This window comes from Cucumis melo, chromosome 5 (genome assembly GCF_025177605.1).
Source record: "Cucumis melo cultivar AY chromosome 5, USDA_Cmelo_AY_1.0, whole genome shotgun sequence".
NCBI lineage: Eukaryota > Viridiplantae > Streptophyta > Magnoliopsida > Cucurbitales > Cucurbitaceae > Cucumis > Cucumis melo.
The window spans coordinates 4,014,226-4,081,052 of record NC_066861.1 but is presented as its reverse complement, the minus strand read 5'-3'; the positions used below and the strand labels follow the sequence as shown (position 1 = coordinate 4,081,052).

General features: G+C 31.3%; 6 protein-coding genes across 17 annotated transcripts; 1 reads left to right on the top strand and 5 right to left on the bottom strand.

The window, feature by feature from the left end:
• Positions 1-11,366: 11,366 nt before the first annotated feature.
• Positions 11,367-16,282, bottom strand: LOC103491251 (signal recognition particle 9 kDa protein). 3 transcript variants are annotated; one of them, XM_051085244.1, is made up of 5 exons: positions 16,088-16,281; positions 15,750-15,818; positions 14,472-14,565; positions 13,850-13,952; positions 11,367-11,729 (listed from the first exon to the last, which is right to left on the bottom strand). In XM_051085244.1, the coding sequence occupies exons 1-4, from the start codon at positions 16,157-16,159 to the stop codon at positions 13,876-13,878; spliced, it is 312 nt and encodes a 103-aa protein (XP_050941201.1). In that variant the 5' UTR covers positions 16,160-16,281; the 3' UTR covers positions 11,367-11,729; positions 13,850-13,875. The 3 variants fall into 3 exon arrangements, with proteins under 3 accessions (XP_050941201.1, XP_008449346.1, XP_008449345.1); XM_008451124.3 differs by lacking the exon at positions 11,367-11,729 and adding an exon at positions 12,641-12,988 and having other exon boundaries at positions 16,088-16,280; XM_008451123.3 differs by lacking the exon at positions 11,367-11,729 and having other exon boundaries at positions 12,641-13,952; positions 16,088-16,282.
• Positions 16,283-20,136: 3,854 nt separating this feature from the next.
• Positions 20,137-21,304, top strand: LOC103491252 (PRA1 family protein E-like). The gene has a single exon (XM_008451125.3). The coding sequence runs from the start codon at positions 20,312-20,314 to the stop codon at positions 20,885-20,887; it is 576 nt and encodes a 191-aa protein (XP_008449347.1). The 5' UTR covers positions 20,137-20,311; the 3' UTR covers positions 20,888-21,304.
• Positions 21,305-24,324: 3,020 nt separating this feature from the next.
• LOC103491253 (E3 ubiquitin protein ligase DRIP2-like) lies at positions 24,325-29,065 on the bottom strand. The gene is made up of 7 exons (XM_008451126.3): positions 28,508-29,065; positions 27,403-27,502; positions 26,460-26,796; positions 25,907-26,349; positions 25,755-25,805; positions 25,113-25,185; positions 24,325-25,000 (listed from the first exon to the last, which is right to left on the bottom strand). The coding sequence occupies exons 1-7, from the start codon at positions 28,620-28,622 to the stop codon at positions 24,827-24,829; spliced, it is 1,293 nt and encodes a 430-aa protein (XP_008449348.2). The 5' UTR covers positions 28,623-29,065; the 3' UTR covers positions 24,325-24,826.
• A 5,774-nt stretch (positions 29,066-34,839) lies between these two features.
• On the bottom strand, positions 34,840-41,304 carry LOC103491255 (magnesium transporter MRS2-I-like). 5 transcript variants are annotated; one of them, XM_008451127.3, is made up of 11 exons: positions 40,639-41,304; positions 40,483-40,512; positions 39,914-40,058; positions 39,638-39,759; positions 38,539-38,613; positions 36,559-36,777; positions 36,420-36,464; positions 36,241-36,285; positions 36,069-36,098; positions 35,308-35,427; positions 34,840-35,204 (listed from the first exon to the last, which is right to left on the bottom strand). In XM_008451127.3, the coding sequence occupies exons 1-11, from the start codon at positions 40,912-40,914 to the stop codon at positions 35,118-35,120; spliced, it is 1,194 nt and encodes a 397-aa protein (XP_008449349.2). In that variant the 5' UTR covers positions 40,915-41,304; the 3' UTR covers positions 34,840-35,117. The 5 variants fall into 5 exon arrangements, 2 of the variants coding, with proteins under 2 accessions (XP_008449349.2, XP_016900776.2); XM_017045287.2 differs by having other exon boundaries at positions 39,638-39,777; positions 40,639-41,301; XR_007821172.1 differs by having other exon boundaries at positions 35,123-35,204; positions 35,308-35,375.
• A 7,996-nt stretch (positions 41,305-49,300) lies between these two features.
• On the bottom strand, positions 49,301-52,123 carry LOC103491256 (auxin-induced protein AUX28-like). Its single transcript, XM_008451129.3, has 5 exons — positions 51,775-52,123; positions 50,496-50,740; positions 50,259-50,394; positions 49,816-49,877; positions 49,301-49,558 (listed from the first exon to the last, which is right to left on the bottom strand). The coding sequence occupies exons 1-5, from the start codon at positions 51,948-51,950 to the stop codon at positions 49,515-49,517; spliced, it is 663 nt and encodes a 220-aa protein (XP_008449351.3). The 5' UTR covers positions 51,951-52,123; the 3' UTR covers positions 49,301-49,514.
• Positions 52,124-56,823: 4,700 nt separating this feature from the next.
• On the bottom strand, positions 56,824-62,606 carry LOC103491257 (tryptophan synthase alpha chain-like). 6 transcript variants are annotated; one of them, XM_008451130.3, is made up of 10 exons: positions 62,386-62,606; positions 62,025-62,241; positions 61,559-61,705; positions 61,403-61,468; positions 61,103-61,211; positions 60,080-60,156; positions 59,171-59,248; positions 57,486-57,563; positions 57,279-57,338; positions 56,824-57,195 (listed from the first exon to the last, which is right to left on the bottom strand). In XM_008451130.3, the coding sequence occupies exons 2-10, from the start codon at positions 62,211-62,213 to the stop codon at positions 57,061-57,063; spliced, it is 939 nt and encodes a 312-aa protein (XP_008449352.1). In that variant the 5' UTR covers positions 62,214-62,241; positions 62,386-62,606; the 3' UTR covers positions 56,824-57,060. The 6 variants fall into 6 exon arrangements, with proteins under 6 accessions (XP_008449352.1, XP_008449353.1, XP_050941199.1 ...); XM_008451131.3 differs by having other exon boundaries at positions 62,025-62,129; XM_051085242.1 differs by having other exon boundaries at positions 61,400-61,468; positions 62,025-62,122; positions 62,386-62,591.
• Between the last annotated feature and the right edge of the window lie 4,221 nt (positions 62,607-66,827).

Below are 66,827 nucleotides of genomic sequence, written 5' to 3'. Positions count from 1 at the left end.
ATTATTATTGAGAAAAAGAGTAATCTTTAGAAAGAAATTACAAAGTATTAGTGAAAGATTCAAATCTTTGATACACTATTACCAAATTTACTATTGTTGATTATTATTTTTTATATATATATTCATTCCTTATAAAACTATTTCTTTTTTGTAAAAATCAAACTTTCAACTATTAGAAATAGTTAGAATATTAAAGTTCTCTTCTTCAGCCCTTTTAACTATGCTAAAAGTAGATAAAAGAAACAATAATAATATTATTGACATTTATTTTTACAAAGATAGAGATATGAGACAAATATAATTGAGATTAATTAAGTAAGTATTACAAATTTGGTCCATTATCTAATTATTTAATTCTTATATAACTAACTTAGTACATAAAATATCAAATATTTATATTCTAAATATCAATAATTTTATATTCAACATGAAAATCACAAAATTCTGTTGTTAGATTTACTTGTCATTTTAAAAGACTATTTAGCTTAATTAGATCAAAGTCTAAAATGATGGGAATGTCTTCTCCCAATTATATATATATATATATATTTATAAAACAATATTTTGTTTTTTTTTTCTATTTGGTGAAATCGTAGAGATGTATTAGAATGTCAATTCATCATTTATAAAAACGTATAAACATTCCGTTTATTTGGATTAGATATATCTATTCCAAACTCAAAATAGGTTTAATTGGATTAGATATGTCCAAGAAAAAATAAGGTTTAGAAAACGTTATTTTGATTTTTATATTTTAAAATTTCTTGATTTAGTTAATATATATATTTTAAAAAAAATTATAGTAAATAACGAAAAAAGGTTGAAAATATTTATAAAATGTAGCAAAATAAACAACGATGAATATGAATTATTGTATAAATATTTTATTTTTCAATGGTCCATTTTTATTATTGCAGTTAAAATTAATAAAGGTTAAAATTTGTTGGTTGAATTTAATTAATTATGTATGAGAAAAATATAGATGGATTGAGGTAAGTAAGGAGAAGAAAAAGGTATATATATTAGAGGAGAGGGAATTGAATGAAGATAGAAGAAGAAGAAGAAGAAGGAGGAGGAGGAGGAGGAGGTGGTGGTGATGCAAATGGAAAGCAATGATGGGGAGAGAGAGATTGTGTTGCGGCTGATAGGAAAAGTGGGTCTTACTGGGGGCCCACAATAGTTGACCATTTTCCTCTATTCAGTCAAACTCATCCATATCCATATCCTAATCCTAATCCTAATCCTATCATCAACCACCATCCAAACCCACATTTTTACATTTCCTCCTTCTCTTTCTTCCTTATGATTGACCAAATATATACAAACAAAAAATAAAAATGATGTTGATGTGGTCTAATGGCAAGCATACACTCTTCCTTAACTAATAGAATTTTAAAATATTCCAAGAGATGGGAGAGCTCACCAGACTAATAATAGTTTAAGTTGTTTGACGATGTGACTAAATAAAACTAAAAGTAATAGACGAAAAATTTGTTGTAAGTAGACATGAATTTATAATACAAACAATAAACAATAATAAGGGTGTACATTTACATAAGTCGGGTTGAAAGAAAAATATGTACCAACCCAAAGTGATCAAGTTGACAAAATTTGAACCCTATCGGTTTAATATTCAAGAGTCAACCCAACCCAATCCAAAAATCGAGTGCGAACAGGGGTTAGGGCAAGACACGAGATGTGAGGACGATGTTGGAATGTGCAAGATGCCGGAATGTGAGATCAATGGTCGGAACGTGACAAGATGGAAGACGGGTCAATCGGTCTCAAACGCATAGAGGGAATTGTTTTACGCTAAATGGGTCGCAAAATGCATAGGTAACATTATATTATTAAAGATATATATATTATTAAACCGGGTCGGGTTGAGTCAACCCAACCCTTAATTCCCCAACTTGATAACCCGACTCAATTTTCTTTTTTCAATTTCCTAACCCAAAACATAATTTAACCCAACGTTACCCTTATGATTTGGATTAGGTGGTCCGAGTTGGTCAGGTTACAAGATTTTTTGAACACCCCTAGATAATAATGATTGAATTGAGGTTAATAATACTTCAATCTTTCAGGCTCTACAGCAAAAGTGATGCGACTGCATCACACTAGATAATGAATTCTTAGATTGAATTTAACTTAATTTTTTTACTTTATGGTGTTCGTGAGTGACTCTCTTATTCCTCGGCTCTACTTTATGAAATCTTTTTACACTCTAGCCTTTTACTGGATTGCTATTGAAGTGAGTGAAATTACGGAAGCTTTGGTGGGTGGGAGCATGAATGAGCCATCTTGCTTGAGGGCTTCAACCATAAATCTCACTACCTAAATATTTAATTAAATTACTAATTGATCTTGTTTGCATTTTAATTAAGTTAGTTATGAATACATACTTAGTTAATTGTTTTAACAACTCCATGAACATCAAGGTAATTTGGTTGAAGCAAATTACTTTGTGTCCTTAGTACTTCTTTCCTCTCGATAACTCACCAAATTCTCATCACTAAATTGGTCTTACAATCCAGTTCCAAATCTAGAGATTAGTAGAGAAGTTTTTGGTGATTGTCCTCAGACGTTAGTATCTTCAAATTTTGTTTTTGTTTTTATGTTCAAACATAATTGGTGTAATTAAGATGATCATTCTCTCTTTCAATTTTAACAAAAAAAGAAAATATCTATCATTTTTGTTACAATGTTTAGAATTTAAAAAAAAAAATTCACAAATGGTTGACAACAAATATTTTACACAAAATCTGTGGATTAGTAATCATTTGAGGGTGATTCTCGGTCAATCACCAAACAAAAATCATCTATCACCTAATTTCTCAGAAGTCAATTTGAAATGATATTATATTTTCTAAAATCAATTTTAGTTCATGTTAAACACCATCATTCGAAGGAAAAAGTGATTTTGCCGAGAGAAAAAATGTGTTTGACATCTCAAAATCACTACCAAATACACCTTAAAACTTTAGACCTAGAATCAAGGCTAACATATTTCGGTTCCTAATACTTATAGTCACTTTTAAAATTCCTAACTAGTTAAAATTTGATTGGATTCACAATTTAAACTTTCCAATGTGTTAAAAGTAAATTTTCTATAAAAAGAGATAATGAAGTGAATCATCTCCATACCAACAATATCTTCCAAAAGAATAACATTTGAGAAAAGAAGAAACATGAAGAAGGTATATAGTTTAATTGAAATATCTTTCATGTCTACCTGAAGAAGAAGGTTAGTTACAATTCCAGTTCCTCTTTAGAGAAAGAAAATAAACTTTTGCATCCAACACTTAATGATTGAAAGATGACTAATGAATGATAAATAATTTAATTAATCCTATCTTACCCAATTGCCTTCTACTTCTATTTGAATGAAGGGGGAAAAGATAGATTATTAGGCTAATAAGAATAATTAATGTTTAATTAGTGTTTTAAGACATTTTGAAGAGAATAATAATAATAATAATAATAATAATAATAATGTGGGCATTTATGGTTTGTGTAGAAAGTTTGATGCCTTTAAGACCTTATTTTATTTTAGTGGAGAGGCCAATTTTAAAATTATTATATGATACCATAATAGGTGGATGTTAGTGGGATTATCATTATTGCAAATTAATTGGTATCATAGGAATCATTTCCTTTCCACATGTATTATTGTGTAAAAGAAAAAAAAAAAAAAAAAAAAAAGAAGAAGAAAGGATTGAGAAAGCCCTCCATTTTGGTCATTATTAAAAAGATAAAAAAATATTAATTGTTCATAGGAATGATTTCCTTTCCACATGTATTGTGTAAAAAAGATGATACTTATCCCATCATTATTGAATTAAATCACCATACAACACAAGACCTTCAAATCTAGTAAAAGATAGATGTGAAAAAAATAAAAATAAAAAAAATTGGTTTAAATGATTAAATAATAATAATAATTATTATTATTATTATATATTATAATTGTATATCCATAGCTTACCAATTTTAATAAAGCTTTCATTCAATCCTACGTTATAACATACATCATGTTCAATAATCTATACTATCACATATCTTATAAATAGTGATATATAATGTTTTTTAATACACCAGAATTGAGTTCAATTTTTATTCCTTACTCTCTCTTCTCTATTTTTCTCTCTCGTATTGGTTCATTGTTCTGGTTATTGTTCTTTTTTTTTCATAACTCTTATCAGTTCGAGTCTCTACCATTTTAAAGATTTTGTAGAAATTTGTTACGATTCATGCTAAAGACCTGCTATAATTTTCTTAATAATTTTATAGGTATCCAAAATTTTGTTCAAATATAGTGAGTATTTTAATTTTGATGATTTTGTGATATGTATGTGTTGGTAAATTCATCATTGATTTTCTCGCCACTCTCATTTATCTTTCTTGAATTTAAACATAAAGTTCAAAAAATTGACGAGTAACTCTACTTTAGCCTAGTATGCAATATATTTGGATAGTGAGATTGATTGTTAAAATATGTTTAATATTAATTAAATTTTACGATTAATCTAATCAAATTGTAAAACTCATATAAAGTTTTATGTTAGCATTGAAACTAAAATCTTAAGCAGTGGCTTGAAGGCATTTATGATCAATTTTTAAAGGAAATTACTTTGTAACTTTTACTTTGTAATTAAGTGAGTTAGACCGTTGTTTGTCTCTAAGTTTTTCAATCTTGAATTTATTTAGACATATATTTTTTTTTTTTTTTTGTTGATGATTAGGCGTTTCATGAGTTGTAGGTAAAAATTAAATTGTCGAAGAATAAAATTTAAGTTTGAGAAATTCAAATAACCTTATTATTTTGTGTGATCCAAAATATAAAAGTTATTGAAAATCAAATATTTTTTTACTTTTAACTTTTTAGTTAAATTTACATGGATGTGTCAAATTTTGCCGTATAAGTTGCATAAAATATGTAATTTAGATTCAAATCAATTATAGAAATTGAAAATCATACATCTTATTTTTAAATATAATTTTTATATTTGAAAATTTTGATCGATATGCTTTCAGAATTAGTTTATATTTTCATTTTTTTTTTAATATATTTGTTTCATATGAAAAAATTAAATTACAATTTTTTTTCTTAATTGTTGAATATTTAAATGATTCTAAAGTTAGACATGATAATTAATTACATCCTAAATCCAATTTCAATTTAAAGCACATGAAATTGCATAAATCGGTTAATGTTATTTTGTCTTACACTTGTAGTTGCATGTATTTTAAATTAATAAATACCTATAAACTAATAAGCATATATCGTACATCTTTACTTTACTCTTGCATTAACAATTAGAGAGAGAAAGTTTGAAACATTGTATTAAATATTTATCTAATATCTTTTGACGTTGAATAAAATATATAGTGTATGTATCTATGTAAAAAAATAATGATCATATCTGAACTAAATGTTGTATTATTGAGTACTTGAGGTCAAAGTTATATTGATATAGGAAGAAGTAATTGAGGTAGAGTTTATTTGTATCTCTTGAAGATATCATAACGTCCTACATATGATATTATTTGGATGTTACCAAGATCCTTACAATCTCTTGAAGAGATGACTATTCTTTTTTACCCATTTGTATATGAATGCAATATTTAGATTTCTTTTGAATCTCGTAGACAGAATAAAAATAATTAATATTAATGTTTCGCATACAGTACACATCTATGCATGTTATACTCAAAAGAAGACGATACATCTTGAAGACTTAATAGTCTTGATTAAAATTTTTTAAAAAGAAAATATTATTTTACTTAGATGAGCGAAATTTACAATTGATATATTTTTATTCTCTTGTAAATCAAAGAGGAGTTTAGTGAATTTGGAAGATATAATTATCATATAGAGAGATTAGTAATAATAAAAATAAGTATATATATATATATATATATATATGGTCTATTGATACAATATATATCTATTTTCTCTGTACAAAATTGTCGACTCCCACTTCTAAATTTTATTACATAGATACTCGTGTCGTTGGAATATATGCAACAATAAAATTGAAGTTCCGTTGATCCAAGTTTATATGTTTGACTTGATAAGTTATGCATTTTTGGTCAATGGTGAAAATAGTTATTAGAAAATAGACATTGACATCTATTTAACGGTTAGAAGATATTCTTCTATCTAGCTAATAAATTGTCATAGGTTCTTATAAGATTAATTATCAAACTCTCACTAGTTAAAATTGAAATAGAACTTTACTTATTTTTGAAACAAATTCATGGTTTATTGATTCTTGTTGGTGCATCTACCTAATGACCATAGTATACTTAGTATTTTGTTTTGATAATACTAGTGAGTTTGCATCACAAACATTTAACAATGGATCTGATAGCTTTGTCCAAATAACAAAACTTATAAATTTGTACGAAATCATGTTTATTGTGTTTGCTCTAAGTCAAGACTAATGAACTTATGACCAAAAGCCAAATATATTTCATCTACAAAACGTGTAATAAATGTTGAAATTATTCCGTAACTACAATTAAAATGATTGAACAATTAAAATCTATGTTGAAATTAGTATCATACCAATTAATAAATACTTTGAACTCCTGACCGGTGGTGTATTTACTACACAATTTTCTATTTCTTATTAATGAGACAATTTTTTCCAACATTAGAGAGAGAAATTAAATTAAGAAAAAGTTGAAAAAATAATTGAATGAAATGCATACGTATTGTCTCATTTTGATCGTCAAATAGATTAATTTGAATCATAAGTTCAAAAGACAATTCATTTGCAAATCAAATGCCAGAGGTATTAAGAGAACATTTACAATTGTTAAAAAAAGACCAAGTTATATATAATGGTTGCAAACATACAATCTAAGATTGATATCACAATGCAACAAGTTGTTACTATTACACGGCTGAAGTGTGATAAACAAATGGGTTCCAAAGGTAAAGACCCTTAAAGAAGTAGTCAATTATTGATTCAGTTAAAAATATGGATATTCTAGAAAAAATCTTGAATACGAGTATTTATAAAAATCTTAAAACAAATAAAGATAATAAAGAGATCTTGATAAATTTATATCATGACAAGAGATGGATCTATAAATAAATAAGTTGACAACGTTTTTGCATATAATGTTGCTTAAGATATTATTTACGGAAAAGGGTATTCTATATGCAGCTATATTAAAAAAATGTCGTGACATGTAGAAAGAAACAATCGAATAGAAATAAAACCATTTTCAAATTGTGAGAGCTATTTGAAAATGCCAAACAAGTGTGAGACTTTACAAGTGAGTATTCGTAAAAAAAAAATACAAATGGAATGAGGTCATAATATATAAAGAGAGACAAGTTCCACAATGACTCTAGCAAAAAAATGAATGAATCTCTTAAAAATTACATCTTAAGGATTGAAAAGGTACCAAAATCATATAAGGTTTAATATATATATATACCAATAAAAAAATAATCGAGTTGAACCTAAACTCGCATCTTGCAATGTCAAGCACTAGCTAGAAATGTTTGCTACATCGCAAGAATTTTGTAGCAAGAGACATGTAACAAAAAAGGCCTAGAATAACCATATTTGATCATTCCAAAGGAAAAAGTAGGCAACTTTCAAAGGATAGCATTGATCGTTTAGTTGAAATAACTTAATATTAAAGTGTGGTACATTTGACATTAGATTGGTTTGAAGATCTCGTACATATAAGCCAGCTTGGAGTGACGTGAGATCATACCAAGGCAAATTGGGCGAAGCCCATAGAGAATGCATGCCCCAAACAAGAAATGTCAATTGTTTACACGAAATTTTCGAAAAAAATTAATTTGTGAAATTTGAATTTTGTATCCGTATTAATTTTAGTGTTGCAAGTACAATCACTAATATTTGATCCTTTGATTTGTTCTTTAAAAAAGTAAACATTAATCTTCAAGCTTGTTGAACTTTCTAGATTATCGAACTTTAATAGTTTTTAAACAAAATAAATTCAAGATCTTGATTGACCACCAAACAGTTTAGTAACTATTTGATATTTTTCATACAATTTTGTTAATCCTGATTTCAGTATTTTCTGTGTAAAATATGAGTAACCAAAGTCCAAAAATAAAAAAAAATAAAAAACTATACTCTTATTTCATGCGATAACCATTTCATTTTTTTCGACTTTTTTTATTAATTAATCCTATGTTTTCTCCATTTTTTCTCCATTTGTTACCATGATTTCCATCCTTTTATCGTTGAATTCTTAACAAAATTCTAAACAAAAAAAGTCTTTAAAAGGTTAAGATTTGTATGGGAGACATTTTGTTTTTCAAAAGATTAAAATCATATTTTTGATATCTAAACTTTGTATCTTATTCTATTTTGATCTCTAAACTTTTAAAAACGCCTATTTTTTGTCTCAAAGTTTTTAAAGATGTTTAGTTTATTCTCTGTTGTTAAGAATTCTACTAACTCAACATAACGATGAAACAACGGCTCTAAATTATTCATCATATTAATTCAATTAATAAATAACCAAAAAAAATCTTATTAATTTATTTTATAAACTTTTGATTCTAGCCTAAAAACATAATCTAACACACTTTAATTAAATAAACTCAAATTAAAGACTAATCTTTTTCTTTTTTTTGTTTCTCCAAAACTTGTGTCCTTTACTTTTTCTTTTCAAATTGAAATCTTGAAGCCAATTAGAAAAACGACATTGGTTAGAATAAAAAAAAACTGATATATTTGTGTTAAGATCCATGTGAAGGTAATATAAATTAAAAAAATAAAATAAGTACAACACAGGTATAAACCACACAACCCTCCACAAAGAGAAAGAAGAAAGTTGTGGGAGGAAGGTAATTGCTTTTTGAATCATTCGTTAAAATATCAATTTATCATCTAACATTTAATTAAATATTAAAACAAAAATTTATTAAAATAGGTTCTCTTATTTGACAACCTAATCATCCAAATAAAGTCACCTCATCATTCCACGTTAACCTTAACAGCAGGACCAATATATACATTTTTTAAAAGTTCAAGGACTAAAACAAATATTTTTAAAAGTTTAGTGACCAAAATAGAACAATATACAAAGTTTATAGATTAAAATAGATTTAAACAACACCCAACTCCAAGTTATATACTTTTTCACCAATAATTTAAAAAACAAGTCAAATTTAGAAAACTAAAAATAAATAACTTTTAAAAACTTGTTCTTTTGACTTTAAAATTCGACAAATAATTCGATCATTGTATTTAAAAGAAAAATACAAAACATTGTAAGATGGGTGATATTCATAGGTTTAATTTTCAAAAACCAAAAACCAAAAACAAAATGCAAAAATGCTTAGCAAACAATGCTCAACTTTTTAGGTTTCAAATTTTGGCTTGAGGTAACAAAAGAAAAAAATGAAAAAAAAATGAAAGCTTAATTTTAAAAAGTCAGAAAAAAAAGTAGTTATAAGAAAAGTAGAGAAATTTATTGGTTGAATTTAGGGATGATGTGAATTTGGAATATGATTGGGAAGGCATTAAGATAAGAATGGTAAATTAAGAGTTAGCAGTCCAAAATGAAATGAAATGAAAAAAAAGAAGAGTAAAGTAATAATAAAATAGTGAATTAAGAAAGGAAAAGACTTGGGAATAAAGGGGGGGAGTGAATCATATGAAATGAAATTGAAAAGAGAATTTTTAAGATAATGGGTGTCACACGGTCTTCAAAAGATAGAATATAAAACTTACACTCTTTTCATTCCCCCCCTTCACTCTTTCAACCTTATCTCTACTTCACAATTTTGAGGCTTCCATTCATTCATAATAATGCCTTTCTTTCTTTTTTCTTTTTTCTTTTTTCTTTTTTAATATATATATATATATATTATAAATATGTTCTCAAAATAATTTGTTCTGAATAATTCAATAGCACCACCTCACAATGAAAACGCTTCTCTCTAAACTTTGACTATTTTATTTATTTGAATTTCATTTCGATAATAAAAAAGGGAAACATAAACTTTAACCAAACATAATTCCCATTTTGTTAATGGGCATCTTCTACCCCACCCATTATACAACATCCTTAAAAAAATGTTCATTTTTTCTTTTTCCTTTTTTCTTTTTTTTTTCTTTTTTTATTTATTTAAGCAGTCATTTTGGTATTCAATTAAAAATGATTACTTTTTAAGAGAACAATAACCAAAACGAATATTTTTAAAATACCATAACCAAAACGAACGAGTAACACCTAAGACCCAAAAATGGCCCCAACATTCCCTTATATCCTATTTTACTCGATTACGTCGTCTTTACTTGTCTTTAAGGCTTTTAAGAATAAAAAATACTATTTTCACAAACCAACACAAGTTATTTCCACATGTTTTGTTCTCAATGCATTCCAAGAAAATTTCAAAATGTCATTCAATATAAGATTGCTCCAAGCTAAGCCGATTGAGTCACAAAATGGAAGTTAGTATATATAGTAACTTTAAATTTTTTTAAGCTTTTCTTAATCATACTTTCGTATCTTTTTCATTCGAATGTAATCTTATTTAATCAATGCCCCTCTAAAATCAAGATATTATAAAACAAAACTTAAAAATATTGAAACAAGAATAAACTTAAAAAGTAAAAAGATCAAAATGAACGCACAAAGACCAAAAGAATTTAATCCTAGGGGAAAAAAAAGATCTCTAATTTTGCATCATAACAAAATTAAAGCCACATTGCAAGTTACTTTCATATAATCTTGAATGCTTCATTATCATGCATCAATTTTCATAAGAAAATATGTGGCATCTTTAACATTAGGAAGGAAAGTGAGCAACAACTTTTTTAGCCATGCACAGATGCAATCAGTAATAATATACCCCTTAGTTTTCCCCTCCTAAAAGCTTAACATTGACCCTACTGGCATTGGATCTTACCCCACCAGCAAAGATATACAAACTTCCCTTTTACAAAGGGGGGGAAAAAAGAGAACAAGCAATGCTTGAATTTCTTTACAAGATAATGAGACATGAATTTACATACTTTCCTTTCCCTCCTTTTAATAAAGGGGTCTAACAAAAGGAAAAAAGTGATGGTTTGGGATTTTAGTATGATCCTAGATGCCTATTAGAGAAGCTTGGAAAGATGGAGGGTTTCTTGATAGCCTTTGAATCTACATTCCTCCCTCCTCTCTCTCTCTTTTATCTTCCAATGTCATTGGATCGGGTTTAATCCAACAAGTCAAAAAACTTTGAAGTAAACTAATCTCGTCTCCCTAAATTGAAAAATTACTTAATAACTTATTGGCTTTCTATCTTCTTGCATAGGTAGATTGCTATTCAAAGAAAGCTCTTGCTTACTCTAGTCAAAACATACCAAACATTGGCCATCATAAATTTAGTTGGGTTTAAATTAGGAGACATAAAACTCAAATAACAATGTTCTAGAACAAAATAAGCATATGTCAACAGTAATTGACATGCACTTCTCTTGAGGTTGGAGATCCAAATCTCTATATCCCACTATTGTTGTAAGTTAGTTCCTCTCCATAGACAATAAATCCAACTTAACCTGATAATTGAGGTTTGTGAAAGAAACGCTATTCACCTTCGAAGAGCAGCTTTGAGTGAAAAGTCACAAAAACTTTCTAATGCAATATGCTGAGAACTTGATACCAGATTTTGGGTGTTGATAATCAGACCAAGAGGAGCATTAAAATGCAGCCTTGGAAAGTGGGGAAGTGACCTGAAATATCAACAATAACATGTTCACAATCATCTGTTTGAAGGGAATCTTTAGACTGCAGCTCCTCACACTCAGTAGCCAAATAACCCTACATAGATTAATAAATTCAAAACATGGGAAGGGGACTTTATCTCCCCTAAAGAACAAAGTGTGATGGTGTTTTTGCTTTGCCAGTGCGGCCAAGAAGATTGCATTTGACAGTGATTGGCACAGCTTTCTTCAATCTTGACACAATCACATGCTAAAAAAGAAAAAGATGTGCACTCTTGGGGAACAGGTTCCTAGATTTGAACCAAAGGTGAAAGCGATAAAGTTGAAGGGTGTGGTATTTCTGCCTGGATCAAGACTACAGAGATGAGTTTGTGTTTTAAGAATTTTGAATTTGGGTTCTCTATAATTTTTTTCTTTTTCATCATCATAAAAATCCACACCAGCTGCCCTGCACTTCAACCAACCACATACTACAATTGTTTAACATGACCTTTCATCCTAAAATAAATTTTGTTTAATCCACATCTCCACAATTGTTGTACTTAAATACTTGAAGTATTTTTTATTTTATTGGTCAAACGAGGATTGGGAGAATTGAACCTCTGACTATGAGGTTGATAGTATAAGTTTCATGCCAATTGAGTTATACCCAGGTTGGAAAATCGAAGAATATTTAACATCTTAAAAACCATTAACTAAAACCTCATGCCAATTTGAGTCTGGCTCAATTGGTAAAAGAAGAAAACTACTAGAGAACTTTTCAGATTACATTCGTCTATTAGCCATTGGATAGACAAATACAATTTGTTGCCAATCAAAAGGCTGAGATTGGGGGACTGCACAAGGTAAACCCCAAGTATTCACGAAATGAGATTACTTATGAATTTAATGGGGGAATAATAGCAGTAAGCGAGAATAAATTTTCAAGTATCTTAAAATAGATTTTACTATATTAAAAATAATTTAAAATTGCTGTCATACTGAGGCTTGACTAAAGCAAAAAACGGTTCACCTAAAGCAATGTCATATACACTCTTGTCTATAACTATAACAAGCCATCTTCCTCCATCATAAAGAAAAGACTTGAGCTTTGATGAGTGAAATTTCATTAAATGAAACAAATCACATAAATACATCCTAAGAGCAACTAACGGTGTCTTCTATGCAGATTTGAAGAGAGCTAAAATAGTAATGGTGGGAGCAGTGAGAAAGAAACATCCTCATATGCAAGCATTCAAGTGGTTGCCTAGTGGTTCAATGTGCAAAATCTGAAACCAAGAGGCACAAGAAAGCAAAGATCGCCAACTTCAAACAATCTACCAAATAAAATACTCGGCCATAGTTGGTTTTCTAATAGAAGTTAGATAATCAAATAGAATATAATTGCCTTATACTCAACAATAATGAATACACTAACTACAAAATTGTGATTTATATTGAGGTAGATAATGAAAGATATGAACAACCAAAAGGGTCTAGATATTTGGAATAGAGAAGAAAATCCTTTCCTTGTTTACTGACAAAATCTTGAAATCTTTTATTAATGTTAATTTATATCATAGAACCACCAATCCATATTTATGAATTCTTTAAAGGATAAACCTGTGCACCAATATACATTTCTTAAATTACTATTAGACTAGCGTACCCATACTAGGACCAATCTCAAAAAACAACCACCTAACTTTGAAAGATTTGGTTGTAAGGTAACTTGTAGAATTATAATATCCAAAGTAGGTGGTGTCACAGATGACCACCATGAAGTCTCAACCATTCTTCCAAAGTGTTTTTAACTTTTTCAGCTTGTGCCAATAACCATTAGGTTAACCCATAATGCTTACGTTCTTAAATTACTTTGAACTAAAATAAATTATTGGCACAAGAAGTTAACAGAGCATAGGAGCAAATCAGTATACTGAGGAGGAACTTGTGAAAATGTTTAAAGAAAAACTATGTATTACAGTTGAACTGCACACCAAAATTTTTTAAGAAAAACGGGACAACATATGGTCAGTTTACTCCAGGACTTTAAATAATCTATTCTGGAAAAAGTAAGACGAGAAGATTAACTAAATAATTAGTAAATAAACATTATAATTCATCAATGGGTTTAGAGAAGTACGAGAAACCTATTCGTGCAGTAGCCAATGTGAAGTCATTGCTTCCTCCCCCTTCCCTTCTTGGTTGGCTGTGCATCAACCTGGTCCTTGCCTGTCACTTCTGATATATCCACTGCACAAAAGAGATAAGTCAAAATATTTGAGCTTTATAATTAATGAAACTGAGTTCACATTAGATTTACTGGATGGGTGGGTAAACAAAAATTATATAGATTAAGAAAGATGTTCCATGGATGATGGATGCTAGGATTGGATATATCGATCATAAATCATGAGAGAACTCCAGGCAGGCCATGAACCATTTTGGCCAATATAAAAAAGTTAGCAAGCAGCGGCTTATATTCGTTCATGGGCTCAAACAACATTCAGTAGGGAAGCGAACTCATCCTTCAAGTACTGAAATCATTATGGAACTAGTTTACAAGTTGCTGCAAGCTGCAATTTACGGATATGGAACTTTCATGCATTTAGAGAGAATATAAGTTTTAAATTCCATTCATTCATACAGTCAACAAGAATTCAAATTGTAACAAAATTTAAGTACAAAATTATGACGCCAGCAAGTAGTTAAGTGTTATTCAACAGAATATTCAGATATTTCATTAATCAAAATAAATTCAAAGCAAAATACCATCAGGGCCCCGGGCCATCAGAGTGAAGAATATGTTGTTGAGCTTTTCCATCTTCTTAGCATCCTGTGCCTGGTCAGTCTTGAACTTAAGACACTGGAAAACAGGGAGAAAACAAAAGGAAGAAAAAAATAAGAGAAAATTAGAAGACCTAACACATCTAGAGAGATAGGCACTTAGATTCAGATAATGATATAGTTATGATTTGACATATGCCCTTAAGCCAGTTTTGGCTAACTTCCAGATTGTTCGTTTCAATATGTGCAGATATACAGAAAATTCTCCATACAAGCAAGCATAAACATATGAATATCACCCATCAGATTCCCAGTTGATATCTTGTACCTATGCATTTTGCACTAATTAGTTTTTTCTTTTCCACGTGACAAAGAAACATTCCCACATTCTAATCCTCCCATACAATGATTATGAAAGATATAAGACCACAAAAGAGTCGGGGAAAGATTTGCTTTGGAGCAGTGGTTAGTTCTAAGACCTGATTTCTAAGTTGCTAGTTGTTAACCATGAGAAGTGAAGATCAATTGCCGATCTCTTCACGAAAGGATTGGTAAAGGCATTTCTTCCTCAATTTCGAAAGGAAGCCCTCAGGAGAGAGCAGATTGGAGGCAGAATCTGATATTTTTCTCTGTAATAAAAGCAAGAAAGGGTGATGGATCAGAGGAAGAGGAAGATCCAATATTTGTTCTCGAAGTCTTCATTTTTGTGTCAAAGCCAACTCTCCAAAAGACCTCCCTGAGAACACTAACGGAACACTATTCCACTCCCACTGACCAGCTAGTGCACAATGAAGACTAACTACACTACAGTTTCGTGCTACTTTACAACCATCTCTTCGGAAGAAATAGAAATGCCTTTTCCTTTACTTTAACCATCTCAAAGGCAACGTCCTTTCTTTTTGGTGATTATATCATGCCTTAGAAAGAGGCAAGTCAAAATCAATTTCTAACCATGGTCGCATGAAAAATTGTGGCAACAGGCATCGTTTAATGGCTTGTGTCGAATTCAACTATGGTCTACTTGAGACTTTCCAGGATAATTTAGTGGAGAAGCAGATCACAAGTCTCCTTAGATACACGTGCATCAAAGACTCAACACGATTCTTGATGCATTGGCGTTTAACATTTACAAGGCTAAGCATTTGCCACATGAAAAACAAAACCAAGCATACAGTTGAAAGTCAATAATCAATATTCCCATCCTGATCACTAACCAGAAAAAACGCATGATATTAATCAAAATCCCAATACAAAATTCCTTACCTCACGGTTATCGGTGACTTTAAGAACCAGTTTCCCATCGCAGTGTCGATACTTTATGTTATACCTCGTCTAAATTCCCAGTGGAATTGGAAAGAAAACAGCGATCCCAGTTAGAATGAATCAAAAAAACAACGAATGATGCGATAAACGGAACATATGAGTAGACTGTAAGTTCGTAATCGTGGACAGTGTTTTCAAACTAGGCAGATAGATGCATTAAAACGCCTTTCAAAATTCATTATGCAATTGAGGGATGATAATACAACAATGCGATCTAATTTCTGAGAATTCAAAGGGGAAACGATGTCTAGGGAATCGAATATGGAAGAAAAACTTACGGAGGTGGGATCGGAACGGAACAATTGGACAGAACGCTCGACGAATTCATCCCATGAAGCTATGTAAACCATGGCTCGGGGGCAGAAGCGGAAGAGAGGGAGAGCTTGGGAATTTTAGCGAGCTTGAGAAAGCTTGGTTTCGAGCGCGATGCGAGAGGAGCACAAATAAGGAGTTTCTTTGTTTTGGTTTTTAGTTTTCAATAAAACGGCCTTCTATTTTATAATTATTGTTGAGAAAATATTTAAATAATAAAAATCATAATATTTAAAAGAAAAATAATCAAAAATAGGAAAAATAAAAACTAAAGGAAAATGGTCAAAATGTCAAATTTGACCAAATATTTACATCATACCAAAATTTTAAATTTTATCAATAATATATGTTGATAGAAATGTTTATATCCAGTCAATCACTTCACTTACTCAAATCAAGCGTAAGCATACAGTTAACAGAAAATTAAAGAATCAAATTCTAGAGATCGAACCACATCGCATCAAATCAACATAAACACAACATCAACACAAGTTCAACACCACGAATCAAATTTCTTTGGAAATCTCGTGTGAACAAATTGGCACACCCAATGGAACATCTCTACCTCTCATCTCTCTCGTCATCTAAATCTACAGATAAGCTAATGACACTAAGAAAAGTTGCATCCAAAGCACTGTTGCAAACAACTCTTAGCCTGGACTTGTCACCCAAATTCACTTAAATATAAGCATGCAAGAACAAGAACAAGGTTTTGTCCTCAAGAAGAAAAGTTTGGAACAACTGATATAATCTTTTAAATGCGATCCTTTGTTCAACAACTCTACGTTTGTTTCTAATCTATCAGACAAAGAATCATACCTTGAAGTAGTGTTTGTCGTGATGGCAGATGTGACAGCTGAGGCAGCCATGGTAGAGATGGAAAGGAAAATAAATTTACTAATGAAAGTTGTTAAGGAGCGACATCATGAAATCGCCGCCTTGAAAAATCAAATAAAGGCTTGTGAAACTGCTAAGTTGAACAAAACTCCTACTGTTGTAGAAAAACCAGCAACAGTTTATGTTTGTCGCCTCCCTGTCAGTCCAATAGCTACAGGATATGATCGCAAATTCCATTAGAGCTTAGTGTGGAGGACTTCCACAAACTTCTTTCATGTACTCTAAGCCATACACCAAGAGAATCAATGACTTACGAGTGCATGTTGGGTACCAACCTCCAAAGTTCCAACAATTCGATGAAAAGGACAATCCAAAGCAACACATTGCTCACCTTGTTGAAACATGCAAAAACGCAGGATCAAGAGAAGACCAACTAGTCAGGCAGTTCGTTCAAGCTTAAAAGGAAATGTTTTCGAGTGGTATACTGATCTAGAGCTGGAATTAATTGACAGTTGGGAACAACTGGAAACAAAGTTTCTCAACTGCTTCTATAGCACTAGGCGTATCAACAACATGATGAAGTTGACGAACACTAAACAGCGAAAGGGAGAGCCAGTCATCGATTACATAAAGTAATTGATAGTCATGGCTCGTAAAAAGGGGAGATAAACAAATTCCATTCAACTGAAGTCGCACTTCCATCAAAAGCATTCAAAAGGAAGCATCTCTCATAAAAATAAGGGGAAAAAAAAGAAGATATCAAAACCTAGGCCTATCAAAGGAAAAGACGAGGACTTCCTCCAACCTCGACAGTCGATAACTTTGACAAAATTCTTTCCAATAAACTTCCTTGAGGATAATTCAAAAGAAATATTAGAAGTCACTGCATGTCATGCTGTTAGCCTAATACCACTTTTTGCATTATACTATTTGATCTTCTAACCTTTCTACTTTTTTTTCTTTTTTAGTAACCTAATACCACTTATTTGTATTATTTTTATTAATTTAAATGTGCATAACTCTTAAAATTCTGTTATTAAATATAATTAAATGTAAAATCATTAATATTTAATTAATATTTAGAAATTTAAATTAAAAAACTTTATGTATTCTAGTATTTCATCTTCTAATCTTTCTTTTTCTTTTTTATTAAATAATTAATAGTTAGTTTTCTTGAATAAGGGAAGAAAACTAAACTAATTAATCACATTAGATTAGTTTAGTTTCATATATATTTTTTGAATTATTTAAATAATAAAGTCATCTAATAGTTAGTTATAAAATGCATACAAGGGAAGTTTAGTGTCTAATATTATATTGTGTGTGCTTACTTTCAATGCTCATAAAAATTATATATGTTCAAATAATATGAGATTACACAACTAGCTTAATTATACAATATGAGATTCTACTATATTTGAATACAAATTCATATTATATTATTTATACAAATCTCACTATTTTTATATACTAAAATAAAATGACAAATCTTACTATTGCACATGTTACTAACTAGTATATTAAGTGTGTCAATATCTTAAGTAATCAAATCAAGCTGCATGAGTTGCATGTAATTACTCTTAAAATTGCAACTCTTAAAATAGAGAGGTTAACACTTCATTATTTCTTCTTGGTAATTTTGAGATAATACAAGATATGTATACAAAAGTACTTACTTTCTCAAAAATGTCTCCAAATTAACCATAATTCACCACTCATATGTTCCCACCAACCGGTTCTAAGGTCGGAGACTAGCTGGAAATACGCTAGAGATGGTCCACGTCTTGTTCGTGATCAACATTCTAGACTTTGGAGCATAGTGTTGAGCTACAAAGGATGTAACGCTAAAATTCTTCTTACTTTTCAATGAAAAAACAATTGCATGCAAAGTTCATAGCACTACGAAGTTATCCTCAACGTCAAACAACACTACCCTATTTTGAGCTCTCAAGTATTTTAATTTTGTGTAGCATTGTGGGTGCACTACAACGAACACTCCCTCCTCTTGAGTTTTAACCTTTTTTTTCCTTCTTTTTGTACAAATGACCCCATAGCTCTTTCTTAAGGGGTTCTGCACCATTTTATGCCCAAATTCTTCAAGACTTGTTCTATAACTCGACTACTGGAATTTCACTTAATTTAGCGCACAAAATAAAAAAAAAAACCCATCAATTATCATTCTTTATTAAAGTACTTCAAGTGCTTTCTACAACACACCTAAAAGTATTCCGAATACCCAACCCAAGGGAACAAGATGTAGTAAAAGTTATAAGTAAATAAGACTTTATTATGGTTGGTTGCGCGTGAAAGCAGACTAAAGACATAAAAAAAATAAACGAATGACTCAAACATGCACATACTATTTGGATTTGGTTAAAGAATGTCACATTTCTTACCATTGTAACTACGACTCGAACTTAAACATGGTTTGGATTCACATCAATTTGATCTTCTATAAAGTATCTTTAGGAGTCTAAGCCATAAACCATATATGTCTATGAATACGAACACAATTCAAGGTCCTAAAGCAACCAATCATGCCATGGGAAAAACCAAGGTTACTTTTTATGCACGAAGACCTATTATTATCCTTGGGTATTTGGATATATTTGACTCCCAAAGGAGAATTTAGGTCATAAGAAAAAAACGAAAAACATTAGTTAAAAAGGAGAAGATATTAAAAAAAGGTCTAGAGAGAATTATTGTGATCCATGTGTCTTTAGTCATTGATATCATGCTTTTTCTATTTGGGAATATCTCTTGTATTACTATAATACATACTCACTATAAATTTTTCTTCATAAATTTTTGTACACCCTATATTATCATAGGTATCACTTTGTTTATAAAAACACATTGATACGATACACAATAAGTGAAAATAGTATGAAAATTTGTCGTGTAAGAAATTTTTTTCTTTCATTATAGACGTCGTGTCAAGGTTTAGATATAGAATTTTAGTACCACAATGGCTTGTAGATTGTTTTTCAAAACTATATTATTTTGACCTTCCTAATGCAATATTATCAAAAATTGAATATAGGTTTTTCTCATAAATTTAGAATTAAATTTTGAAGTGAAAAAAACTAAGCAACATTTAATTTGATTGAGGCAAAAAGAAAAAAAAAGGCAATAATGGAATTACAATAGGGAAGTAGGTCCTCTTGTGAGTCATGGTCATGGTCTATGGCCATGGCTGCATTGTTTTGTTGAGCATAAAACCCAACTTCTCTTCTTTTACTATCACCATCAGCCCAACCTTCGCTAACTCCATTTTCTCTCTCCAAAACCCATTTCACAATTCTTTCCTTGCCAACGCTTGATCGGTTTTGGGATTTTTCACAGCTTCTCCAATGTCCTCTAATCAGCCATACCCATATGGCTTCACTGAAACTTCCATTCTATCACGCGCCAGAGCCGCCTCCGATTCCGTTTATGCCACTTTACGGCCATGGCGGGAGCTTCTTCAGCCGTTATCGTCCTTTACCCGGCCTTCATCCGTTGGGGAAGCGATTATTCGGTGTAAGCGTAATCTCAAGTACTTTCGTGTTAATTACACCTTCATCGTTTTGCTCATTCTCTTTCTCAGCCTCCTCTGGCACCCTGTTTCGTTGATTGTATTCTTGGTCGTGTTCGTTGCGTGGTTCTTCCTTTATTTTTTCCGGGATGAGCCGTTGGAGGTGTTTAATCGTGTTGTTGATGATCGAGTTGTGTTGGTTCTGCTTGGAATTGTCACGATTTTCGCTTTGGTGTTGACGGATGTTTCGTTGAACGTATTGGTTTCGATTTTGATTGGGGTTTTTCTTGTTTTGGTACATGCCGGCTCTAGGGTTAGTGATGATTTGTATATTGACGAGCAAGAAGTCGCTGATGGAGGATTGCTTTCGGTTGTCGGCAGTCCGACTCGAACAGAGTACAGCCGAATCTAGATAAATCACTGATTCATTTTGCTAGGTTATGAATTATGAATGATCGTCTCGCCTAAGTTGATTCAAGTTCTTTGTGCTACAATTCGAAATTCGAACGAGCTCTTAGAGACCAAGGTTTTCTCTCTAGCGTTCACTTGAAGATTCCCGGTTTGATGCCACTGATTGTTTCAGCGATGATTTTTTCAATTCAATTTCAGGGTTCTGCTTTTGTAATGTTTGTTCAAAATGTTTGAACTTGTAGTTTTAGTTGATGGTAGCGATATACAGAGTTTTGCTAGGTTAAATCGTGGATTTTATTCCAACATTACTTCTATTTGGGTGTGATTATGAAGGGGGTTGCAATGTTTTGGGTTTCGTTTGTTCTTTACTTCTGGAAAGAAGAAATGGGAAATAGTGGATCTCAATTTTGTTCTTTAACGTTCCGTTAAGATATTCTATATCTGCCATTTCATGCTGTTTCCCTCTTCTTTGTCTTGGCAAATTTCTAGGTATACTTGTAGATTCATGTAAACTATAATAGTATATATTGATTCTTATTATTTTCTTTAAATTATTTGTTGTGGGGTTTTTTAGTACAACATTTGTAGGGTTGAGATATTCAGCATCCAACCTCTAAAGTGGAAGGTAGTTCCAATTACAGTTAAGCAATGCTCACCTTTGCTCTAAATTGTATGTTGTGTGTTTTTAAGTACAACTGTGGTAATGGGGGGATCAAACCTCCAACCTCTAAAGTGAAAGGTCATTTCATTCCAATTCCAGTTGAGCAAAGCTTGCTTTGGTAATATGTTATGGTTTTTGATGATTCAATTTGATTGTGAAGAGTAGGGACTAGATAGCCTTGGCTGAGCGTTTTCAAATTCTTGGGAGTACGAGTGTGATTTTATCCGTGTACTATAGGATGGTATGCTCTGGATAACTCTTGGTTTTTAGGTTTCAAAGCGCTGAAGCCCTCTAGCTCGGCACTTTTTTTAATAAGATGATATTCAGCTTTGTCACATTGTAGATCTGTTTGTGATTTTGGATGTGGATTAGAAGGGGAAGTATGTGATGGCCCAGCTTAGTAGCTGCATCATCTAGCATTTACCTTTTTTTCTCCTTTCCTATTAGAACTTCTGTTTCACTTTTGAAATGGATCCACTTTATGCATCTTTATGATTCCCATGTGACAAAAGTTAAAAATGATGGTTATTTAGTTGTATAATGCCTATGATTTTATCATGGATCCCAAGGGAAGGTGCTTGAATCTATATAGGTGGTTTTCACGTGGGAATTGTCTTAGTTCTGATTCTTGTTTCTAATGCTGCATAGGCAACTTGCAAGAAAGCAGGTGAACTGTGAAGGCTTTGAGAGACAACAATGAAGGTTTCTCATTGCACTTTCCCGTCTTTGGTGCATCTTACGAAATAACTGGTTTTGTTTGATGATTAGAGTCGTTTTTTGATGAAACATTGGTTACTTTCTGATGGGGGATGCAATGATAAAGCATTTCATTAGATGTGATTTTAGGTAGCAAATATTCAAGTTAGATATGATTTTAGGTTGTTTACTAGAGTTTGATGTTTCTTGTTGCTGTTTTATTTTATTTGCCCTTCTTATATTAGAGTTGAAATCAATAGCCCCTAGTCTATATAAAACATTTCACTTCAATTCAGATATTTGTTATGGTGTTTGAGTGATTATGATGTTTTGTTTGTCTTTTACTTTCTCTGATCTATTCCTCGAGCTCGTCTTCAACTTCGGCTCGCAGCTGTAGTACTTAGCTGCTAGTTGGACTGCATCTACTGCCATTTTCTTGCAGCCCAAGTGCATGGTTCCTTTTGGCAAGTTGCAGTTTTTTTTTTTTTTTTTTTTTTTGGTTAAAAGACAATTTTTTTTAATGCCCTAAGTTAGATCGTAAATAAATGGTTGGAACTCAGCTTAGCTCGTGGCAACCTGTTTTTTTTATTCTTTTGCAATTTCTGTTATTCTAACATCAATTTCTGATATTTACTGATGATAGAATAATCAGATTTTTTCTTCTTTCATTTATTCAATAATTGTTTGATGAGACAAGGTGAGGGGAAAAGAGTTAAAGGTAGCATGTGATTCCATTTCTTCCCCTTTATTTCTTGTCGTTTATGAAAAAACATTCTATAAGAACTGATACAGAAATGGAAGAGTTTCCTTTTTCTTTGAAGAATAAATAGTAAAACTGCTCCATATTCTTCCATTCGTTTCATTCTTTATCTTTCTTTGAACTTTATAATTCTAACCTTTATCTTCTGGGGTACTCTTCATTTTTTTGTGGAAAATTGGCCTACGAATTGGAATAATATTTTTTGCACCATGGTAAGATGGTCAAATTGGTAACTGTATCATACTCTAACTAATTAGGGTATGGGGGGTAGTTGGTTTGATTTTTTCCGATTTTGGACGAAATGAAACCAAATCGAATGAGAACCAATTTGATGTCCAATAAGGGACAAAAATTGATGATTTACTTTTTAATCGATTTGGTTCCATTTTGCTTTGGTTTAGTACTTAACTTCTAACGTAGTTAACGCCGACTATTATAAGGATTAAATTCTAACTTTTTATTTTTGAAACCATATGTATATTTAAATCCGAAATTGAAAAAAAGAGGTAAAAAGAAAGGAATGAGTTTGTGAAAAGTTGTAGAATAATACATAGGATTGAGGGAAAGAGGGGGTTGTGATGAAAAAGGTAATTTGATGGAAGTGATGTGTTAATGCCTCATTTTATGGTTTTGAGTTTGTGCAAAAAATGGAAACAAATGTCCAAATTTGTTAGGCTCTACAAGATCTTTTCAACGTAGTGTTCAAACACCCAACGTATTTCTCAACTCAAAGCAAAATTTGAATTTGTTTTGTTTTCATTTTTGTACCTCAATTTCGTTTTATATAAATTTAAGAGATATAAGATTTGAATCAATGTCTTGGAATCTATAATAATAATAACAATAATAAATCTCTTCTTTTATTATTTTTTTTTCATTTTACAACACAAAAAATATCAATTTAAATTTATTCGCTAATCAATTTATGCTATCTTGCCTACTAATTTTTTTTTTTTAAAAAAAAAAACAACATAATTTTTCATAAACTTATTAATTTGAATATACTAACATTATGAATGAGAATAAGTTTGAAAAATAGCTTATTGTTACTATTATTATTTTTAGAAAAATTACCAATTCATCTATTTCACATAATTTATAATTCACTAAATGCACAGGAACAAGTCTTTCTGCAACATGATTTATAATTCATTAAACGCATAAGAACAAATCTTCCCACCGATACTTGAGAGAAAATTTATTAAAGGGTCAAAATTGTAGTATTGTCCAAATTGATACATTTTGACAAATTTACGGTTAAAATTGATATTTTAAAAAAAAATACTATTATAAATTCTTAAATTAATAATAATAAATGAGATGAGAGAGAAATGAAACTTTATTAGAATGATGAGGATAATTTGGTATTGAACAAGTACATATTCTAACAAAGTAAAAGCAGCTGCTGAGGGAGTTCCTAAAACAAAACACACATTTTTAAATATTTCATTACACCCACACACCACATACTTAATTTTCAAATGAAGGAAAATAGTTGATGGTTTTATTTAATGGTGTGGGTGTATAAAGAATTTCAATTGTGTGTATTGTGGTAACTCCCATAATAGCCGTTAGCTTACTCTAAATTGTTCTATCTTATCTCCATTCTTACTAAATCTTAAATCTAACAACCTTTTGAGCAACTGGGATTCATGCCGTCATTAAAACTGACCTGACCACCCGCTCGACCGTCTTTCACCGGCTTCGCAACTATCTGTTCTTACTCAGAATCATGACGAGGATACTGAAGAGATTATGGGCAGAGAGCGAACCGTGTGAAGACCCTTTGATACAGATTAATGTATAGGGAACGAAATTGAAGATCAAGAAACTGTGCTCTTTCTAGCATAGTAAAGAACCATAATGAAATCCTCTGCTGATGAGCCGATCGATGCCGGGATCTTTTCAGAGGTCGATGCTGTTTGTAGCCACAAATCAACTAAACTATGCAAATCCAGTGTGGGAACTACTGGATGTCCCATACACTTGACTTCAACCTGCAAATGTTCCTCAAGCATTAGCTATAAAATGACAAGTCTAAGCATGAACAGAAAAGGCTCTTAGACTAAAGTTTCAATTAAATTAAAGAATATAAGTTTTTGTTTGCACCTCTGATTCACTTGGGAGATCCAGCTTTCTCATAAGGTACTTCTGGACAAATGATACTGGCAAGTTTCTATCCCTGTGAAAAAAACGAAAAAATATAACAATATATACTTTGAATGAACTCCTAGTCAATAATGGTATTTTTACAAACCCAAACGTGCAGAGTAACAATCAAATAACTTAGTGCGGATTAAGTCTTAATAATGGTATTTTTACAAACTCAAACACACAGAGAATCAAGCAAAGAAATTGGCATGGTTTAAGTATCAACAATGGTGGTTTTACATATCCGAACATGCAGAGTGACGAGCGAAGAAAAAATGGCACTTTTACAAACAGTTTAAGTGTCAATTTTATCACGATCATTGGTATCAAGAGACTTTACCCAATGTGTGCAAGCAAAAGTGTCAATTAAGACTCCTTGATTTAAGATAGAAGAATAATAAACATTTACAAAAGTCATGGAGAAACTTTTAGTTAGGCTGAAAGCAATAGACATGAAAGGTGCTCATGTACACCTCAGTAATATATATGATAAAGTTATTTGACATCTAAAATAAGGATAAGTAGGGGGACATCTATATTGAACTAAAGTAAGGATAAGTAGGGGGCATCTATATTGAACGAGTCTAAAACTGAGCTTACTTTATTCTCAAAAACTTAGCAGGAATTTGCGGCAACGATACATCTCCTTCCCTGAAACCAAAGATCAGTGTAAGTAGAGGCATAAAGACTTGCTTAAAAAAATTGCATACTCTAATATATAGCATTTTGTAGGGAACAAAGAATTGTCTTACTGATCAGAAGCTATGAGCGAAAGCCAAATCGGACCAGCTTTTATTTCATGCCGAGCACTAGAGGCATCTAACACAACCTGGGGTGTAAGGCTGGAGTCCCCATAAAAAGATTCCCTTTTCTGGCGGATCCTACGCAGTTTCTTAGGTTTTTCAGTTTCTGGAGATACAGGATCCGCTCTAGTTTTTCCATTCTCCCGTTTTAGCTTGCGTTTGCCTTCCCTATTTCTAGATTTGCTGGCCTGAGCTTCACTTCCATTTGCTTCTGCAGCCTCGACTTTAGTTTCAAATCCTTGTGAATTAGATTTGGAACATTTACTCCTATTTGCAACTTCAACTAAGAAATTTAAAGGTTTCCAAATATCCAAGTTCCGTTCCACTGAGTTAACACCATTCTCGGCTTCTTTATTTCGTAAAGGTATGGTAGACTTGGTAGGACTCGAATCCTGCACTAAGTCCAACATTTGCCAAAATGTTAGTAATAAAAAAAGAAAAAACATTGAGTTGCAACAGATGAGAAGAAGGGACAAAAAAGAATTAAGTTAGTTCTCTTTACCGGCCTTTTATTCTGATTGAATTTGTCAGATGTCTCAAAAGAACTTGAGCTCTCTGAACGATCATCCACGGAATCATCCTCTTTCTTCACACGCTTCTCAGAAGAGACTCTTGGTGTTCGTAAGATAGAAGCAATCCTTGCAGCGGCAGCTGCTGTTCTTCTTCCAGTTGTGGTAGCATGGCTTGAAACTCTAGGACTATTGACCACCAATGAGGAAAGTGATCTTTCCTTTCTTCTAACTGGCGGTAGTACAACAGGAGCAATTTCCGGCGTCTTGACTTTTCTCCTTTTACTAGGGAATATCTTGGCCCTCAAATCTTCTAGATTGTGGTCTGGCCTGATGATTAGATTCTCAAGATAAATGCTCAACAAGCGCTGAATTCTTACTAAATACTCTATATCATGCATACATGAAAAATGTAAAAATGATGAACTAAGTCATATGACATATTAGCAAAAGAAAATAATGTGTATAAGCTGCGGATGGAGAGTGCCAATATTTGAATAGGCAATGGTAGTTTGTAGCTTTTATTCTAATTCAGTCAAAATGATAAGGGGTAAATTTCAAAGTAATAATAAGCACAAAAATAAGTTATGGCTTTGCTAAAATGCTCATTTGATTAATTAAAAATCATGCATTGATGTACCAATTGGTAAAACCCACCACGTTATCAAATGGATATGATGCTTAGAACCAAGGAACCATATATTTGCTCCAAATAATCCAATGGGGACAAAAGCACAAAAACAACCAAAAAAATTCTTATTGTCAGATGTAAATATAGGCAATTAGAACTTTATGTGCATATTGAATAACCGGAAAACAGCTACAAAACAGCACACTCAAAGATCAGCATTCCCATTTGTGAGCAACTACTATCACAAACAAAGATCGAGAAGGGAGTCATTGAAAGGCAGCGGTACTATGTAGTATAAATTTTACCTTAATTTCTCCAGTGGGGCACATCCAAGGTCAATATTACATACTGGACAGTTCTCTATTTCTTCATCAGAGATCTTGTCGGATATGCACTTTCTGCAAACTGGAAAATTTGACATTGAGTTGTGAATATAAACTACTTGCACAGTGGTCAAATGGTTAATTAAGTCAATATTATTCAGTTGACTAAATTCTAACAGGAAAAAAGAAATTAAAACTATTCACGTTTGTTACATATATTGTCACCTATCGCAATCTTAATTAGCAAGCTAAAGTGCTTAAAAAAGGTAAATAAATAGAATGTTTAACAGTTCAAGAAAAAAGTTCAGCCCTTTCCCTAAGAGTTTGTAATTACTTCCATACAATATTCACTAACAGAAAAAAGATGGTTATTAATTTAGTGACTTCTGCTTTATAGATTAAATGACATTCACATAGGCATGGAGAAGGTTAGGGAGACAGGAAAATTCAAAATAAGTAGTTTCATAAGGAAGTCAACTCTTAAACTTAATCCAAATTCGTTAAACCAAGCCATATGGGATTTCACATAACAAATGTAGAGATGTTATTGACATTTATGCAAGTACACGAAAGTCTTTTGCTGAAAAGGTTGCTCGGCTCAATCACTTGAAAAGCACAAGCCTTTCACAATTCACAAACTGTACTATTATACTCTCAAACAAATCGATATGATCAGTTGACATACATAAATCAAATCAAATGCACAGCAAGTATGAGTTCAAATGTGAGTGAATTTCCAGATAAACTCAAAAGCCATAAAGAATACGTACTAAAAAAATGAAACAGTACAAACCCAAATGAAGAACTTTCCTTCATGAAAAGCATTTTCTTTTCAATAATTAACGAAAGGGTCAACAGAAATTAATCCAAACACACATAAAAAGAAAGGTTTTCAATATCAAAGATAGAAAACTACCATAAATGGGGTTCAAAGTACAAACTAACTAACCTGGATGAAAAATAGTCAAAAAAAAAAAAAGACAGAAAACAAAGAAGAAGACAATATAATTGAAGAATCAAAATTAAACGAATCTTAAAGAAAAGAAATTAAGAGAGACCCCCAAAACGAAAAAAAGAAGTTACTTACAAGTATGAAGACATTCAGAAATAGTTGTAGCTTCTTTCAAAAGCTTATTACAAAGTGGGCAAGTTATGCATGCTGCAATGGCTTCCCTCTTGACTTTAACAACTCGATTTGCCATACCCCGAAAAAAAGGAATCACAAAAACCTCAACCACGTACCCTCAACTCTGCATGCCTTGTTGAACATTTGTTCATAAGAGAAATTTACGTTCATTATTTGAAAGACCCATTTGGGAATAGAGTGAGGAAGAAAAGAATCAAAGGGGAAAGGGGAAGCAAAAGATGAGAAGAAGAAAACTGGAGCATTTGGGAGATTGGGAAAAATGGTGAGTGTGATTGAGTTAAAGGGCAAGATTTGGAAATGGGTATGATAAATTAGAAGGAATTAGAGATGGGTTTTGATAGGAATTGAAGAGATTGAAGAAGAAAGATATGAAATCGATGAAATGAAAAGAGAAAAATAAGAGAGTTTTGCGTTGTGTTGTGTTGTGTTGTTTGGTTTCTTGGCTTGTCTTCGTAGAAAAGAGGAGCATGAAGGAAGGAAGGAAAAGAAAATGGATTTAATTCTGTTTTTTCACGTTTAAATTCGAAAGAGAAAATAAAGAAAAAAAGGAAAAGGAGAAATTATTATTATTGTTTGTTATTATTATAGAGAGAAATAGAAACAAAGATAAAAGAGAGAGTCAACTAAAGCAGGTGGGGATTCCAGATAACATGCACCCATTGCTGCGCACTTTATTAAAATGCGCTGTGAAAGAAAAGAGATAAAAATGTGTTGTGTTGTGTTGTGTTGTGTTGTGTTGTGTGTACCAATACACACATACTCTATATTCAAATAAACTATTTGCAATCACTATGACTTTTATTTTAAATTTTATTTTATTAAGAATTGGATCTATATATATATATATATATATATATATATTCAAATGTGACAATAAAGTTTCGTTTGACCTAGATTTTGAATAAATGGATTTATGTTTGTGTTTGTTTCTCATTAATACAAAAATTTAGGAGAGTTAAAAAAAGTGTCAACTCAAACGTAGCTCAGTGATACGATATTTAATTATTACCATTTACAGAAACTAGTAGGGCTCGAACCATCAATTTTTGTAGTGATAAGTGATGTCCTAACCACTGAGCTATGTTCGAATTGACTAGTTATATATGTGTTTAATGTCATCAGATGCTATAGAAAGCTACCAAATTTGTCTTTATGTACTCAATTCGAAAAAAATAAAATCAATAGATATTGAACTTCACTGTTCAATTATATTACAGAGAACTTACTATTTACTACAGCATTTACTATTTGGTATAGTTTTTATCATTTTACGTCCATCATTTTTTTTTATTTTTTGTTATAACGTTTACTATTTTCTTATTAGACTAAAATAGTTTACACACCAATTACATACTATTATAACTTAAACTAAAATAATCTACATTCAAAACTCAAACTATTAGAACCTATGAAACACAGACATTGATACAAATGTGAGATACTGATACAATATGATATGGCGATACGCCAATTTTTAAAAAACTAAAATATTGATATTTTTGTAGATATGTTTTTTCTTTAAAAAGTCTAGGATATAGGTAAATTTGACGTAAAGATACTAAATGTAATTCTCTAAATGATACAAAATACAATACAAACATTGGAATATGATAAAAAAAAATCAAAATTATAAGCACAATAATCAATAGAATGCAATAGAAAAGACAAAGAAGAAGAATATTAGATGAAAAGTATGATGATAAACAAAAAGCTTCCTCGTTAAATTGTTGAAGATTTTAAAACGAGTTACATTTTACAAGACTTTGTAAGATCTCAAATGTAATGATGACAATTAGATAATTTAGGTTTGATATTTTATTTATGTTTGTCCATTTCATTTTAAATAGATTGTTTAGTTTTGAGTTGGAAAATATTAGATGAATTGCTTATCTTTTTCTTTTAAAAAAAGTGTTAGCGTAAAAACAAATACGTCAAACCATGTATCAGAAATGTCTTCGATCTGTGTCAGATATATCACGATAAAAACAGATACACCAAATCGAGTATCAAATACATATCTGAGAAGTATTTTGAAGTATTAGTGTCTAATACGCATATCTAATATGGATTTTTTGCCTCACGTAAAGTATATGTGCTACATAAAATTATAACTTAGAAATAATAATAACTAACTCTTTGCCTCAAACGTTCGTTTAACGATTTTTTTTTTTATATATAAATAGTGAATATGATTCAAATGTACAATTTCAAAAAAACAAAGTAAAATGGTACATTTGACTTCAAAATGGTTGTGTTCTTCTTCAAAGCTAAATCCTAAAATCAAAAACCACCTAGTCACCTATGATTAGTCCAACTACTAGAAGTTAATCAAGAATAGTTAATTTACACTATTAATGTTGTATATGAAAATCATACTTTTGTGGCATTCTTAAAAAAGAAATTCAAGTTTGGTATTTGTAGACATTTATCATAATCTAGATTACAAAAACAGTAGCTACTAAAATGATTATACAAATAAGCAAAAATGACCCTTTATTACCCTTAATCAATATATAAATCAATTCACCAATGTATGATTTTAATTAATATTTTGGGTAATCATTTATTTATGTAATAATTAAGTTTAAATAAAAATAATAATAATTACCCTTCACTCTCTCCTTTAAGATTAAAATCAAAATCAGAGATTCGATATCCTTCTAAGAAAATTGAAATTTTAATTTTGTGTGAAATTCATTCCTAAAACATTCATTTAAGAAAATAAAAACAAAATTATGGAATCCATTACGTATCATATTCAATTTGTTAAAATTTCAAATTTTGAATTAAACGAAAACACTGCTAAAGATAAAAATATAGTAAAATTTTACTTTCTTCTATTAGTGATAAATTGTGATAATATTTGTTTATATGGTTCTATCATAGCCTATCATTATGGAAAGTAAAATTTTACTGTATTTATAGATAAATTAACTTTTTTTACTATTTGAAATGGTAAGAATTTAATAGACACGAAATTGAAAAAAAATAATCAAATAACCCAAATACAGGTTATGGATTGAACATTTTTGTAGGTTCAAAACCAAAATGGCTAGAAACATATGTGATGACTAAATTTAAACGAGTACTTTCTATTTTTAAAAAAGTTAAAAGCTATTTATTATCTTTTCTGGATAACAGAGTTACGAAGATTTTAACTATATATATCTTAATCACTAACACAAACAATACATCAGTTAATCTATTGTTTTTTGTTTTCTTTAAAGATTGGAAGTAATATAAGAGATTTTTGTATGTATGACTCAATACACTAAATACTAACCTTTTGCTCACATCACATACCACTTAGACGACTATGCTCACTTTTTGTCTCTCTCCCCCTCACGATCCTCGTTCTCCTCTTTAAACAAAGGAGGTAGAGCAAATCTTTGTGCTCCTCTCTCAGATCTTCAAACTTACGATAAACTGTTGGAAGACAGCTAAAAACACGAGTGTGACTATTTTTTAGATTGAGTAATGAAAGGTCGACCATAAACATTTGTTGAAACAAGCGAAAAATGATGAAGTAATAAGCATATGTGTGTATGAGAGAAAAATAAGCAAGCACAATCTAAGTAGCATGCAACACAAACAATAATTTGTTTTTAAAATTTAAATCACATATTAATGCATCAAAATGAACTTAATTAACTCAGAGGTAATCGGTATAATCTTCGAATTTCTAATTATTGTATCCACTAAAAAACAACATCCATGCAATCATACAAGGTAAATCAAGTCATCTAAAATCAAATAATAGTAAATAAAAAAAACTCCAAACCTAATAGGATAAAGAAAAAAGAGAAAACATTAAATCATAATATATATATATATATATATATATATATATATATATCTTTAAAAAATGAAACATTGGGTGATCCCATCCGTACATACTACAAAGTGTATGATAATTGGTTTTTTTTTTTTTTTTTTTTTTTTAAAGTCCTTTTTATCCATAAAGAGAGTTGTGGTGGATGGGCCCACCTATCTTCCACGTCATATTCAATTCCATCTTGGAATCTTTATTTCTTCTTATTTTATTTGTTTTATATTTTTGTCCCATTTGATTTTCATTTGTCATATTTATTATTTAGCCCTCCCTATTAACACATACACAATGGTGTAATTACAATCAAATTCCTCAATCCCCCACTATAATTACTTTACTTACTCTTAATTCCTTTTACTTACCATCATGAATTTCTCACATTTACCATTATTATTACTGTTCTATGATCAAATAGTGACCGTAACCTTAAAGGTAACAAATTCATAAATCTCATACTATAATAATAGTATTAATGGTATTGATAACCAAATTTATGAGCATAATCCGATTAATAACTATTCTCTATCAACTGTATTGTGTTTTTTAATTATCGTTTTGGAAATAGACTCCAATTGTCAAATGCGATCCCATTGATCACCTTTCTCTAAAACCTAAACATAAGTAAACAACACCAGTTTAGTCTACCTTCATCCCTACCCACAATATTACTTTCTATGATTTTACCACATCAACCAGCATTAATTCTAAATATAAATCATAAGGACTAAATTTATTTGAATGAAGTGAAACATAATTACAACTTTCTTATAATTACATTTTTTTTGCGTTATTAAAACAGATTTTTTTAAGATAGAAAAAACAAAATATCTACTCTCCATGAAAAAATCACTAAAAGAAAAAAAAAATCTTGTCAGAACTTATGTCTTAAAAACTCGTAATTTGTAATTTAAAATCATATTTTATTCAATAATGTTGTTATTAAGATTTTCTAGTAAAATTAAATATTATAATCTTGAATCCAATAAATTAAAGGTATTGAGACTATCTTGAGTAAACTTGAACTTTGTGTAGAGATATAAATATTGGTTATGTTCGAGTATATAATTTAGAAAATCTATAATATATGATAAAGTTGGACGTCTTATTTTGGGGCACTATAGATGTGATCTGTTTTATAGTTAGTGCAAACGATATGATTTTGAATCGTTCATATAGAGATATGAAAGTAGTGACATCATATGAAAAGAGTTTACATAAGATTGAAACTATGAAATAGTTTCTTTTACGTTATAACACTATTTTCTGTATAAATCTAACTATTTAGTTTGTAGATGACCTAGGTAACTTAATTTTTAATTCTTAGCTAACTATGAACTTTTGTTCACACGAAATTATCATTAAATCTGTATATATAGGTGAGGGCAACTTACCAGCACTGGCCTAATAATCCTCACATTTTAGGGGTAATTATAATTGGGTGGATATAGCATGATACACAAGCTAAAAAGTGAAATTCACTCATACCTATTATAGGGTTAGTAGATAAGTTATTCTCTCAAGGGTTGAATCTAGGTCTTGAACGAAGGGCACCAACCTCTTATTGGCCCGAGATAGATTCAGTTTTATAGGTTAGACCTTAAACCAATTGTTCAATAGTGTATCACTGCGACTTAAGGAACAAGACGTAATTTTAGAGGTAAAACGATAATTTTATCCAACTGAAATTACAAACAACTTGTGTACGATTAACTTACTAATTATTGTTTATATCAAATGGACACAAATATATTTATAGTGAAGGGAGAGCAACTACAAGACTTTAGTAAAATGACTCGTTAGTTAACAAATGTTGATTAGCTTGGTCTAAAAGAGTTTAGCTAGTTAATTTCAAATCTTTGAAGTCCATGATCTATAAGTCCATTAGATTCATTTGTTAGCTCATATGTAAAAAACTTAGAACAATATGATAAAATTCAATCTTAAGTAAAGAGAGATTGACAAATATACTTGATATACTAATCGACTATCAGTTTAGAGATAAAAGCTTTATGTTTAAATATTATTTAAATATAACAAATCTTTGGTAGCAATGAAGATTTTTTTCTTTCTCTTCTCTATTTTCGTGTCTTAGATTTATGAAATTCCTTTCAACAACGAGTGTGTGTCTTAAATTAGATATTGTATTAACTTTGAAAAGCAATATACAAATGCCATTTAGCAATGAAGTTGTGCTAACAATTACTTAGAATCTTTCGCAACACAATAACCATTGAGATCTAGAATTAACGACCATCAACAAAAATTGAGCCTCAAATTTATAAGAGTCCTCGAACATACATATTCATAGAAATTGTAACAGTCATACTCGTTCAAATGTTCAATTTTTATTGTTTGGGGTCCAATTTTCCTTCCATTGGACGCTTATGGTGAAAGGATTAATCAGAATAGGCTTTCATGTAGTAAAGTGTGACACTGAATCTTTTTGCCATTAACTTATTTAAGATTGTGGCATATTCCTTCATTCAAATAATTGTACATGATAAAATACAAAGAGGAAAAACAAATGAACTGTCAAAAAAATAAAAAAAAGAAAAAAAATGTCTAAAAAATCACTTGACTCAAGCACAAGTTACCATTGCCTTCCTAGTAACCTATCACAGTGGTAAAACTTCTTTCATATCCTCCCCCAACAGACATCAATAATCATTTCGAATTCGAGTTCATAATGTCTTTGAAACAATTTGATGAGCATAACGTTCAAGTTCCAACGAGACCTTTGTACCGCGCATATGAGCTTAGTGACACATAAATGGTTGCACAAACTATTCCTGTCACGATGACCACCTAAATTCATGGAAAATAAGAGATAAACAAGGCATCAAACTGTCTAAAAAAGAATTAGAGTTCCTGAAATGATTTTCCATTCAATTTTACCAAAAATACTTACCCATTTGAATACATGTTCATGATCTTCCTTCCAGGTGTATGGTATATTCATTCCAAATATTGCAGTCACTAAAGAATAAATAGACAAACAAACAGTCCCAGAGCTCAAAAAGAGTTCTAGCTGCCACATAGAACATTACATTTCTGAGAAAGAAAAAAAAAAAAAACCATGGCATAGTTCTTGGATGTGATTTTGTTGTGGCCAGAAATCAATCAAGTGAACTGGCACTTTAATAAATAGATGCAAAGTTTTAAGCATAAGCAAACAAAATGTCTTAAATACATTTTTGGTCTCCAGGTTTTGAGTCTAAGTTTTTATTTGATCCCGTAGTTTTAACATGTTACAATTTTAGTCCTTCAAATTTGAGTTTTGTCGCAATTTGGTCCCTAGAGTACGAGATTTACACTTTTAATCTCATTTTTTTCATTAAATACTAATTTATGTCTTTTGTATTAATGTTTATAAATTAATTTTTTAGAACTATAATTAATTAAGTTGCACAATTTTTTCATCACTATTAAAATTAATTTGAAAATTTCACTTCATAATTATTTTTAAATTAATTAATGTACAATAACTGGCGCTAAAGACTAGAGTGAGTGTTTGTAAAAATTGGGCTTAAAAGAGTAAATCCCAAAACCTAGGGGCCAAATCGAAACAAAATACGTTGAAATCATCAAGGACCGGAAGTGCAACCTTCTAAAACCAAAGAAATTTTACCAAAAGAAAAAAGGGTTTCATTTCGGTTTTAGAAAGAGCACCTGAATGAGTTGATTCCTGTGATTGTCAAGCTGCAACAGATGAGAAAAGCATTTGATACGGAAACAAAAGTACATAGTGGTACATCGCTTAGAAGATGGAGTAAAAGTTACAAAAAAATAATTTTAATGGCATGAGAGAACTTTAAATAGTCAACCATGTTGTATGATTTACCTGAATATTGATGTAATCCTCTGTGTCATCAATATACTCCCGCAACTGGTGAGGGAAGATGATGATTTCAAAATATATGATAAAAGAAATCCCACATAATCAGAAAGTTTCATATACGAAATATCAGATAAGAACAGAAAGCACTTATAACAGACACACTTTTGAAGTTTGGTTCATACCGTGATTAGTTTGTTTAATGTACCTTCAATTTGCATAAAGTAAGCCTGCAGGATATTCAGAATAAAGATCAACTAGATCTTGATTTACTTGAACCACTATACAAAAAGACTATCATGTTCTTGAAGACATTGATTGTACCTCGAGTAGCATTTCAAGTTCCTCAACATCATTCTCTCCTCGAATAGTAATCGCACTCACTCTACTTGTTCTAGAGATCTTTGAATAGTCCTTAGGAGAAGCAAGAAACCAGGTTGGAGTCCCTGAGCCACTTTCAGGGGTGCCAGCTACTTTACGTGACAAGTAAAGTTCTGCCATGTCGTCATCGTCATCCAGGAGTTGTTCAAGTTCATCCCTAACCTGGAATGAGAATGATATAATATCTAAGACAACAAAATTGGATGAGAAAAAAGCATAAGTTGGCTACTATTAGTTATCTTTACATATCCTTTTCTTTTGACAAGAAAATAGGTGAGGGATCAACACACCCAAGCCAAAGAATTGAACCTGCCAATAAGTTTTGGGGCGAGTGTGCAGTTTTCGAGGGAATTAGTTGGCTCATATTTATGTCAAGAATGATCCAAAAGTAGCTTAAGAAAGTAGCAACGGGAACATACTAGAATTAAAAGTAAAAAAATGTGGCAGTCCAATATTATCAGCAAGGAGAAAGTCCAATATAGGTTGCTGAAAGAGTAAAATTGAATCAATACAGCCTATTAGATAGCAGGGGATTGTAGACCAACAGTGCAATTTGTTGGTTTTTCGATATAAGGAATTAAAGAAGTTTGAAGTTGCAAAGGTGAAGCAAAGTATATTTTCCTAGTGCTATTGAGAGAAATGGAAGACATATTACAATCAAAATACAACACAATTTATAGCTTAAGAAAGCTATCTAATTAGCTCCACCTAACACACTAAATAATATTTCACCAACATCCCCCTACATAATGTTAACACTAATAATCTACCAACAATAATGACACAAAAGCCTACTAACACCATCGTTAACATATATTACTCCACCATAATATTGAGATAAGAGTGATAAATGGGGACATGTTGGTCCTAAAGCATTTTCTCAACAATCCTTGCTTTAGGAGCAAACAAAAACCAAGTCTCATTTTCTCGGTGTCACAAAATTTGTCATGCATTGGAGTTGCTCTATAAACGTACTACCGTAGTCGGCTAGCCTTTGTGGAGTTCTGAGAGGTGTAGTGTAAGACATTTTGTCAAACCTCAAATTGGGCGTTTCTTGAACTGTTTTACTTCTTGGTGAATTTGTCACCTCTGGGTTCAAAATGGGTTCATTAAGGGAATGCGTCTTGCATGGCTTAGAATTGAAAGATTCTTTGTTGGAGTTGGGCTTTTGTATTGGTTTTTCCTTCTTGTTAGGTGGTGGTTCAAATGGGTAAACTTCAGGATTAAAATGTTGGACTTATCAATTTTATCCTTCTTCCCTACAATTGCAGGGCTCAACTTCTCATTCTTCCCATTTTTTACATAATGAGCTTCTTTAATCCCAGACCCACAAATCATTAAACACACTTTTTTACCATCTTCTTGTTCTTTGAAACCTCTAACTTATTCCCCGTAGAACTCACTTTCAATTGCATTCTATTTTCCATCATTTCTGTTTTTTGGAGCTTTGATCCCATCATGAAACTTGAGCATGTTTGTATTGATTTTTTAAGTGTTTATAAATACTTTTTTGTACTTAGAAACACTTAAAACTTGAGCATGTTGGTGGTCCTAAAGCACTCTCAACACAATTGAAGATCCAGAACATGGAACAATAGATAATAAAAAGAAACGTTTAATAAAAAAAACTTATCATACTTTATGAATTATCATCCAGAAAATTTAGGACAGCGATCTGGTATTTTTGCTGTCTTATGTCTTCTTTTGAGTATTTTATTCCTTTGGATTTAGAGCATTGGTCTCTTTTTATTAAATCAATGAAAAAAAATCATCCACAAGCAATGCAACTTCTCTTTGCTATTAACTCATATCTCCTTAAGTTGCAATGTTTTGTTATGAAAGGGCATAATAGTTGAAGACCAAAGAGCAGGGAAAGCAACGTAGGGCTAAGCCTCATTCTATAGATGACAGAAAATTAACTACCTTTTGCACCCGATTTGTCAACCTTGTCATTGCACTCTTCAGTTTGCGCACTCGGTCCAAGTTACGACTGCTAATCTGCATACAAATGCCAAATTTAATGATTCAGAAGAAAGGGAGATTAGTGGCCAAACAGGTAAAGACATTAAAATGGTTACGGTTGGAAATACGACCCAATTAAAGTTCCACATCAGTTAGATAAGCGCATGATCATGAGTATATAAGTGAGAACAACTATCTCAATTGATATGAAGTATTTTGTAGTGAAAAAAAAAAAAAAAAAAGCCATGATGGTATATGCCCATCCATTATAGAGATATTTGGAGGGCACGTTGTCCTAACATTCGTTTTAAAGATAATCAAATAATCCATTTTATTATACAGCTTTATCAATAAAAGAGCATTATTCGCAAACCAATTATTCAACCATAGGCCATAAGCATATATGTAGCTTTTTTAAGAACATAATGATATACGCATTATGCAGTACTATTTTGAAAGTTTGCATTGAATTTTGATTAATTGAATCACATGTCCCTCTTCCGATGTCCCATCCATAATTATAAAACTAAAATAGAATCTCCAAATGAAAGACAACAAATCATATAATACTATTATATGCTTTACCATGTCTGCTTTCTAGTAAAGAAATCAACCTTCGTTCAGTCTTTGATATTCACAATTCAAGTGATTACTAGAGAAAAATAGGATGGTAAGAACGATTATACATAAAAGCCTCTCCAAGATAATTATCTTGATGAAAAGGTTCTGTTTCTTTTAAGGAAATCAATCTAACTGAAACATGAAAATATATTATCTGGATATTTGTTCATCAAATCCACCAATAAACTGAATGCTTCCAGTTAATCATCAAGGCTAGAGAACTTGAGATGAATCAGGAATTTAGAAAAACAACCAAACAAACAAAGAAAATCAAGGAAAAAAACTCCAATGCTTTTTTGAAAGTAATAAAAAGAAAGAAGGCAGTATAATGTGTATTATAGATCGTATAGTCTTACCTCTGTTTCATTGATATAACTTAAGTTTAAGCAGTAAAAAATTTCGGATATCCACTGAAGGAGCAGAATTAAACAAGCTTCACCTTGGAGGTCAGCTCATCTAAAGCAGGATAAGTATCAGTCTCTAATTCTCTTGTGCGTGCATCAAGAAAACTACAAATTGCTTCGAGTGCGACCTCTAAAGCACGGAATTCAAATGGAAATTCTGCATTGAATGACGAAACTTAAAAGCCAAAAAAGGAATATCAAACTACTATATTGAAGAGGCACAAAATTTTCAAGCAACAATACTTATCTTTCCAAACATGGCATCAGAATACAAAAAGACAACCCATTAGACAAAATTCACCAAGATATACCGTTTTCAGCCAACTCATTTTGGGTGGTAGATGGCTCTTCTTCTTCCCCTTGTCCTTGGTATAGGGAATTTGTAGAAGGCAACCGTCTCTGCAGTTCTTCGACAATTGGAACTACATTTTCATCCGTTGGATCTCTAAGCAACACCTAAACCCAAAAAAAAAAAAAAGCAATAATAATAAAAATCAATCTTCCACAAAATATAAAGAAAAATAGTAAGAAAAAAGATGATCAGTGTGAAAATTGGACCTAGAAGAAGAGTTTGAATTCTTAATATCTTATTCTAGTTCTCTCTAACATTTCGGTTTGTCAAACGTATAACTTTTTGTCAATATGATACATCCCTTTGAACAGTCCAGACACATAAATACTTCCATTAATGTATATAGTCAACTCGAGCCCATTAAGCAGTACTAAAACCCCCAAAAAGGGATTTTAATTTTTGTTTTTCTTTTAAAGAAAATACCCATCATAAGATAAACAGAGTAAAACAAAAATTAGGCTAAAATATACCAAACAAAGCAACAAATTAAAGAGAATCTTAATTATTGTAAGATAAACAAAGGATTACCTCGTCTGCAGTGATAATAGATTTGATATGCTGGACCAAATCCCAAAGCAAGACCCAAAAAACAAAATCAGTAAAGAATAAAACAAACAAATTCAAAATTAGATAAACATGATTTAATTAATCAGAAGAACCAAATCTATAGTAACTTCACTTTACCTCCAAATTGAGAACAATTACTCTTTCTCTACCCAAGATAGTGGAAGGATACGACAACAAAGGATCAAGAAGCCGAAGATCTCTGGCATTAATCTGAGCTCTTTCCATAATGGCATACTTATCCACATCCAAAATCGTACTCCTTCCGTCACGGTCCAACGAAACCCAGCTTCTGGAAACCGCAGTAGTCTTCTTCTTCGTCGTGCTCTGCTTCTTCTTCTTCTTCACCGAACTCACCTGAGATTCCACAGGGATTACAAACCCATCTCCACCCATCTCTGAAGCTATGATTTCAATCCCAACCCACAAACATTATTGCTCTTCTTCTTCTTCAACCAATGCTTACATAACACAAATGGAAGAAGAAACTGGAAATCTGTGGTGGTTTTGGGGATAGATTGATTCAATTTCAATTGGGAGTTTGGTGGGTTCAGTTATGAAAAAAGTAAAAAAATGAAATTTTTGTATTGGGGAAATGGGATTTTGTTGCTTGCATGGGCTTCAGTGGAGAGTGGAGAGTGGGGGCAAGATGTTTTTGAACCGGAAATTACTATTATGGTCTTTTATCCCACCCGCGTGCCTTTTGTTTCGGTGATCGACATTATGCGATATTCATGGGTGAGAGGAGAGGGAAGGGAAGAGATCTTATCGTTACTCCTTTAAACATCTTCCGACATGTCGTTTCCAATTATATATCTTTGTAGTGTCATGATTTTCATGCTAATAAAATACTAATGTCTTGTCTTTTTACCACGTTGTGTTTTTCTATTTTTAAATATATAAAAGTCTTAATAATAAGACATTTTTTTAAAAAGAAAAATAGCAAAACTATTTATCAAATATTCAATCTTTTTACTATTCACGACAAGTTTTCTTATATAATTTATATAAGATACTATTCATTAGATTTATTCTAAAATTTAATAAGCATTAATGATAAATGTTTTTTTTTTTATGCATTCAAATTAATTTATTATTTAAATTTTATTTCATTTAAAAAATTAAGCATAAACATTATAGTTAAGAGATGCTTAAACTTTAGTCATGAAAAATTATATAGATGTTTTCAATGAAGAGTGTAACTCTTCCATTACAATGGAGTTATATTTCTATTTAAAATTAAGTGGAAATAATGAAATTATTTAAACTAAACCTTTCAATAAATTAAATATAGTTTTATAACATCCTTGGTTTAGGATCACTTTATTTATTAACGTTAATTTGATGATGATAATTAATGTAAATAAAAACTTTAAATGTAATAAAACATCAAACTATTTAAAGCTCGTGTAAGAAAGCTAGTAAAGTTAGTCATTTTTTTAATATTTCAGGTTTGTCCTTCCATCTCTTTTCTCTTCCTTGCGATTTCTTTCATCCTTTTCCTCTTGCAATTTCTTTCATGTCTTTTTTTTTTTTTCCTGTTACGATTTCTTTCCATCGTCTTTCTTTTTTCTCTCTTTTTTTATTGCGATTTCTTTCCATCGTATTTTTTCTTTTCCTCTTCTTTTTTCTGTTGTGATTTCTTTCCATCGATTTTTTAATTCTTTTTTATTGTTTAATCTTTCCATCGTAAGTGATTTCTTTATATCGTCTTTTTTTTTCACATCTTTTAAATTTGAGTAACCAAATCTAAACGACTATATAAAAAAATAGCAAAATCTAAAAGATTGTGTATAAATTTTTTTGAAAAAAATCATTTAAACCGGAGTAGTCAAATGTAAACGATCGTATAAAAAAAGTAAACAATTGTGTAAAAAAAAAAAAAAGATCGTGTATAAAGAATCTTGAAAAAATTTATTTAAATTGGAGTAGCCAAATATAAACGATTGTGTAAAAAAAGTAAACGATCATGTAAAAAACTAAAAAATTGTGTATAAAGAATCTTTAAAAAAATCATTTAGATTGCAGTAGCCAAATGTAAACAATAATATATAAAAAAAAAGTAAAACGTGTATAAAAAAATAAAAGATCGTGTATAAAAAATCTTGAAAAAAATCATTTAGATTGGAGTAGCCAAATGTAAACGATCATGTAATAAAAGTAAACGATTGTGTAAAAAAAATAAATTATCGATTGTGTACCAAATTTTGAAAAAAAAAATCGTTTAGATTTGGGACCCCAAATTATCAAATCTAAACAATTGTGTAACCAAATTTAAACATAACTAAATTATACGATTGTGTAACAAAATTAAACGATAGAATTAAAAAGATAAATTGTAGCCATATCTAAATTTTTGATATTTTACACGGTGAGCCTCTAGGCTTTTTCCGTTTTTGAAATTGTTCTATAGATGTAAATACTTTGTCACTTTGTTATATTTTTTACTGGACTTTTTTCGTTTTTGAAATTGTTCTATAGATGTAAATACTCTGTTACTTTGTTATATTTTTTAAAAGACCCCTAACGTAAATGGCTATAAGGAAAACCTCAAATCAAATACATATTTTCTTTTGTGTAATTCCATTGTAATTGTAGTTACAATGATAGAAGAAAGTAGTTAAATTAACATTCTCTTATTAAAAGTAATTGATGTAATTTTAAATGAATAGCAAGTAGAGTTTAATTTGCGTTATTTTCTCTAATTTAGTTCTTGCGTGAAATAAAATAAGAAACTCAATATCTTTTTTTTTTTTTTTTTTTATGTTTTTTAGCGAGGATGAACATCTTTATATTATTAGGTGACGTTATGTATCTTCTTGATAAATTAAAAGTTTCATCAACATTGTAAAATGATTCTTTCTTATTGGATGACATAGATAATGGTGATGTTAGACGGTAAGTATAGTTGTAAAACTTTACAAACAGTAGAGCTTTTATCTAACTAATATGTAACCAATTTGATATGCATAGAGAAGAATATGAAGTGAAAGAATAAAAGTTAAAAATATAAAAAATAAAAAGAGTACAACATTAGAGAAATATTTGGTAAAACTATTGTTAAAAGATGATGGAGCAAACTAATTTTAGTATTCTAAAACTTGTGAGACTATTATAAATTAGAATTGAATGAAAAATCATTTAAGTAATAGAAAAAATATTTTGATATTTTTTTTTATTAAAAAGATAAATTAAATAATTATTTATTATAAACCATATAAGAAGGGATGGTGAGTTTTCTTTCAATCTTTTTTTCTAAATGACCAACGAATACATGTAGATTGACATTAATACACGTAGAGTAATGTGGTAAATTTAGAATTTCTTAAGATACAAAGAAGTTTAAGGTTGATTCTTCTTCTTAATCCTTTTTAAGGTAATAAGGTAGGATAAAGATAAGATTAAGATAAGATGTAATAATATTGGTTAGTTTACATCATATTATCGTTGCATTAAAGTTTGATCCAATATTCAAGCTTTTTAATGGTATTTTCATTTTCATAATTTTAGAGATTTGACTAAAACTAAATTGAATTGACATTTCTTTTATGTAATAAAAGTTTATAAATATGTCTAATCTTTTTAGAAAGTGTAAATTTCTATTTATTCATTTAGTTCTTTTAGAAATATGCATTGACATTAGCCTTCTATATATATTTTCATTTAACTTTTTTTCATAAAATTGAAGTTTTAGCAAAATACATGTCGAAAAAATATAAATTTCTTTCTCAAGTCAACTGACACATTGAAAAGGTGAAAATCAACGACATATAATTTGCATTTTGATTCTAAATTCATCATTTTCAAGATTCACTCGTAACATGTTCATAAATCTTGAAAAGAAGACATTTGTTGGCTGAGAAATTTTGGTCAATCACAAATTCACACGTCATTAATTTGAATTAATGATTGACAAATATAAGGTTAACTAGGTTGTCCATTCAAATTGTGTCACGTAGGGATTGCGCATGAAACTAGGTGAACTCAGATTTATTAAAATAAATTGGTCAAACTCAAATAAAATTTATTTAAAAATAGATCGATCGACAAATATGAGGTTAACATGTGCACGACAGTAGCCCAACACAAAACAAAGGAAATAATTGAAGATACGTTTTGTTTCAAAATGGCCCGGTTCGTTTCAAATTTAAAATCAAAATCAAAACCAAATAGTTTAAACGGAACTGACTCAATTTGATTTTAAATATTAATAATAAAATGATATTTAAATTAATTCATTATACCTTCCATTCTGCTTTCTTTTTTTTTTTCTCGTTTACTTAATCAAACTTGTAATTATTGGTTAATATGTTGGTTTTAAACGAAGATTTCAAATTGCAATAAAAATAGGTGTTTGAGACAATTTAAAAGTTTTGTGAACGAAAGGTCCTGAATTATAAAACAACTAAACAAGACTTCAAAAGGAGAGATATGAGATGGACTCAGAAGAACACATTCTTTGGTCTTTGAAAAAATTGAATACTTCAAATCGCAAAAATATGTGAATCTAATACATAATTGCACGAGTCATATACACTATAAGGATGCAAAGGTTGAAAACCCAATATCATCTGTTTATGTTTGGGTGCACTCGATGGAAAGAACTTCAAATCTTAGATAATTACTATATGGTACTTATCAATTAGACATGCTTCCAATAATCCTCCAACAACTCACTGCAGTTATGAGCTTATGGTTCTGGTAGCTCTCAAACACGTCACTTCACTAATGTGTACTTTTTTGACTTGATTTTTCAAAATAAGTTAAAAGTTCATGAATTTTACCCTACAAAAGAATCAACATATAATCCTTCTCTATTGTTATAAGGGTAGCTCAATATTCAACTATTATTGTTACTCTTTGGTTGACTTATTTTAGTAAAAGCAATATTTGCGCGTCATGTTGGACAACATGTTAAAGACATTGGTAATAGTATTATTGGGAGGGTTAGGCAACATCTTTAGTAAAAATATTCTTTCTATATATGAAAGATTATTTTGCAAATGTCGTGGATTTCTTTCTCTAGTCGCCTCTACTTGTCTTTTTCTCATGTAAAGAATATTTATTCTCTCATAAATTAATATTTTCATAGCTAACCATATTTATATTATGTTCTCATTTACTTTTAGGGTTAAGCCACCTTATGAGAATAAAGTATGTGTACATTGAATTTTTTGGGTTTAGGATTTAGCCTTAACCTTCATGTGTTGTTATTGAGTATATTTTTGTGTGTCATACCCCACCTCGGAGTGCCTCCTCGCTAGGCTCGAGATCTAGTGTGAAGCCAATCGATATCGCTCCCCTCCTGAACGACATCAGCTGACCCTTCAACTTCTAACCTTTAACTAAAAAAGCAAGCGAAAGCTAGAGACACAAAACTTAAATGCAACTCAAGGCAAACTCCTTTCAAATAACAAACAAACTTTAAATAAGTTTTACGCAGACATTTAACAAAAAATATAAAGACTGCTCACAAATCCTTTTAAGAAAGCACAACACTATATTGAACAACTCCTTCTAACAACTAAGATTACAAAGAAACATACTTTAACTCCAACCCTTCAACAACTAGAATCAAATTAGCCTGGCAGCAATAAGTCTAGCATCCCGAGGAGCACAACCTGTACTTGAAAAGTGGAAAACATTTTGAAGAGTGTGAGCTAAACGAGCCCCACGAGTGATTGATTTTCGCAAACATTTCATAAATCTTTTTAATTAAAGACAATAACTTAATTAATTCATAAATCCTTTTAAGACAATAACGTAAACAATAACATGAAACATTTAATAACAGTAAACCAAATCCTTTCTTTTCTTAAAGCATAAATAATAGCACCAACACTTTAAATTTGATGAGCATTTAAGTAACAGTAAGTCAAATCCTTGTTTTTCCTTTTCGAAACCCAAGTATCTACTCTTGCGAGGTGGTAGAGTTTATTCAATACCAGCTCGATATTTCAGAGATGGGCATCCCCAATTCATGTTCCTATGAGGTAGCTTATTCTTTTTCAAAGCTACCTTGTTAAAATTCTAAAGGTTAAATGGTTTATTTTGATATTGTTTGTAGATTGATTGGAGTCATATCGGATTAAAAGTTAAGCGATTGTGTAGATAGCTAGGCGATCGTTGAAGGTTGAAGACTGAGAAGACATTTAAGATTTCTTATTGAAATCTTGTATTAGGATCTTTTTTCATGTATTGTTGTAGAATGTATATATAAACACAATATTCAATTTTCATTTTGTGTATGCAAATGTAAAAGACAAATATTAAAGTTTCTAAAATAATATTAATTTTATTGATTTGCTGGTGTAAGAAAAAAATATTTATCTACATGGACACAATGTCGGTTTTAAACTGACATTATTGGGAATCATAATGTCGGTTATAAACCAACATTGTTGGCTTCTTTAATGTCGGTTTTAAACCGACATCAAAAGCCAACTGACATTAAAGGGCTTCAATAACACTATCAAAGATGTCGGTTGAAAACTGACATTAAAGGCCTTTAATGTTGATTTAAACCGACATTAAAGCTCAACCGACATTAAAGGCCTTTAATAACACTAGCAAAGATGTTGGTTGCCAACTGATTAAAGGTCTTTAATGTCGGTTTTGAACTGACATTAAAGGCCAAATTTCTTCTAGTGTAAGCGTCCTTAGCTCGGTTCTAACGAGGTAGGCATCTCTAGCTCGATTCTGAAGATAAATGTCTTTACCTCTCCTTGGCGCCCCTTATCCTACCCTATTAAGGGATGATTTGAGATATCTTGGTTTCGAGAAAACATTTATAAATCACATGCTTCAAAACATTTAAGAATCCTTTCTCTTAAGCAAAGCTGAGAATCCCTTCTACCTGAGCTTCCAATCTCGGCTAAACATGGTCACGAGATTGTCCATGATCTTTCAGTTTGGAACCTTTTCTTTTACATCTAGCCACAGCCTTGAGAGCGTCAAGATTTCACTGCTGCCTTTACTTTGCCTCTTTTCTCGACCGAACAGAATCGAGTTCTGAAGCCTCTATCCTGGGATTCATTTTTCAAGATACTTACTTTGGTTAACAACCAACTTCTTCCTTAGTTTTTTTTTCCTATCAACTCAACACACAACTTCAACCTCAACACTTAACTCGAACCAAATCTTTTAAAGTTTCTCTTTCATTTACCAAAACTTAACAAGTCTTAAAGGTCATAGAAAATTCGGGGTTTCATATTGTGTTCCTCATTGAGGTTGTTTTTCGAGTAGTCAATATTGTAATTTAGAGATTGTTCTCTTTCGAGATAGTATTTAGGGAGAACCTAATTAAATTTGTTGAATGTGAGGGGATCTCACTCTTAAGGGAAGCTTAAGCATATTGTAATGAGGGGATCTCATACAAAGTTTGAAAAAACATATTGTGAAAGCAGGGAAGCTCAAATTTAGGAGGAGCCTAAGTTGAAGTGTTGAAAAGCAAGTTATATGGGAGTCATTGTAGAGGGAGTCTATCAGATAAGTACTTTCATCCTAATTGCTAAGCTCTTTATATAGCAAAATCTCATTCCATTGGGCACACTTTCCTCCAGACATAAGTGATTTTGCATCGAATTGGATTATCAATTTTTGTATTATTATTTTTTTGCTTGCTTCTGTTAAGTCTCTTCTATTGGATATGTTGTCAGTGACATTATTGTGCTTAGCTTGACATTGTGTCTTTGTTTGATCCACCCACTTTTCGTATTACATATATATTTTTTAAAATTTCTAGCTAGCCTTATTTATGTATTTCTAATTAAAAGTTGAGAAGAGATTTTTTTAGCTCAATCCTTACAAAAATGAAAAGTCAAAACATTAACTCTTAAGATAGTTATTGGTATATTGGGAAGATGTATGGTAGGAAGACTTTCAAGTATTAGCTTCCCATATATATTCTTTTGATGTATATATATACATAGGCCAGAGGTATTCAGCTATAAGAAAATGCTGACTTTGATTTAAGACTTTGACTATACTATATATGTATGGAGGAAAATGATGCATAGTGATTTAAAATTGAGTGGACAATAATTGAATTGATGGACATTCTCTCAATGGTCCCATTAACATTATATTAATAATCATATAATTTCATATATATATATATATATGGGCAACTGCATGTTATGCTTATGCTTCAAACAATGGTGCAGAGAAGTCTACATCTCCCTAATTGGAATATTTTTCTTTGCCACAATAGAAATCTTTATCTACATATATAAAATTAAGTTCGAGTTTGGATTACAAATTAATGTCATATTTACTCGATAAAATTAATTTTATCATATTTTATAAATATTTTAGTTTATTTAACTACGTTTGAAAATGTTACAACATTTCGATATTATTATTTGTAATCTTTTTCTTTTCATTAACATTTTCTTGTCTTTCTCTTAAGAGGGTCTTTATTATTTTTTTCATGTAAATGATCATTTGATTTTGTTTATATATAATGAAATTAACAATACTATAAATTATTTTAAAATGGTAAAATGATCAACTAAACTGTAGAAAGTCATACAGAAAACTGTGATATTCTCTTTTATAGCTAGGAGATGTGCTCACACACTCTTAAACAAATGCAACTTAAACCATATGAAACTGTACCATCTAAAGTCAAAAGCTTTGGTTCCACTGAAAAACAAAACTCCACACATAAACACAAAACAAATGTAATAATAATGATAAAAAAAGTATATATGCATGTGTTACTTATAATATTATACGCATTACTTATACCTTTATATAGATGCAAATTAATAATCTCACATGAGCTAATTCCAAATTTTACTATAATTCATTCCAAACTCCATTATATGTATCTTAATTAGAAAAATATAGAAACAACCAAAAACCAATGTGTGTCCACAAAGCCAGAATCATTTTAATTCACGAGAAGCAATGCATGCATGCATTTGCCTTGAAAATATATATATATATATATATATATATATATATATATATCAACAATGGTGTGTGAAGAGTTAGCTCTTATTGTTGTTCTTGCACTTCTCTGCAGCTCTTGGTGCTGAAAACCCACAACCAAAATAAAAAAGAACACCCAATTATATGTTAATAAATTATATAGATTATAATGGCTTGCTTGGTGAGAAAAACAAAAGTATTATATTTATTATGGCTTTCTTTCATGGTTGAATTTAGATACGTAAAGTCAGCTTATCCAATAATTTTAAATATTGTGATGTAAAATTGAATATATATATATATATATGTGTGTGTGTGAAAAAAATAAAACTTTGAGAAATCTAAATTAAAAAATCTTACCAATCTCAATGGCTTCTTTTCCTTTCATTATACGAACACGCTTGCAAGATTCAACAAACATCCTACATATTATAATATGAAACCACGATGAAACAAAAACCATATACATTTATTTTTTTTATTATTTCATAACATTAGGTTTTGAATTAAATTTGACACAATCACTTTGTTTTATTTCTTATATTTTTCATAATGAACCTAACAAAAATTTGCAACATACAATTGTTTTCAAATCATACAGATAATTAAGAACAAATTTTATAAATTAAGGTAACACTCAAGAAGTGAAAAGGTGCATATAATTATCATGGAACATTGAATTTTCATCCATATCAACGATAGATTTCTATCTATTAATTATAATTTATTTTTCAGAAATATTCATCTACATGAACGTTTTATCGATATTTTTATAATAAAATTGAAAAGAAGAGAAGACTTACTGCCAAGGAACATCACCAAGAAGCATCCAATCACCATCTTTGTCTTGATAGGTTGGAACATAATCAGAACAATCTACATTTACTTTCAATTCATTCATCAACTCTTTCATCCCACCTGCTTCTGATCCACACTTACCTTCAAAATAATTAATAATTAATTACATCAATTATATATTTAAACATTATAATTAAATATATTACGTACAAATTCATCCTCTTGTTAATTTAATTACCTACCAATGGTGAAGGCTCCAAAGAATTTGGCTAAGGCATGAGAAAGTTGATTGTAGCTGTTGTACATGCTCAAGTCAACCTTACGAAGATAAGGTGCACCATCAAGGCTAACCTTCACAAACCTAATCTTCTTCTTCATCACATTCTTCTCTTGGTCTTCATCACTTTCTTCCTCTTTACTTCCCTTTTGAAGCCCCAATCTCTTCTTTCTACAGCAACTTATTGGTGGCCAACCCACCACTTCTTCCCTACAAAAACAACATACACTCACAAATGTATTGGCTTAACCCTTTTTAGTTTATTAGTTTCATCTTGGTGATTTAACGAAGAGGGTTCTCGTATCAACCTAATGAACTTAAGTTGGTGCTATTTTATCTCATAATTAATTAATATTTTTATTTTAATATTTGTGACAAATTTTTGATTTCACAAGCGAGAGCGTTTATTAAAGTATTGATAAAGTTAAATTTAACATATTTAAGCTTTTGAAGATATAATAATATTTAGCGATTTTAATTCATACAAAAAAAAAACTTAGTAAAACTATATCTATTTAACGACTTGAGTTGATTCAACTTCAAGCATGTGGATATAATGACTAGGGGGCATACACGGGTTGGAGATTTTTTACACCAAATTGAAATTCAAATTGATTGGTTGGCTACTTGAAAACTCAAATGCATTCTCCGACCTAACCCTTAAAATTCAAGTTGGGTCTAGGGTTTTATTATTTTTCCCGGTTAATTTAAAATACTTCAACTTATTTACAACACAGCACATGAGTAATTAACGCTAAAAACACGTCAAAAACCAAATATTTACGATATGTATTACAGACTTTAAACAAAAACAAACATGGTAACAATCTTAAAGGAATAAACATCAAAATTTAAATTCAACTAGAGCTAAACTCTCTCTCTCTGTATATATATATAATTCCAACTTTTATCATTCAAAAACTTCTAAACATGGCATTCTTCACTTGGAAGAAAAAAAGTCGAACTTAAATATACTGTAATACATTTTATCCTTATTTGTATGACTCAATTGATCACTCTAACCCTTCAATATATATATATAGTTCATATATAAAATTCTCATTGACAACAATTAGTATAATCAAAACAATAATTAACATTCCCTCTTTAGATGTGAGGTTCATATTCTCATACTCAGGAAAGAAAGAAAGAAAATAATTAAGGAATAACGAAAAGAAAAAAGAAAAAAAAAAAAGGAAGACAGAGAAGAGTGTATAGAAAAGAGGTGACGAAGAAGAACATACTTGGGTGAAGATGGATGAGATGAAGTTAGATTAAGCTTCAAATCAGGCATTACTTTTAGTATTGTTTGCTGATCTTCTTCTTCATCAAAACCTCTCTTCCTTATCATAATAATATTATTGTTATTATCATTATTTCCAGGTAATCCTAACCTTAGCTCTGTCTCCTCAAACGACATTCTTTATTCCCTTTCTCTCCGAAGCTATTTTGAGAATTTGCTAACCTTCTTTTTTTGTTTCTAGTTTTGTTTCAAATAACAATAATAATGATAATATTGTTCTGAGAGGGAAATTAAAGGACCTTGGCTTATTTTTGGGACACCAAAATCACTTCATTTTCACTTTAATTTCCACTCTATTAATTACGGTCCCTACTGATGCAAAAATAAATAATAATAATAATAATAATAATAATAATCTCTTTCTTTTTCTTCTTCTTCTTCTTCTTCTTCTGTTCTGAGCTTTGTCCTTTAGGTCGATGAAATTTACACTTTCTTTTTAAGTGGTGGAAGATTGAAGTTTAGATCTTGAAGTGATTACTACAAATTTATGGAAATCGAGTTATATGGATGTTTGTATATAAATTGGAGTCAAGGCTAATCATTAAAGTAATTAAGTATGGTCTAAACCTTTTTATTATAAAAGCATTTTAGAATATAAATAATAAAAAATTTAAAATTGGCAACAGGAAGTTAAGTGGTTAAACTAACTCAACTTCTTAATTTGGGAAAGATTTATGAAATCTCTTTCACTCTATATTCATATGTTATCATATCCTAAAATGTATTATTGGTATATTTAGAAAAATTATCAAATAATAAGATAATTATTTGGACTATAAATTCTTTGTCAACATATACATTTCTATATCCACATATATTTACCCCTTTTGGACCGCATCATCTAATATAATTTGTCATAATCATAACAAACATTCCATATGTATATCAAAACACTCCAATTTGATCACCCACAGTACACAAACAACAAAAATTAACCCTTTTTTGGGTCATAAATTCATGTAGTTCAATAGCTTAAATGCATGAACTTGATGTGTAGAGAATAAATATTTTAAATAGAGAAAACTTTTGGTGGTATGTAATGAATATTAAGCCCACAAAAATTAATGACATAAGTAAGAATAACACAATAATTGATGTGAATGACAGGTAATTGCATTGATGGGTTTGACAGGAAGAATGTGTGGTTATAGCAAATTTTCAAATTTAAGAATAGGTATGGCCCTTGATAATAACCCATAGATAAATCCAAACAAATTATTCTTTCAAAATCTCATGCACAGATAGAAGCACTTTTCAATACTTTAATGTAATATGTTTTACCCCTTTTTTCTTTTCAATTTTTGGACCATTGGGAAAAAAAATAAATAGGTATATATATACCCAAACAATAACAATATCAAAGTCTTCTTTGTGTACAAAAATGTACCGTTATTTATTAGTGCTCTAACCAAATTGATGGTTAATTCTATTGTATATACATATATAGATATGACCAAAGTTCTATATTTGGGTGTATTATAAGGCCAATAGATCAACAGTACATAAATGAGGGACACTATCTCTCAATTGGTAAGAGGCTTTTCTAGTGATTTTAAAAGTAAAACTATGCCTGCAAGCTTTTGCCAAAAGTAGATAATTTTTCATACTATTGTAGGGGTAGAGAGTTGTTATCTTTAGCAAATGATATCAAAGTGATCGTGCCCCTTAACTTAAACATGTCAGTAGGACTCTCGAGTGTCAGAGAAAGAAGTGGTGGTCAAAGCTTCAAAAATATATGTAGTCATGGTTGAACTCTATTGAATTGATGATATGCACTCTGAAAATACAAAGTTGAAATTTAGTTAATTAAGAGCTAGCCTTGATAAAGTGCTTATTTTAGGCCAGGGACATTTATTGTTACTTAGTTTTGGTTGGATGGATGATTATACTGTTGAGAATGAGAGCATAATTTCACACTTTATAAGATATAAAAGAAAGATCATTAGTATATATATATATATATATAAGTGAGAGATGATATGTCTTTTTTGGTGTTTGAGATCTTTTTATAATGATATGAAGGCTTATGCCTAAGGTAGATTAGGGGTGACACAAATTCAGCAAAATTTGGTCTGACTCATGGTTGGTCTATCCTTTTTTTTATTGTTTTTAAAAATATTTATTGGTTGGTTCATAGAAAAATAATGTACTCGACCAACTAACCGAATATTAGTTTTTTACTTGTTTTATTTAAATTATATATAGTTTAGACACGCCGTGAAGAAGAGGGTAAAGGAGTGTTTGGTTGGAGATATTTTTAGAAAGTTGAGTTGAGTGAATAATTATTATAAGATAGAGTAATTAGGGGAGTTTGTAGTGAACAACGGTGACAGAAAATTATAGGTTTACTTAAGCGATGAATTGACACGAATAACAAAAAAAAAAATAAACCTCTTCAATTATCATTGGTTTCCTAAAATGGTGAATGGGTTTTTATTACTCATACAACTCGGTCGTTAAATGTCCCTTAAAAGAATTATTTCAACACTCTCATAGCTTGCATGGACAGAATATTTTTGAAGCTTTCACGTAACTGAGATAAACAACACTGTAGACACAACTGTTGAAGCAAACTAACAAGCCCTTCTTCTTCCGGCTAGCTCGTCGCACCCCCTCAACACCCCACCTCTCATTCACGATCTCTCTTAACTCTTTGAAGATACTTTGGACATCTCTACTTCTCCCGAGTGCTACCTCATGCATGTTACACCTTTTTCCTCTGCCCTCCTAACAAAACCGACGATCAACCGACAATCGGCCGACTCCAACACAAATCAAAATGAAATTTTGGTTTCAGACACTAGTTTTCTCTCAAAATCGACATATACACCTCCAAATATCCTACCATTTTGAAGATATGTGGAGGACTATTAACAATATATCTAACATGCCAGCAAAAATTTATCTAATATTATACCTTCATGCTTTTGCATGTATTTGCAAGCTATGTATCTTCTCTACGAAAAACAATCAATATTATTATAAATGCTCTCTTACAAGGTTTTAGTTTGTTGAGTTTCTTCCATTTACTAGCGGAGCTTTAAATGATTGCAAGTTCATTCATATTATCTTATGTTAAGTAGAAATTAAAATTAAGTTGTTCAACAAAGGGTTCCTATACTCACACAAATAAAACAACATAAAAATGCATATGCACGGAGTACATTCCTAGATATCTCACACAACGCCCACATGAAAAGTTGATCATATAGCCTCACAAATTTAGGAGAAGGGTTCGTGATCTGATCGATGAAGGCGAAGGACTCTTGGTGACAGTACGTAGGTCATCCAAATAGGAGGAAGGAGAAGAAAGAAAAGGAGAAAAACAACGAAGCTATAATATAGTTTAAATGTTTGAATTCTATATGTATAATAACGATTAGATTATACCATTTATTTCAAACTATTCATATTCTTTCAAAAGTAACGAGTTCATCATTTTTTTAAACATTTCAAAAACATTTTCTTTAGAATGTCAGATAAAAATTGGATTGTAGTGATACAATCCAAGTTAGTCTAAATCGTAAGTTTTCATCATTTGTTTTCTTAAAAAAAAAAAATAGAAAAGTAAGTTTTTTTTAATAAATTAACTTTGAAGTCATCAAATTGTTAGTCAACTATGAATGAAGATGCTCAAGAATATTGTTAAATTCCATGGGGTAAAAAAGTGCTTTTTTAATATTTCAACTACAAAATAGTTGTAAACTTGGAAACTTCACCCAATATATATTCTCCTTCATCTTATATTTACTTGTAGGGAACTTTTTCATATATTGAAGATTTAGAAAAACAAAATTTTCAAAATAATTTTGAGAGAAGTCATATATGTCTTATAGAAAAAAAAAATTATAGTATTATGAATTGATAATATGAAGAAATTACCATACTAAAACCATCAATTACTCTCCATAATAGTAACATATATTAAGGAATAATAATTTTATATCTCCTGAATGAAGGGCCGTCCATGTAGGATTTAATAGATCAATGATGCTAAAAAAAATTAGAGAGATCGAGTTATTTTTTCTTTTTTTCTAATGGAATTCATTTTTTGAAAAGATTTTGTTTGATGATTTTCTTTTAATTGGTTTACATTTTGTATTTTATTTTAAATAGTTGAAAATATATCCATTAAATTTAAAATACTTGACATATATAACAACATTTAAAAAGGATAGTCAAATATTGCAATAAAAGCATATCACTAATAAACTTTACCATATTTACAGTTTTTTTAAAAAATATTGTTATATACTTGACTACTTTCCTAAAATTGCTACTAATTATAATGCATATCTTCAAATCCAATCTCTTTATTATCCAACTGTTTTAGTTTTTGAAAAAGAAAATAAATGGAGTGTTGCAATGTCTTTTATTGTTGCAATATTTTCATAGAAATTTTACAAATGATACTATCTTTTCAAAAATTCAATATTTTTAATACTCTTAAATAACTTATTAACTTAAAAGTTTAAGTTAAATAGATAAAAACAAATTTAATATTATATCATTAAACAAACACAAATAATAACAATACAACTCAAAAACCAAAGACCAGTCGAAAGAAGTGCAGCTTTTTTCTTTGTTGAATCATGGAGGTTAAATCCCTATACATTAAATTTCCACTCTAAAAACAACATAATAAGCTTCAAAATCCCCTCCAAATTCTGCCAACTTTTTTTGACATACGGATTCACAAAAGGACGACAAATTTACATGCTTTCTCTAATTTTTTTTTTTTTAAATTAAAAGTGCATTATTGATCTATTCGTAAAATAAATTATAAAATGTATCTATACATATAGAGAGAGGTATGTTTAAACCAGATCCCTAAGCAATAGCATCCCTCTTCACTTGAATCTAATGAAGTAATAAGGGAGAAAAACAAAAAAAAACCCTACACTGAATTCATTCCACCTAAATGGAGATTACCAAGCTTAATCTAAGTTGAAGCTTAAAAGATCAGGAAGTTAGGCTTCATTAACAGTGATTATGCAATAAGGCTTTGAAATATTATTCTCTCAATCATCATCCAGTCATTACCAATGGAACACTACAAAATATGCTTACGATAATATAAACCGACAGTCCTTTTAAAAGAACTAAAAGAAATCTCAAGTAAAACTTAAAGATGGGTGTTAGGCACTAGCAGGCTTCAGTAACAGAGCCTAGTTGATCTTTTGTTTACAAATGAAAGGAACAGCCTAAGTTATACCTTCAAAATTTATCAGGAGAGTGCAGATTTTAAGGATTTGGTGAAGTTTTCGAGTGCCTTCAATCCTTCTTCAGGAGACTGGGCTTCTCCCAACAGCTTAACCATTGCACTACCAACTATGATACCATCAGCCCCCCAGCTAGACACCTATGGACGAACAGCATGACATATTATCCAATGGAAAATGCATGACGAATAAACAGTTGCAGTATATGATGACATTTTTTTACCTGTTTCACGTGCTCGGGTTTCGATATACCAAATCCTACTGCTACTGGTTTTTCTGTTACCTGTGAAACAAGGTAGAGAATGACGCTTCTGTTATTGCTTGGTTTCAAACGCTAACAGCTTTCAATTCAAAGTGCACAACTAAGTTCACTGAGTACAAATTTTGAAGCTTTTACAACTATGTCTAGATAGTTATTAAGAGGACACACCTCTTTAATTTCCTCAAGGAGAGTTTGAACTTTATTGCTCACTGATGCACGAGCGCCAGTAACTCCAACAGAGCTCACCTATAATTGAATGAAAACAAATTTCAGTCTGGCACATAGGACGTCGTAATTTTCACTTAATCTCAATGGAATAACATGAAGTAACATAGAGAATAACTGCATTTTACTAACTTCACCAAAATCCTTGCTCTTTCAAAGCAACTATCATTCTGTCCGTGCATAGAAACAAAGCGATAAAAACAATATGCCCCTACAAAACAGCAGATGATCTCTCTTCTTCCAACGTGATTCTGTTTTTATTCTCTTAACTCCACCAAAATGGAGAAAGATCAACCCTTTCTGATTCTATAGGATTAGGTTTTTTCTGTGGCAGGAGCCAAAGGTCAAAGCTCCTTAGACTACCGTTAAAAGGAAGATCGAAATAAGTTGTGCGCAATTTGTCAATGCTTAACCTACTACAAAAGTAAAGTTTTGAACTTCCAGATCATAACAGTTTACCCTCAAGGTCCGTTCCTACTCAAGTTAATGTTCAAAAACTGAAGAATTTTTAAGATTGAACTTACATTCAGAAGCAGAGGTGATTTACAATGAGGCTGAACAATTAAAGCATTTACTTTAACTTCTTTGTCTTTGTTGGTTGTCCTTTGTAGCAAATTTCCTTTATGTCTGGTCTGGCCTGTTTTTTAAGTTAGTTTGGTTTTTCGTCAAAAAGTGATGGGAAATTTTTTCCACTAATCCAAAATCAAGGCCTTTAGAAAGAGTCTACCGAGATGGTTAAATATTGGGGTAAATAGAAAAGGGGTAATAGGTCCTTTGGTCTAATTCTTCCAAAAGCCTTAACCTTCCCTTTTGGTTTTCCATGGATGATTGTTGAATTTTCTTTATATCTTTTGTAATATTGGTAGTGTATCACACATATATTTATTATTTATATCATGATATTTCTTCCGTCATTGGTTTGTTGGTCTTCTAAAGACTTTGTATTTGTTTTGTTTCAGAAGTGAGAAACAATACAATAATCTTATTCTTCTCCCAAAATTCATGATAAATGATAATAATACAATGACACCATGAAGACTAACAATGACCCAACATATGTGTCAAGAACCGAGGCTTGGAACAAGCTAGCATCTAAAAAGCTCTAATCAACCTCATCAAAAGCCATTTCATGGTCAAAATACGAAGATTATACCTTTGTTTCTCTTCTGAAGTTCATCACAATAGTGTGAGTCAGTGATTTGTCCTTTCTCAATGAAAGTTTAATATCCAATAATCAAGTTTGAAGGAAGCGTTTTAAGTCACTCAGCTAGAACATCAGTAATGAACTTATATCGATACATTGAGAGTGAGGAATCTATACTTGCTTAACTTTTATATGTATCACTATGTAGAAAGTTTCATCAATAATCACATTGTTAAAATACCATTCCGAAAAGAATCTTGGAACACTCTAGATATGCAGTCATGATACAAGTGCGAGGAAGATAATTTCAAGAAAAAATGTTGACGACACATGAGCGTGTTACCCCCTTAATATTAATTCTCATAGTCATGGATTTTAAGTAATTTTGAAAATTGACCCCCCCCCCCCCCCCCAATAATAATAATAAACAGGATGAAGAAAATAAAAAATATTCGAATAGAGAAAGAACAGAAAAATGTCTTACAAGATATACAAATCCCTCTGAAGCTTCAACGATGGCTTTCATCCTATCTCTTGGTGTGGTTGGTGTAGTTAAGAGCACCTTTAGCAATGTAAAGTATTGTTAGAGATTTTATTAAATTTGCTTTCACCTACTTAAACTTTTGAGTCAATTAGTGATTTAAGTTGTTATTAGAGCAGATTGCTTCAAGATGCCCTAAGTTCAAGCCTATGCAACATTATTTCCTCCCCATTTAATATTGATTCTGACTTGTTGGGTCATTCTTGATATTTCAAGCCCACAAGAGAAGAGAGCATTAGATAGTATATTAAATTTTATCTTTACCCATTAGCTTAAGCTTTTGGGTCAATTGATGATCTAAGAAGTACGCATAAGAACAAGCAAATATCTGGAAAAAAATACACCTTGCCTCTCCTTCTGATTTCGTGAACAAAGCATTACAACACAAATGGATAATCTATAACAACTAATGATGTAAAATTAAGTCAATATACAAAGACGGCTCAATGAATTGCTACTTATTTCCTCAAGAATTAAATTCTGGAGATAATGAAAAGACTGCAGGAGGCACAGTTCAACAATAAAACAATTTCCAGCTTGGCAACTGTTTTCTGCCTTAACAATCGTGATCAAGAAAACTAGATGTTCTGCAGGTTCAACCAATTAATTACAATTAAAAATGTAATAATCTCCAGCACTGCAAATTATGTCCCTAATTTATGCGTGGAATCAATGAACCAGTTATCCAGACCCTTACTCTGTTCCATTTGCTAGCCTCATTCATAGGCAGCTTACCACTATGTTCATTGTAGTTTACCACTATGTTCACTGTTCAATATCTTTATGTTAAAATCATAAATAAACCCTAGTAATTAATTTAGATAAGATAGCAATATGAGAAAAGGAATTCACCAGCTCAATATTGTGCTTTACAGCTTCCTTTCTCAAAATTTCAGTCTCCTCAAGAGGAACATCCGGAACAACAAGACCTGCAAGAAAGTGAAACGTAGCTAAACATAAGGCTAACATCGGTGTCTTCCCATGGAACCTTGTAAACCAAGAAAAGTAACATTAAGGTTATTGTATAAAACACGTAATAATATAATGAAATACATGCAATTCTCGAGATAGCATTAGACACAATCCCCAGTTTAGACAAAGTTCAAATAGTGCATACTGATTTAACGTCAACAGTAATGTCATGAGTAAATTGTATCACACAATCATTTCAATTGGAACATTATTCACTTTTAAATGGTCATCAACTCATCACCAAGTTAATTTTAAGTTAGATAATTGCATGACAATGAAACAAATAGAATATTTCTACAAACCATCATGAATTGGCCTAGGGGTTAAAAAAAGACGTAATCTTTAACAAAAAAGACGTAATCTCTTTAACTTACTAAGAGGTAATGAGTTCAATACATGGTAGCCATATACCTAATAATTAATTTCTTACGAATTTCCTTGATAGACAAATATTGTAGGAGTAAGTGGAGTTGTCCCATGAGATTAATCGAGGTACACGTAATAAGCTTCGCCCGAACACTCATGGATATCAAGAGAAAGACACAATATTTCTATATCTCTCTGTACTTCCTTTTCTCATAAAGAGACAGAGTTATTTCTTGTTTTCAAATACAACTCAACTAACTGTCCCAAAATTAGTGACATAATAGTTACAAAACCACAATTATTTTTTAATACATACTTCAACTTTGAACCATTCACTAGGATAAAGAAATTGACAATTTACGACGTTCTCAGTAAATGAACCAGTATTTCTATGAAAGTTAGAGCAAAGGCCCACTAATATTTGGAACCTGACAATTGGCCTAGCCTTGTCATGCTATCTTGAAAGTAGCCAAAAAATGGTCAACAAAAATGTTTAACATAATTCAATATAAAAGATAGAGTGAATTAATTACTTACCTTGTACACCAGCATCTTTGATTGTCAACATGAAGTTTCCAATGCCACGCTTAAGAATTGGGTTATAGTATGAAAAAAGGGCAATTGGGCAAGACAGTTCAGGAATAACCTAAGCAGCCAGAGATGAAACAAAAACGTGTCAATTTTCAATTCCATTAAGGTGAAACTAAAGGGCAGTGAAGCATATACAGATAGGACCCAAACTGCTAGAGGAAAAGATATTGATATTTCTTTTTTGGGACCAAAGATGGTTTTTCATATATATAATGTACAACATGAGGCATGGTACAATGATACAACCTCCTTCAGCATAGAAATGATTGCACTAAAGTTTGTACCCCTAGCCAAGGACCGAGTCGCTGCAGCCTACAAAAGAAAGATTCATAAGACAACTGAATAAGCAACAATACATTGAAAATGGAGGAATGGAGAGAGAACGAGAGAACGAGACGCAACCTGTATAACGGGACCATCTGCCAAGGGATCCGAATAAGGAACACCTAGTTCGATTATATCTGATCCAGAAGTGGAAAGCACCTTCAGTGCTTCAGCCGTGGTGGAAAGATCAGGATCACCAGCAGTGATGTAGGGAATAAATGCAACCTGTAAAACATGTATTTAAAACAACGCTGACCAATAAAAAAATACCATCCCACTGTTTAAAGTAGATCATTAACTTATCATAACGAACTCTAACCCTTCACATGATCAATCCCAATTAAGTATTAATAGTAATGACTAAAACAGGAATCCAATTGGAAGGTTTAGCCAATAAAAGACTTGCATTTATAAGAATTGAATTGATATGAGGACTCTCCACAACATCAAACAGTGAACTCCAAAATGCAACAAACAAACAAACAACCCAGAAATGAAATGTCAAAAATAAAGCTGGAGATAGTAAATGGTAAGAAATTTTCACCTTGCCTTGTTCCTTCAATTTGCTGAATGTTTCAGACAGTCCTACAGCAGAGGAAGCTGTAAGGGAAGCCATTGGAACAACCCGCTTGGATTGAAAGACTGAAATCTTACAAGGATGAGGGGGAAAGATAAGGGTAGTGGGTATCTTGTTGAATTGAAATAACCTCGAAGAATTCAAAACAGTGTCCATTTGGGAGGTAAATACGGTCGAGAATTCGCTGAGTTTCAAATTTGAAGCAAAACAGGTGAGGGTTTGATGGAATTTTTGGATTCACAAATGGGTTTTGTGTCCGATTAAAGATGAATATAGTTAAAAAGAAAAAGATTTCAAATTCAAATACGGAAAGAAATTGAAATCTTACCTTATATTGAACCTGAGCAGTTCAGTTTCGAATTTCAACGACTGCAGTTATCAAAACATGAGCCGTTCTTAGTTTTGTCCGGAAATGAAGTTATATAAGTGATTGGACGCCCACTGTTCTGCTGGTTTGACTCGAGGGTTTACAAGAAGAGAAGAGAACAAGAGGAGAAAATTTGGCGGCTGAATACTCTTTTGATATGGTGAATTTTGTTACTTTGCTTTATTTTTCTTTTCTTGTTTTAGAGGTTATTAGTCCTAATATTTATTTTTGGACTTACTTGCAAAAAAGAAGATAAGAATCTCAGAAAAGGTCAAGATAGGGGTCCTGTCCTGTCGGCCACTCTGAAAATCTTTTGTATTATCAATTATTGTACAATAGTGAAGGTTAATAATTGTTGTGTAGCAATTATTAATTATTATCTTTCACTATAAATAGCAGTTGGCATCTGACCAGTGATGGTATCAGAGCCATAGTTGCTCATTTCACTTCTCTCTCTTCTTTCTCTCTCTATGGAGTAAACTCCCTTCTGAATCCGGAGGAGGAAGGATGATGTTCTGAGATCTCTTATGGTAATTATTTTCTCTTATGATATCTGATTCAGTTTAAAGGGTAATAAGATTGGGTATCTCTCCTCGACTTAGTCTATTCAGTGGTTTGAAACGCGAAATTTAAATGAATAAGTTCTGGAAATCTTGATAAAGGAGTGGTGAACCTTCAAGATATGAACAAGTTTTTTTAATATTCATGATAAAACCATGAGGATATTCAAGTCTAGAGTTGATTGATCGATCAAAAATCTTATTACTATTTAAGCATGAATCCGTTTTCATAAAAGAAATAATATCCTAAGGAATCAAAGTTCATCATCAATAATCCGAAGGATTCTCTTTCTCCCTCTCATGCTTTCCAAACTACTTTCTAAGCTCTCCCCCCACTCCCCCACGATCATAGATGCAACCGTTTCCTCTTCTTACTCTTCTTCATCCTCTTCAAATTTAAGACCCCAAGATGATCTTTCAACGGCTCTTGCCAAGCATAATACAGCCGAAGCCCATCTGGCTCAGGTTGAAAATCGACTCAAAAATTGGTCTATCCCAAAATTAGAGGCCAACCAAGTGTATAAAATCAATACCTTCAATTTTTCTCAGCAAGACGTCATCGTCATTACTGAAGAAAACGTGACAATGAAAGATGAATTCACCGCTATCAAACTCTTACCTGAAGAAACTCTCTTCTAAGTCAAAGAAAAGTTCAAGTACCTTCATATAGGATGTGTACAAGTTGCCTTAAAACCTCTCTTTAGAGAAGAGTTAGATGTTCCTGTCTACCTTGCTCTAAGAGACAAGAGGCATCTTAGATTTACTCCCTCTCTCCTAGGGATCGTCCAATCAAATCTGGAGCAAGGACCAGTATATTTCAACTGTAGACCAGGCCTTACAGTCTCTCTTCAAGATAAAAACATCATGGATACCATAAGTCTTGATGTTCACTCTCAAGGACTTGAGCTAAAGGATGGATCGCTACCTTTTGCAGTCTCATATCGCATCTACTTCAAACTGATGCATACAAATCTCTCTCCAAAAGCACTGGGTATCTCTCCCAAAGGATATACCATGCTTATGGAAGTCAACGTGGAAAAGTCATCTATGACTATTCCAAGAAACCTAAAATGGGACGAATTAACAAAGAATCCCATTTGGAAGCTACAAGGAGAAACAACTCCCATCAAAAGAAGCAGCACAGAAGCCTCAATTATCGAATTTCCTGATGGAAACGTCGAAGTTCAATTCAATACAGGAATCTCTTATCCCAGAATAAGTGAGATAATGAGTAGCTGTCCAAGCACGTCTTCAATCAAAACAGAAACTTCTTACAGAGATACCTTAAGAAGATCTGAATCAATCAGGGCATCAGTAGATTTCTCACACACAATCCCAGATGTCCATTATGAAAAAGAAGACGAATCCCTCTCTCCTACCCAATCCAATATGGAAAGAAGATCGGAACCCGTTCACAATCAAATTAATGTTATCTCTGACGACAAGGAACGTTTCAGAGAACATTATAGTGTGTATATCGATCAGTGGATCAAGGCTCCCGCTGAAACAAGAAAGCCATTTCTAACCATGCCTGACTTCGTTGAAGGCATGTTAAAGATGGAAAGAGCAAAAAATGAAGCTCTTGTAAAAAAACTACAGTTGACAGCCAGTGAAAAAGAAATAGCTTCTAATTACCCGCCTGAAGAAGAAGCTTACTTCCCTCATCCCGCAATTCCTGCTATTAAGATGGTCTCATCTCCTTACAAAATAATCAATGAGGATAAAGTCCAAAAGGTTGGAATTCGTGAAATCAAGAATATCCAACATCAGCTCAACTTCACAAACAAAGTTCTTTCTACAGTCTCTAAAGCAGTAGAATGGATTGAAAATCCGGGACTTCCTTTAAAAAATAAGAATCCCGAGATCCCTCAAATCAACCCAAATCAACCGATCTTTCAGCCAAACAGCTTTAATATCGGCAGGCTCAAGGAAGATGCTTCAGATTATCTTGCTGAAATCAATAAACGCCTTGCTGCTATTTCTCTCAACAAAGATTCGAAAATAGCAATGGAAGGGCAAGAAGCAAAAGGAATCAACATGATCAAGAAGGATTACTTGCCACAAACATCTAATTCAAAAATTCTTCCTGTAGCTCAATGGGTAGACATGAAGAATCATTATCCTCAACCATCTCCTCCTGACTTAGGATGGGATGATCTACATCATGAAAAACGAACTTATGATGGTCAATCTCTTATCACTTGGAATACCGACGGATATTTCGAAGCTCAAATGATGAATACATTTCAAGAAATGCTGTTAGCTGCTACGGCCTACAGCACCAAAAAATCAACATATGAAACAGCTCAAATCCTCATATTAGGATTCAATGGAAACCTAAGAAGCTGGTGGCACAATTTGCTGACGGAGCAGAATAGACAACGGATCTTGACTGCTACAAGAACAGTTGTCAAAACGGAGAATTCCTCTACTCCTATCCAAGTTGAAGAACCAGATATGGTCAATCAATTACTCTATACGATGACCAAACACTTCATTGGAAGTACTCAAATTCATTTGAATTTGGCAACAGAAGCTCTCCTTGGATTAAAATGTCACAAGATGAGCCGATACAAATGGTATAAAGACACGTTCATGGCACGTCTGTATACCCTGACGACATGTGGAGCTGATATTTGGAAACAAAAATTTGTCGAAGGACTACCGCACTACATCTCTCAAAAATTCTATCAAACCATGACAGCAAACTCTGTCAATCAACAAATAGATTGGGCAAATCTCACCTATGGAGATATTTCATCCACAGTTCAAATGATATGTGTTAATCTCTGCACAGAGAATAAACACACAACGAAGGTGATCAAAGATTCCGACTATAGGAAAGAATTAGGCACCTTTTGCAAGCAATATGGTCTGTCTCAAGGACCGAAGGAAGAAAAGAAGAAAAAGAAAAAATATTCTTCCAAAAAATTCTTTAGAAGAAGCAAACCTAAAGATCAAGAGTCTCCTCGAAGAAGGAAGCATCATTACAACAAAGGCAAAGGCAAGAAGAGATACTCTTCAAAAACCAATACGATATGCTTCAAATGCAATCAAAAGGGTCACTATGCAAATCGTTGTCCCCTAAAAGATAAAATCAATGCCCTGACAATAGATGAAGAGACAAAGCAATCCATTCTTTATGCCATAAGATCGGATGATGATACCTCTTCTCAAACTGAATCTTCATCAGAAGAAGATTATATCAATATTCTACAAGAAGAAGGGTCCTCTTCTGAAGAAGAATTCTACTCTCAAAGTGATTCAAGCGATGACGAAGGAGCAATACCCTGCACAGGACGATGTGCTGGTAAGTGTTTTGGCCACATTAATGTCATCACCAAGGATCAGGAAACTCTTTTTGACCTCATCGAGCAGATCCCTGATGAAGAAGCAAAAAGAACCTGCCTCCTCAAATTAAAGCAAAGTTTAGAAGAACAAGTGCCTCAAAAGACAATTCAAAATCTGATTATGTATTCGTATCAAGACATACCAAATCGAGTAAAAGGCGAAGCAAAAATACCCATTCAAGTTGAAGATCTTCATCATGAAGTAAAAATCCTCAAAAGAGAAGTTACTGAAAACAAACAACGACTCATCTACCTTGAAAATGCATTTCAAGCCTTTCAAGAATCTCAAGTTTTGAAAGAAAATTCAGAAACTTCAACAAACGATTTTAAAAGAAAAATCGCGGGAAAAGCACTATTGATAGAAGATTCGGGCAATATCAATAGTATCAGCAAAGTCCATAATAAAAAATGGATGTCAAAAATAGTCTTTAAAGTCAAAGACTTCCAGCTTGAAGCTCTAGCACTTATCGATTCAGGAGCAGATCAAAACGTT

What these genes read in the sequence shown, in the direction of transcription:
- LOC103491256 (XM_008451129.3), bottom strand. Translation starts at nt 51,950, where the DNA reads ATGTCGTTTGAGGAGACAGAGCTAAGGTTAGGATTACCTGGAAATAAT. An exon ending in CTTTGGAGCCTTCACCATTG is followed by an intron (nt 50,395 to 50,495) that starts GTAGGTAATTAA and finishes ATTATTTTGAAG; the next exon opens with GTAAGTGTGGATCAGAAGCA. An exon ending in CTTGGTGATGTTCCTTGGCA is followed by an intron (nt 49,878 to 50,258) that starts GTAAGTCTTCTC and finishes TATAATATGTAG; the next exon opens with GATGTTTGTTGAATCTTGCA.
- LOC103491253 (XM_008451126.3), bottom strand. Translation starts at nt 28,622, where the DNA reads ATGGCAAATCGAGTTGTTAAAGTCAAGAGGGAAGCCATTGCAGCATGC. An exon ending in GCCCCACTGGAGAAATTAAG is followed by an intron (nt 26,797 to 27,402) that starts GTAAAATTTATA and finishes TCTAATCATCAG; the next exon opens with GCCAGACCACAATCTAGAAG. An exon ending in ATCTCCCAAGTGAATCAGAG is followed by an intron (nt 25,001 to 25,112) that starts GTGCAAACAAAA and finishes GAACATTTGCAG; the next exon opens with GTTGAAGTCAAGTGTATGGG.
- LOC103491255 (XM_017045287.2), bottom strand. Translation starts at nt 40,914, where the DNA reads ATGGGTGGAGATGGGTTTGTAATCCCTGTGGAATCTCAGGTGAGTTCG. An exon ending in AGGATTACATCAATATTCAG is followed by an intron (nt 36,099 to 36,240) that starts GTAAATCATACA and finishes CATCTGTTGCAG; the next exon opens with CTTGACAATCACAGGAATCA. An exon ending in ACAGGAATCAACTCATTCAG is followed by an intron (nt 35,428 to 36,068) that starts GTGCTCTTTCTA and finishes TCTATGTGGCAG; the next exon opens with CTAGAACTCTTTTTGAGCTC.
- LOC103491251 (XM_008451123.3), bottom strand. Translation starts at nt 16,159, where the DNA reads ATGGTTTACATAGCTTCATGGGATGAATTCGTCGAGCGTTCTGTCCAA. An exon ending in TCCGTTCCGATCCCACCTCC is followed by an intron (nt 15,819 to 16,087) that starts GTAAGTTTTTCT and finishes CTGGGAATTTAG; the next exon opens with ACGAGGTATAACATAAAGTA. An exon ending in AAGTCACCGATAACCGTGAG is followed by an intron (nt 14,566 to 15,749) that starts GTAAGGAATTTT and finishes CCTGTTTTCCAG; the next exon opens with TGTCTTAAGTTCAAGACTGA.
- LOC103491252 (XM_008451125.3), top strand. Translation starts at nt 20,312, where the DNA reads ATGTCCTCTAATCAGCCATACCCATATGGCTTCACTGAAACTTCCATT.
- LOC103491257 (XM_051085240.1), bottom strand. Translation starts at nt 62,213, where the DNA reads ATGGACACTGTTTTGAATTCTTCGAGGTTATTTCAATTCAACAAGATA. An exon ending in TTTCTATGCTGAAGGAGGTT is followed by an intron (nt 61,212 to 61,399) that starts GTATCATTGTAC and finishes CTGGCTGCTTAG; the next exon opens with GTTATTCCTGAACTGTCTTG. An exon ending in TAAAGCACAATATTGAGCTG is followed by an intron (nt 59,249 to 60,079) that starts GTGAATTCCTTT and finishes ACATTGCTAAAG; the next exon opens with GTGCTCTTAACTACACCAAC.